Raw genomic sequence first — 55,306 nt, 5'->3', positions numbered from 1 at the left:
GTTCACCCCAAAGCTATATATATTCTTGGGAATATGAGTTTCAAATCCTCCACTCTAACTCCAAAATAAAGAAAAATCATGATCCATTATCAATTTAATCCATACAGAACCAAGGAATATCTGTCAGGAAAGCCTACTAAAGCTCAAACTTGGCTTTTAAGATTTTCAGATTCTGCAGTGGTCAATCTCAGATATTATGATTCCTTCCTTTATTTTCATCAACCTACTTACAATCAACTTGGTCATTGAGATATTCCCTTGAAGATTGTCACTCCTTAACTACACGTAAATGTGTGTGTTGAAGTTACTTAATCTATCCCCACTTCCTACTTTGTTTCAACTTCCCTTGGAAGAGCAGAATAACTGCGTTGTTTGTTCTTCTAACGGGCTTCACTGCTAGAGTGAGTGCATCCTGTCCTTAAATGCTAGTTTCCTTTGGAAAATAGGGTTTTTCTGTATCATGTGTGCCTATTTTTTATATATTGCTATGCCGGGGTTTATTACAACAAGAAGTGACATGGCAGTAATTACAGACATTTAAGATACAGCTGATGAATAATACCAGCTAATGTTCCAAGGGGAAAACTATGAACATTCAAGTGTGGTGTCCTGCAAGGTATGCACAGTTTGGACAGACTACAGATTAGGTGAAATCTCATAAAAATGGCATGACGTCGGATATAGAATCCAATTATTATAAGCTCTCACAGAGTCATAATAGGGTAATCATAACCTTTTTCTTTTCATCATTGTTACCAAGTTCCTGGTAATGACTCCGAAGACTCGATTTCATCTTCATCTTCGGTTACCATACCTGTTATCAACTCTTTATTGCCTAGTAATCATCACTTTCCAGAACTTCAGAGATTTAAATATGATTTTCCACATTTGTTGAACAGTTGTAATGACATTTTGGTAGGGTCATTGTCAGCTGCAGCTAATTCCTGACACTTCTATTCCTCAACTTCAGCTAAGGCATCAAGAATATATAGATTTCTACCATTACCACTATAAATAAATAAAACAACTTGTATGATAACAATATACTCATAACTAGCAAACAGATCAATGAGAAACAATGGAACTGAAGCACTACAGTGAAAATCAAAAGGAAGTGCAAGAACTGGGAAGATAGCACCAAAGAATCAAATGTATGGACTTGGAATTATTAATGATTGCAGGCAGTACCAATGCTGAAGCTGAATGTAGATGTACCATCTGGCTCTGCCTTTGTAAATTGTAATCTTCAGTACTCTTAACCTAACAATCAATTTCAAGTAACCAATAATACATTCTAATCATGTCATCACTATATCTGTCCAGTTGTTTTATGCTTTAACTTTTTCTAAGCATTTCCAGCAAAAGATATTTTAGAGCAGCAGCATCATGATTTGTTGCAGACAATAAAATGGCACAAAAGAATGTGTAAATGCAGCAGAAAGAATTGATTAGTATAACAGAAGAAAAATATTAAGAACAAATAATCAATTTTGATTGATTGATTGAAATGAATCCGAACTAAAATATGCAATACTGAAAATCTCATGAACAATCAGAACAGAGAGCCATTAAACTTAATGTTGAAGGAAAAAACTTGAGCTCGCTACATTGCAACTTGTTTAACCGATGTATTTGTAAATATTGGAAAGGCATCAGGAACAATGCTGGCGCTGGAAACCTGCTCACTATCTTCTAAAAGGGAAGCGGATGAAGAATCCTCCAGAGATACATAGCTGTCCTCGTCGTAGGTTGAAGACAGTGATCAACTGACCCTTTCAAGATCCAAGACCTCCTCTCCTTCACTAGCATGCTTCTCTCCTTCTCCTTCTCCTTCTCCTTCTCCTTCAAATTCCATCACAGACTTGTGATTCAGGAGCTCACTTCACTTGCTGTCGATCTCCATGCAGGACTCTTTGAGTAGCAATATCTGAAAAAATCCTGACCTTCCTCTGATATGTTGTCAGGAATAGCTGGTGATTCATGTGTGGAACCAATCATAGATAAAAGGTCCCTCGTAACTGAACCAGGATCCTTCTTTCGATCAGTCTTTAGAATCCATGGAGGCTTCGCTGTCAACATCTTAAGCACTACACAGCCAAGTGCCCCCGAATATCAGATGATGTTTCTTGGATACCGAATTTTTCACTATTTCAGGTGACACATACATTGGACTTCCTCTTAAAGAAGTCTTTTTATTTGCTTTCTTTGCCGTTCCAAAATCACCATTTATTGCCACATGGTTAGAAGCAGCAAGCACGCCAGAAGTAGCCATCAATATGCTGTCAGGTTTTATACCACATTGAACAGAACCAAACTCATGAACTTTTGAAGCACTTCGAGAACGCATCTCGTATAGAACCTTACTTTAGAGGTTCAGGTAACCCACAGCCTCCGCTTAATATTGTCAGTAAGATCAGCTCAAGTAGCATCATAAGCAAATTCAACAACAGATTATAAACCGTCTCCTCTTCTTCACCTAGGGTAACGTCTTCTCCATAACATTGTTTCACACCAGGGCAGCCGTCAAGTTTGTTAAGAATCTCTCTCTCCTTTTCAAGAGAACATGCACCAGACATCTTTGTGGACTTCACTGACATGGTAGCTGGTAAAAACGTTGTAATCCTTTGACATTCCCACGTAAACTGACCATAATTTCACTTGTTTACCGTGTTTGTGCACACCGTGTTCTAATTCTTTTTTGTTTAAAATATATGTTTTTAATATTTTTAAATTGTTTTGATGTTAAAAATAATGTTTTAAAATAATTTTTTTTTTATTTTAATATATTTCTAAGCGAAAAACATTTTGAATCGTCACTATTATTATAATTCCAAACATATTTTTAATAAGATAGAGCACCGCGTTACCAAATGCATACCGAAACATTAACTATAGAACTAATATTTTTTAACAATAAACTATTTATAATATTAAATATTATTTGTTTATCTTCAATTTACGACAAGTATTTATAAGACAACAACACATGTATGATTATTAACTAGTTTCAATATCTATCAATAAGTTGTAACTCAATTAATATTCGTATCCGTTTCCCCTTCAAAAAATACCATGTTTGAACCTATTATTATTCTAAAAATGTTGGATGGATTAATTTTCTTATAATTAGGTCTTTAACGTCAATTACGAACATTAAGTTGATGTGTTAACGAGTTTGTTTCTCTCTTATGATAACAATGAAAAATCGAGTTTTATAATATTTTTGTAAGTAGATGCTTCTTAAAACTAAAAATAAAATAAAAAATCAACTGTTAATCTGGAGCTCAAGCATGGTAATTCATGGCAGCCCGAACATGAACCCACTTATTAGGCCCATACCTTGCTGGATCCTTTTCTGGACTTAATAACAGGGCCCATTCACATGTAAATGTATCCAAGGAGTTGCTCTAGGATCCACCACTGTGATCCATCCCTGACATTGCTGTCAAATAGGTATAGGATGTCAATCATCCTGCAAGTCTTTCACTATTTCTGCAGATTCAGTAAATTATCGATTTCTGGAGACTCTCCGATCACCGGAGAAGACAAAGATTAATGACACTATTGCCTCAACAAGCACACCATTTTTATTTTAAGAGGTTAGTCCAGGTCTGAGGTCTCCAATCTAGGCGAGCAGGCCTTGCTTCGCAGCATGCTCGAAACGGGCTCTTTTTTTTTTTTTTTTTTCTTTTTCTATTTATTATAAATTTTATTTTTATTTCCTATAAGATGATAAAATGATTGATTGCGCTTTCTTTTATTTAATCTTCATAAACTACACGTGAAAAATTTTCAATTTATGGATATAATATACATGATTCTAAAATTATAATAAGTAATGAAGTATTAAAAAGATATTAAATATTAAATAAAAAATATTAATGAAAGAAAGACAAAAAAGAGAGAGAAGAGAGTAGGTCTCATTTGTTTTTAAGAAGGAAAAAAGTTGTCCATGTTCATGCAACACCGTCTATGCTAGGTTTAAATATTATTCTGTTCTACAAAATTAATGTAATAATGTTTTTTTTGTCATCCAATAGTCTTAGATTCAACTTTTTTACTATTGTGGTGTAAAGTGGAGATGCATCAATTTAAGAGTGAATCTTCTTCTTTATGGAGATTGATTGATTGAATCCTGTATATGCAACAAAAGCATGTTTTTGTTTATAAATTCATGTTGAACTAGCGTGATAAATTACAACTAGAATATTTTATGGTGTTTGATAATGTTTTTGTTTCTACTTTTAACTATGTTTTACTTTAAAAAATTTTAAATTAATATTTTTTAATAATTTTAAAATATTGATATTAAAAATAATTTTTTTTACAAAAATTATTTTAATATATTTTTATTTTCAAACAAAAAGCTATTTTTAAAAAATATTTTGTATTATAATTTCAAGCATCTTCTTGTCAACAACTCATTAATAGTTAGGCTAGAGTTATGATTCAAATCCCACTTATTATATTTTTTTGGGGCCATATTTTTTGATATAAATAATTAGTGACCTTTATTTTTGTATGAGAAATTTTTATGAATATAGATACAAGAATTTGAAGATTTAATTACATATAAATGAATCCAAACATGAACCCATAAAAAAAAAAGATGTTAGGCTAGAGTATTATGTCCTTCACTACAAAAAAAATAAAAAAAAAATAAAAAAAAGATTTTAATATCATGTGGGCAATGACCCACGTATGCTATGTCAAAATCAAAAGTATGCTTTGTCAAGCGTTGGGCATTGCTCATCTATACACAAGTTCATTAGAATCGGTCATTTTGGGTCCAATGTAATGATGGTGTTATGCTTTTACTTTATCAGATCACATCACCCTAGTCTTCTAAGACGGCTAGGGCTAATTTCTAGAAATGTGTTTTTTTTTTATGTTTTAAAAATATATTTTTAAAAATTTTAATTTTTTTTAATTTTAAAATTATTTTGATGTAATAATATTAAAAATAAAAAAATATTATTTCATTGTATTTTTCAAACAAAAAAATATTTTTTATTATTATAATAACATATGAGATCTAAATAGAGAGCCATAAACACATGTTTCTTATTTTTGGTCTGTATTGATTATTGCGTTTTAACCTACCAAAATCATGGATTTGGAGTAAACTTTTGATGTAATTCAACTACGTTTAAAGCATTCAAATCGCAACGGGTGACAATTAGGTAAAAAATGTTGCCATAACGCTAGCTACTTTCCACTATCAATGGTGTTCTTAGTTTATAAAATTTTAAACTAATTTAAAATCTAGCTCAGTTTGTTTTTGAACTGAGTTGGAATTGAATCAATTTTAAATGATTTCAAGTGAGTCTTGGTTAGACTACCTTCAATTTTTCATGAGTTTTATAATAATATTATAGAGACACCAAATGTAGCATTCAACTAGATAAGTGATGCATATTATACTGTGAGTAGGGTTAAAATCTCCTAAACTTACAAAATAAATATCTAGGTGATGTTAATATTTTTAAAAAAGTATAAAAAATTTGAAATTCAAGTCATTAAATTGATTGGTTTCAATGAGCTTGTTACTTTAATAATATAATTGAAAAAACATTAAATAAAGGAAAGATATGACAATAATTAACTATAAAAATAGACTGTCAATATTATATTTGGAAGGAAAAAAAAGAAAAGCCCGTTTGAGACTTATTGTTGCTCCTCTGTAGACATTGCCTCACTGCTAAAAAGAACTCATTGAGAAGGTTTTAAAATTATCGTGAAAGGCTGCATGACAACACTGAAAGAGGTTGCCCGCGCAGCTAGAGCAACAACCCAAAAAAACAAACCAAATAAAATATCTGGAAGCGAACATCTCATACCTTTATTTAATCACTTAATTTAATTTAATCCAAAGACAAAAATTTCTTTTAAAAAGCTAAATTTAACAAATAACAACAAATAAAATGACTCGAGATATCCCAATTGTTCTCAAAATTAGTGAAAAATCATATAGAAAGCAAATAAAAAAAAATACCAGAGCTCAATCTCCAATTAAATAAATACTGAAGGATGAAATTGAAAAAAAATATAAGCTTAAAAAAGAAAAAAAACGAAGCAAATCGGAGCGAATCTTTTAAACCTGATTTAATCTCCCAAACTTGTAACTCGTAAAATCTTAAATCCTGGCTTAATCAAGAAGCTCAATTCTCAACTAATTTAATGTTAAAGGATAAAACCGGAGAAAAATATTAAAGGATGATGAAATTTTAAAAAAAAAATCTAATTTTATAAATTATTTCAAATAAAAAAATAATAATTAAAAGAATAAAGACCAAATCTTAAGAAAAAATAAATTAAAGGGTTGCTTTAAAAATTTGAAGGGTAGGCACTGTAGTCAATGATGAGAGCAAAAAGAAGGAAAAAAAGAAAAGGCCGGTGTTATGCCAAACCGGGGGTTTGTTGACCATCCACATCACCATTGAGATAATTACAACATTGCTTTGAAAGCTGGTGTTTGGCTGCTAGGCGATACTGTATGGGCTGTTTGAAGAGTGACAATAATTTATGCGTTGACATGTGTATTTTTTTATTTAATAATATCTATATTTATGAAAGATTTTATGATGTTAAAACTGTAAGTATCAATATAAAAAATAAATATAGGAACGGGAGAAAAAATCACATCCATCTTACAAAAAATAATAAGAAAAAAGGTGGTCATGCATAGGTCACTTTCCAAACTCCAAAATGCAAAGTAATCTAAATTACATTGGCTTTATATATATAGTGTAAAATACTAAGCAAAATCTACGTAAAGTTTTAGCTAATAATAATAATTAAAGGCTAATATTGGGGGAGCCACCACTAATTAAAAAATTGAAGCAATCTAATTCTCACTTCCGCTTATTTTAATACAAATTACAAGGAAATTAAACCAAATGGCCTTTTCCCATTGGTACACCTTTTCTTTATACATTTGTTGAATTAATAGTTAAATCCCACTTTCTAATAGTTAAATCCACTAATTAATCAGGATGTCCAAAGTCGAAACCCACTCAAGATGTGTTATCCTCAGCATGCTTTGAACAAGTGGGGATTTTAATCATTGCAAGGTCGAAACCCATTTAAAGGCATATTATTATCATGTTTGTTTTTGAGTTTAAAAAGTGTTTTTTTTTAAAAAAATTTTTTGTTTTAAATTGATATTTTTTAGTGTTTTTAAATTATTTTGATGCGTATATATCAAAAATAATTTTTAAAAAATAATAAAAATATTATTTTAATACATTTCTGAATGAAAAACATTTTGAAAAGTAACCGCAAACACAATTCTAAACAGGCATTACATCTAGTACTCAACTCTTCTACTTTGTCATGTATTTTAATGGAAACTCCTATTTCCACTCTTTAAATGACTAATCAAACCTGTGACATAGGACGTGGATGGGAACATAAATTAATGCTCTCTTCATAAATTATTGTAATGATTACCTTTCATTTATTTAGATCAATTTGTTAGTGCATTTTATAAATTATTAATTACCATTTGTTATTTTACTTGAAATATTTCTTTGTATGTAAATCATTTTAATTCCTTCCTGTTACGTATAACCACAATATTTTATATTTTAATATAAATGCTTTGTAATATATGCCATTATTACTTAAGAAAAGGCTAAATTTCTCATTACATTTTGATATTCTTATTTCCCGATTTAAGTTAAATAAACGCTTAATGATTTTCTAAGTCAGGTTAAGAATAATAGAAGGCTTAACTTATTAGTTAATCAACCTTTTTTATTTATATATGTAGAGCAATATATAATAGTTAATGTGAAGATTACAATAAAAAGAATAATAAACATGTCCTCTCTCTCTCTCTCTCTATATATATATATATATATATATATATAAAAGTTTATAACACATAATATATTATAATATGTCCCTTTAAGCTGAGGATGGAGGTTCAACTTGATACTTGAACTTAATAGCAGTAAAAGAAGTAGTGGAGACACGTTTTATAAGAATGTTTTTAAGCTGATTCTTAGAAGAAATAAAGCAAAATTGAATGGCCTTTGTAGCAACTCTGTCACGTATAAAATGATAAGCAACCTTAGCATGCTTGGTACGAGCACAAAAGTAGGTTTAACAGCACTCAGATTATCACACCAAATCGTAGACAAAAAAAGAAGAAGAAGAGTAATATCCTAATTTGACAATAAATATTGAAGCCATATGACCTCAGAAGTGCCAACAGCTAAGGCTTTATACTTAACCTCGGTAGAAGAACAAATAATGGTGCGTTGTTTCCTTGACTTTCTAAGATATCAATGTATGTCTAAAGAAAAGAAGATAGCAATTTGTAGATTTATGATCATCAACACTACCAACCTAATCAACATCTGCAAAACCATGCAAGGAAAAAAAGGAGCTATAGGTGATATGAAGACCAAAGGAAACCAAACCCTTAAGATAACATAGAATGTGTTTAACAACAACCCAATGTGCATCTATAGGAGCATACATATACCGACAAACTTTGTTAACAACAAAATAAATATATGGTCTTGTAAAAATGAGATATTGAAGACCACTTATAAATTATAAAAAACATGTAGGATAAAAAAAAGCAATCGGATACTTAAACAACCTTTGATGTAGAAAAAAAAGTATCAACAGGCCTACAAAAAGACATACTTGCCCAATGAAAAATTTCAAGAATATACTTATCTTGTCAAGCCTTATATCTGTTAGCGTAATAAAAGTAAGTGGATCATAGGCAAGACTATAGACTACCCGAGATTTATGACTGTCAAATGAGGTTGAAGAAGTTGTTAGATTGGCTATCTTTGGCAACCGTGGACGAAGAACCATATGATGTCGATAAACCATAGACAGTGAGGCATGAAGAATTGAACTTTGATGATGTTGCAATGAATAAGAGGAGATGTCATCAACCAAATTTTATCCAGCAACAGAGGTAGAGCTTGCAACAGAGGCATCACAGTTAGATATTGAAGAACTAGTAACAAGAGACCTAAGATAACCAACAACATTAGACCTGTCTCGTTGCAATTCAGAAGGGGGTCGAACTTATACCCGCAATATGATTTTTAGAGAAACATGCATATGGTGATGTAAGAGCATGATTAATAGGCTATTGTTAGTGGGCAGGAACGAGAGGTTGTAAGCGTAGGAGAGTGAAAAATTGGCGAGGTGAGGAAATTAGGCACATTGGTAGAATTTTTAAGAGAGGGAGTAAGGGCTGGTTGTGCAATTTGTTTAGATTTGTCAAAACAAAACACTTGTTCATTAAAAAAATGTGAAGAGAAGTATACATTCATTGAGATGTGATGTCAAAACAATGATAACTAAGACGAGGAGAGATATAACCTAAAAACACATATGGCAAGGAATTCAAATCTAATTTATGATTATGATATAAACACAAAGACAAAAAACAAAGACACCCAAACATAGCAAAAAATTATAATTAGGAGAACGTTAAAAAAGAAAATCAAAAGAGGACCTATTATTAAGGATAAGAGTAGACATATGATTGATAAGATAAACAGTGTTCTATACTGTCTAAGAAGAGTAAGATCAATTTTTACAATATGCATATGACAATGTTCAACTGTGCCATTTTGTTAATGAGTATGATGAAAAATTAAACGATGATATTGAATACCAATAGTTTGAAAGAAAGTATGTAACTTGTGATATTCACCACCCCATTTAGTCTGAATAAATTAAATTTTTAGCAAAATTAGTGCTTAACCAAATTTTAAAATTGATGAAAAGCAAAGAAAATATCAGACTTCGTAATAAGAGGATAATACCACATTTTGTATACACATAAACAAAAATAACAAAATAATAAAAATCATCAAAAGAAAAAAAGAAGGAGGTCCCCAAACATCACTAAATATTAATTCAAGTGGAGTAGAAGTTATGTGGTCTGTAGGTCCCAATGATAAATGCAATAGTTTTCTTAATAGATAAACTTGACACTAAAATTGAAAAACAAATTCTAGAGGTGCAAGAAATTTTATTTCTTATACTAAAAAATAGAAAAAATGGAAAGTGGTATGACCTAATCGATGGTGGCATAGATAAAGATAAGTAGATACATAAGAAGACCAATAAGCTTAAGGAATTGATATGGTAAAATACTCGAACAAAATATAAAGACCATCTTTACTCTGACCAGAAAGTAGTAGTGCCTTGGTTTTAAGATCTTTAGTATAAAACACAAATATGTGAAATTTAAAATAAACATTATTATCAAGACAAGATTTTTGAACATAAATCAATGGTTTTTGAATATATGGTACATGAAGAACATTAGATAAAGTGAATGTATGTTTTGGTGTATGTAACTTAGTATGCTCAATATTAGATATAGAAAGGCCCTTACTATCACAACTATGCAAATAATCATTACCAAGATATGGTTCGAACCCTGTTAGATTTATAAGATCAGGTGTGATGTGTTGATTTGCACTAGTGTTTGGAAACGAATCCATAAAATTTGTTGAGAACACATTGTTAAGCGCAAGATTAACATTAGGTTGTTGTCCATGGCTTTGAAGTTGAGAACAATGAGGGGCTGAATGACTGAAGGTTTGACACATCTGGAACTTGACATTAGACCACTTAGAAGAGCCATTATTTCATTGGTTTTGTTGCCAATTACCCTGCCTTTAGTTGCTATTTGAAGACCTGTTGCAACCTAAAAAATCAGAGTTGGTATTAATGTTGTTATGGTTGTTATTATAATTATTACGCCAGCCTCCAAGAGATTGTCCTCTACTATAACTGAAAATATAATTGTTGTTATACAAACCAAAGGTCTGATGTTGAGCAATATAAGTTGATGGTGGCTGAGTTGGTATGGGCAGTAAAGGAGTAGTGACAACATCACCTATAAATTGAAGAGAGGTCTTATGAATGAACTCAAAAGTTAAAAAAATGACTATGGAGATCAACATACGAAAGATGTTCTGTCTTGGTCACGAGGCTGTTACAAAGTCCTTGAACTCACCCTGAGGATCAAGAAACACATAAAATTGAAATCCTTTAGCAAAATTGGTCAGCTAGCAGCTGTTAATTCATTGAACAATGCCTTTACTTTTTGCATAAATATAGTGACCGAATTATTACCTTGATGAAGATCTTGAAAAGAACCATGAAGTTTCATAACAAAGAATTTGACAAAGTAGCGAGGGCTTGCTCAAGAGTATGCCAACCACATTTTGAGGTTTGGCAAGCGGCAACAAGATGCAGTACATTCATTGAATGAGAAAAAAGTAATGCACTTAGAATAAATTGGTCCTGTTGTTTCCAATGAAGAAAAAAATTATTAACTTAAAGAGAAGAACCATTAACAACAACTGCACAAGGAAGATGACACAAAAAAGTGCCATCAACAAAAGAGAAAACACATTGTCCAAGAAGATACATCTTTATATGCATTTGTCAATAAAGATAATTTTTATTTGTAAGTTTTAAAGAAATAACTTGATGAATATAGGAGAGGAAAACAATGCTTGCAATCGAAGCCTTCATGGTGGCAAGAGTCACGGCAACAATAGTAAAGGAAGGTTGCACAACAGCAACATGGAAAGATTTCAAAGCAAACCGAGAAGAAAAGATATGAGATTTCACGACAGTCGAGGAAGCTTCCAAAACAAAGGGAAAAGAAAAGGTTTGCACCATAGGTTGAGAAAAAAAATCCATTAGAGAGAAGAAAAGAGAGTTTTTATGGTGTAATTACTCTGATACTAAGTTGAGAATAATAAGAGATTTAACCTTTTAGTTAACAAACATTTTCTATTTATATATATGTTAGGCAATGTTCAATAGTTAATGTAGAGATTAAAATACAAGAATAATAAACTTTTCCTAAATATATACAAGCCTATAATACATATATAATATTCTATAATAAGCCAATAGCTGATTATTTGTCAATTTTATTATACTATATATCGAAATTAACAAAACTTCTCCTACAAATTAATACATGAATTAACGGTAACACTTATTTAATCTATAAATTATGTTTGTTAATTATATTATTTATTAGTCGTAAATTGTCTCCCCTCGTGGAGAAATGACTTTGAATACAGAAGTCCTCCTTAGGAAGTCAACGCGTAGTGTATAAATCTACACTACAAACTAGCTTTGGAGAGTTTTAATTAAAACGAGCAAGTATGAATTCGCAAAAGACCAAGTAGGGTTCTTGACCGACGGCTAAGTCTTTCCCATGTAATATTAGGACCCAATCTCCCAAACCTATTCTACTATGCATCTCCGTCCACTGTGGTGTTCATCTATGGAGCTTCTACAGGTGAGATTGATGACATGGACCTAGTAACTCAACACACAGTAACCCACCAGGTCTATAAATAACACATCTGCAACATGCTTTAATTGGTGTCATACAAGCCAAACAACATGAAGATTCCAATGACAAGTGCTATGTTACTTGCAGCCATTTTAGCCTTCGTTGGACTTATAGCCATTAATGGCGCTCAAGCAAGAATTTTACCTGGTAATATTTGACAAACTTATGCCTGGTTATATTGTCATGTTTCACTAAAATTTTTAGACGTCTGTCTAACCAGTTGTTTCTTGATTAAAAACATGTTGATTTGCTTGCATATTCTAATTAAAATCTCTTTTGTTCATGTGCTGCAGATAGCTTTCGACTCAAAGTAGCAATAATAGCTGCTTATGGAAGGAGTCATAGCCCACCACCTCCATCTCCGATCCCTTCACCAAGTTCCAAGGAACTTACCAGCAATTACGAGAAGTATTCGTCTCCGCCACCACAATCTCCAAAAACCGCTCCACCAATCGGTCAAGTAACCACCAGTAATGGGCGGACCACGCCATCACCACCACCCCCGAAGCCTGCATCACCAGAAGGCGAGCTTGAGATTGGTTCTCCGTGCACTGATGTGACTCTATGCAACGATGGCTACATTTCGATGATAACAAATTTTGAAAGGCCTTTACCAAGTTCACCTCCACCTCCAAAGCCAGCGACTCCTACTAGTCATATAACCTTTGATCTTGAGCCGAAAGTGCATGCAAGATCACCACCAGGGGAATATGCATATTCAAGTACTTGAGCTAGCTAGCTAGTTTTCCCTATTGGGTCATCTAATGATCAATTAAGGTGCTAGCTAACCAGGTAGGAGTGATTAGTATGTGTGCCCACGAGCTATGCATGGTACTGATCTCCAGGTTAATCTCCCATCTCTCTGGAGCAACTCACCTGGTAGTAAGGTTTACATAGGGTGTTGTCTTAGCTATCTATAGCTTGGCAAATCTCATGTCTCCTTCACCGATAAGGTTTCTAATGAGATCTAGTAGTAGGCGAGGTTAATTAATGCGTGCAATACATATTGTGATGAATAATTGGATGTAATATACAGTAAGAGCTAATAGAAAGCCGAGTGATTTTAGCTGGAGAATTTCTTGTACAATTTTAATTATACAGTCCGTAATTATGGGGTTGAATTATGAATTGTCTGCACTTTTTTTTTTTTTCCAGATGTTAGATGGCTTTATTTTACAGCAGCTATGAGTAGAATTCATACTATTGATTGATCTTGAATTAGCAGAAAATGAGAGCTGTTCAAGTACAAAGAGAATTAAACAATTAATACCTGCATATATTCCAAGGAAAATGAATTAGTGCTTGATCATATTATATATCTCGCCGCCCAGCCGCCCCAACTAGACGATTGAAGCTCGCCGTGCAGGTTCTACGTATAAATCCCTGGCTTAATTCAGCATCATTCTGCCTGCAGGTGCATCGATCTGCTTTAAGAGTTTGCCTACATTAATCTAGCTTTCCTAGAATATTTCCCACTTGTTATTTGACGAGCCAGGTTCATGATATAGATTGCTAGGTTTTATTTAGATTCAGCTCCTCGATCTCTTGTTCATGACTCTAATTATATGACTTAACATGTTAAGTAAGTAAATTTATGCTATTGAATTAAATCAAATGAACTTTTGAGATATTATGTCGAAATTAAGTAAGCATTTGTTAATTGATTTCAATACTCGCCCTCTAATTAATGGATGATGAACATATATGGCTCATAATTAATTAATTCAAAACCTAAAGTGGAGAAGTCTAGGAAAACTTGATTGATGTAGACCAAAGTTTTAAAGATATGGAAAATCTAGATTGCAACGATATCCAATATTACTGTGACATTAATTAAACAGAAAATTAATGCACCATGCCTTTTATATATAAAAAAGTCTCGAGTCTTAGCAATTTATTAGTTATATTTATGTAATGGAGACATAATTATAACTAAAAAAGAAGATTGGAAGGGAACTGTTATAAAGATACATAGAATACTTTTGAAAATGGTCTTTCATATTATTTCAAAACTACATCATCGATTAATGTGTCATGTAATCATTACAGTGATACTTATTATAGATTGGATTAAAGAAATCTTAAAAGGAGGAATTAGTTTTTAGATTGGGTAAGGAGAGTGTAAAGAATTAATTTAACTTAAAAATTTAAATTGTTAGGTTAAATTTTAAGATATGATTTATAGTATTTTTTAATATATTATTTTAAGTGAAAGCTTTTTGAATTTAAAATTTACATAGATTCATATTATTTTTTGTTTAATTAACTCGTGACTGTTTGGTCATTAAAGTTTTAATATAATTTCAAAAAATATTTTAACTCAATAGCTTAAATTTTTAAAAGAATTTTAAGATATGATTTATATTAGAGAGAAATATTAATTCTAGATAGAGAAGTGAAATGATTATGGAATTATGAAGAAATAATTTTCTTACCTCTACATTATAGCTTCAGAACCAACAACAACAATTTATAATGTGTTGGTCCCAATATTAAACTTACAGTGGCAAGGAAATTTAAGAGGTACATAACTATAATTTTTATACCTTCTATTATCTATATGTGCAGGAGTTGTTTTATTGTATGTTCTAATAGATGGACGGTGTTGGAATCTTGACATAATAGGTGATTATATAGTTAAATTTGAATTTGTCTATGGACAGGATAATATTTCCAAATATATTTATGATCGCTTTATTATTATGAAAAGGTCTCGTAGCTCATAAGATTGAAATCTTTCTTTGATAATTAATGTATAACAGCTTATGTACTAGGTAGTTCTTAGCCTACATACATATCACATCTCATTAACAAGCGACTTGTATGTTTTGTGATTGAAAAACAGAATCCTCTAGCTATCTATTTCTATATTGTTTGGAGCCATGGAAACTACAAAGTAGATACATGAATTGGCTTTGGATCTAGTGGTGCATGTCGGATTTAATTAATCATATTTTACTGTAGTTGGATCATTTGGTGATGAGGAATCTTCAGAGACGAGCAATTTTATTGTTTTCTTATGAAATTCTATAGGGGATTGGGGTGACTAAAATAACATGGTGTTTCATGAAAAAGATTCAGAAAAAAAATAGTGTTTTCCATCTTATACTTCAGAGATTAGCTCTTTAGTTAAGGTCTACAAATATGAATTTTCTTTATACAATTCTGGATCTATATAGGAGCGCCAAAGACATCTTCCAATAGACAAAAGAAAGCTCTACTCGTGAGTACTATGTTAGGACCACATTTCCATAATCTTAAAGAAAATGTGAACAAGTTGCAGCAACATTGGTGAAGGAATAAAGGATGCCGCCACTAACATGGTGACTGATAATTAAATAATGATTAAGTTAATAAATCATCACAAATATGCTTTTTCAATGAAATGTCTTCCTAAAGTAGAGAAGTACAGTTGTTTTCCTTTTTTGGACGGTACATAGTTATAATGCATGTTGTTATAAGAATATTTTAACATGTAAATGTTGCAAATTAGAAGATGTAGGAATATTTTAGCTTTGAGATATAGACAGGCTTGTTTTAGTAATTGATTTTTTAAGTTTTAAATATCATCATTTCAAAAAAAAAAAAATTAAATTTCTTTAAACACATTAGATCAATGTAAAATTGCATTCTTAAGATTCTTCGAGAGAGAGAAAAAAAAACTTAATCTTAGTTGATATATAATCTAATCTAAAAATATCCTTATTATCAAATAAAAACAAATAAATTATACCCTTATCATTAGATGCTTGTGTAATGTGATGCATGCTAAATTGTTAAAATCCACCATTATATTTTATAATTTGTTCCATTAATGATCATAAGATCCTCTTTTCTTTTTTATTGGAGTTGATGACAACATCAAATGATTCCTAGCAGGAAAATCTCTCAACCCTTTATATGTGTTGCCTAACCCCTTATTATTATTATTAGTTTGGTCATCAAATTTGATAAATAGAATTAATTGAAGATTAGCTAGATTATTATTGAGATTTGTATTGACATAATTTTCTCTTTTCTTTTAGATGTGAGGAATAATAATCCTAAATGGTTGATCTAATTAATGTACCATAAAATTAAGAACATATACTACCAAAGGTCTATGAATATTTAACACATCTCCAACATGCTTTAAAATTGGTGTCATACGACATACATGCCCAACAACATGAAGACTCCAATGACAGGTGCTCTCTTCCTTGCAGCCATTTTAGCCTTTGTTGGACTTAGAGCCATTAATGGCGCTCAAGCAAGAATTTTACCAGGTACTTAACTAACTTATACTTAGATTTATTATCACGTTTCACTAAAATTCATAGACGTTTATCTCACCAGTTGTTTCTTGATTAAAAACATGTTGAATTGCTTGCATATTCCAATTAAACTCTCTTTCTTTCATGTGTTGCAGATAACTTTGGACTCAATGTAGCAACGATAGCTGCTTATGGAAGGACTTATAGCCCACAACCTCCATCTCCGATCCCTTCACCAAGTTCCAAGGACTTAACTAGAAATTACGAGAAGCATTCGTTTCCGCCACCGCAATCTACAAAAACTGATCCATCAATCGGTCAAGCAACCACTAGTAATGGACGGACCATGCCATCACCTCCTCCACCCCCCGAAGCCTGCAACACCCAAAGGCGAGCTCCAGACTGGGTCTCCATGGACTGATGGGACTCCATGCAACGATGGGTACATTTCGATGATACCAAAATTTGAAAGGCTTTTACCAAGTTCAAATCCACCTCCAGAGTACCCAGCGACTCCTATAATTATGGGAACCCGTTGTTAGCAACATCTAACTTTGACTAATTAATTTTTGGTGCTGGAATGATATGATTTTCAACTAAATTTAGGCTCTAAGTTATGCTGGGTCAGAGCGGAACAGCGTTGACTGGTGGGGGGCCATGATACCCTCCCAAACTTTGAGAAGATGACATATTAGTCCTAATATTTTGAGATTTCTTAATTATACCCTTGAGTCGAAAGATTATATATAAGAAATATACCTGCTTTGCCCCCCAAACAAATCATGTATTATCCAACCGGCACTCCCAATCCATTAATCACTCGCACCAAACTTGAACGTGCATGAAATCCGCAGTTAACACACTACTTTTTATAAATAAGAATATCGAAAACTTACGGGTTTAGTTTCTGTTGATGGATGGTTTAAAAAACAATGCTTGTGCCAATTAACCCTTAGAATATAGAGACAAAGGTTTGCTATCATGCATTTTTTTCACATGAGACGACGAACTTTGACGAGAATTTAGCCATTAATTTAACTCGAGCAAGAACATCACCAGGCAAGCATGTACCAGATCACTAGATTCTTGTTTATTTCTGCCCCAGTAATATTATATATATAGCTCGATGTTTTTGTATGGTGACAGTTAATTAATGCACTGCTTACTTACTTCTTCTTTGGATCCAAGGGCTCCCTTAGACTTTTATATATATAGAGAGAGAGAACATAGATAATTGGATCTAAGTTAACCGTATAAGAATAGTAAAACACGTGTGGGCTTGGTGTTCATTATTTTTACACATAATTAATCACCCACCAAACTTTGACATGCGCATGCATTGAATCTGTGGTTAACCAGTTTTGAAAAATGCTAAAAAGTTTAATATAAAGTTATTGTCAAATGATTTATAATTCAACTACTGATAAGAAATAAATAAATATGAAAAATCACTATAGAATTACCAAAAGGTCAGGGGAATTGGACAGCCATGGACTTGGACCAAAGGCAGTAGAGATTAAAATATATATATGTTGAAAACTCCATCTTGGTAAAAGCTGATCGAGTCCATGGTACTCTCTAAAATAAGTAAATAATGAAACCTAGTGTAAAAGTATGAACTAGTATACCAGGGGATTAAATATAATGGAAGCTTGATTACCACATTTACCTACTTTAAAGAGTATCATATGCTTAGAAATAGCTTAACTCGATCTATATATAATATGCTTTAGTGGAATCAATACGTGCCAATTAAGCAACATGATGACTATTCCAATGACAACTGTTCTCTTCCTTGCTTTAGCTTTAGCTTTTTTTGGACTTTCAGCCATTGATTCCGCTCAAGCAAGAACTTTACCAGGTTATTACAGATCACTAGCTTCTTGTATATTCCTGTCCAAGATACACACACACACACACACACACTCTAACCCAACATCTTGGAAGTGAGCTTAGCTGATGTTCCATTCAAATCCTAACTTTGACAACTGTTTACTAGCTAGATATATGTTTAAAATTACGGTACCGTGGATCTAAAATTTCTTCCATTCATGTGTTGCAGACAGGTTTTGGCCTCAAAGTTGCAAAAAACATTAGCCACCCCGCCACCTCCGTGTATGGTACATTCGTCAAAATCCAAGGAATTATCAACAAGAGATTATCAGAAGTACTTGACTTCGCCACCACCAACGACTAGTTATGATCAAGAGACCTTGAGCTCACCTCCAAGGCCTGACTCGACAAAAGGCCAACTTGATACTGAGTCTCCATGCAGTAATGAAGAGAGTCCATGCATTAATGATGGTTGCATATCTAAGATAACTGATCTTGAGAGGCCAATACCAAGTTCAAACCCACCTCCAAAACCACAAACTCCTACAGTGCCATTTACTGCGTCCAAAATCACCTCCAGGGCAATATATACCTTGTGTCTGCTAGAAATCATATAAGGTTTCGGAATGTTTAGGTGTGCTGGGCCGCTGGATGCTGTTTGTGCTTGGCAAATCTTATCTCTCCTTTAGAAAGTGTAGGTTTCTGCTAGTGAAAGTAGGGTTTGCTTCCTTACGAGGTTGATTGAGTTGTTGGTCTTGTTTGTCTGTAGTTTCTTGGTAAACACTTTGCTTACTTCTCCATTGTTGATGGCTCTTTAAGAAATTAGTCAATAAAAAAGTGTTTTCTAATCAAAGAAAAAATATAAAGGTTTTCAGTGGAAAATGCTTTCCTCTTAAGCTTTGGGAAAACACTTTCGATTACATATTTATGTTTATATATTGCTATTTTAAAGTTTATTGTTAATCAATAATATTTGTATAGTAAAAATTCTTCATTTATTCTTTTTTCAGTTCATATTACATCTTGTTAGGGATGTTCAATAAAATCAACCAACTAACAAAATAAAAAAAACCAAAATAAAATTAACCAAAAAAACTAAAAATACAATTAAAAAACCCAAGAAACTGTTGGGGAAATCCGCGATGATGTACTGATATTTGCTCATAGAAGAGGAAAACACACTGAGACAATATTTAACGTGGTTCGGCAAATCGCCTACATCCACGGGAGAGAGTCCATATTATTTAGAGATAGATAGAAAAAAGATTACAACACACATGGAGGAGGAGGATCACTTCACTCTACTCTACTCCCAGCTCTCATTGTTGCCCTTGCAGCTTCTGCAATGACTGCTGCCATTACAGCTCTCTCTTTCTCTTCACATGCTCTCTACACTTCTAACACACTCTCACATTTGTTATGCTCTCTTGCTGTTTATTTATAGGCAAGGATGGCAGCTCCTCAATCAATGGCTGCACATGGGTTGATACATTTGTCAATGGTGGGTGCAACCACCATTGATAAATGGTAACCCTACTAATTAGGGTAGGTTGCTCATTAATGGCAAATCCTAACAATCACCCCCTTTGACATTTATATGGGCAATTGTCCTCTTGCTTCTTCAGCACAAGCTTGCATCCTGCAGCTCTTCCAAACTTACCATTCTGAGAGCGTCTCCGGCCAAGTTTACAGATACTGGCCAAACCTTTCAATCACCAGAGTCACCAAAGCACACCTTTTCTCACACAAAAAGATCACTACAACCAGATGGTCTCACACATCACATCTGAAGAGTGTTAACGCTTGTCTCTGGGATACAACATTCCCCTTCGAGCGTATCATCCATGCTCGGTCCGGAATGATTTATCGAGCCTCACACCAAGGCTTATAACACCCCCTCAAACGAATATTCCAAGTACGACAGTCATCATCTGAGTATCTCAATATGATCACTAGCTCACCACTCTTCCAAGAGTCTACTCATCCAGGAGTTGCGTCTGCCCTCTGTTCCACCTTAGGAACCACGCCTTACTTCTCCATGAGTCTCTCACTCTTAGTCTCAAGAGTCCAGGTAGCTATCCACCTTTAACCATGGGGGCAGCCAAGGTTGTTAAAATCTCGTTTTTAACTCGTAAAATCGTATGATTTTACGAGTCAGTATATGTTATCGTGTTAAATCGGCTTGTAAACTCGAAAAATGGTAAAATCGTATAAAAACATTGAAATCAGATAAAAACGTTTAAAATCGTGTTTTTGAACCCTGTTTTACGTGTTTAAAAGAAATATATATATACTGCAGTTTGCACTACAGTAAACCAATTACAACCCTAAAAAGTAAAAAACCTAGCGTCTCCTAGCGCCTCTCTTTCTCAATGTCTTTTTGGTTCCAGTTTTCCAATCCAAACTTCCAAATTCCAAATTCAAAACAAATCATCTCTGCAACATTTAAGTAAGTTACCATCCAGTATTTCATACTTCCATCTCTTCAATTTCCATCTCTCCGTAACTTACCAATTTCCAAATTCCACTTTTGTACAATCTAACTCTCTTTCCATCTCTCCAATTTCCATCAATATGGAAAAGAATTATATTAGACTCTAATATATATGCATCTGCTGGTAGATGGCTGTTGTCTTTTCACAGTGAGAGACTTGCTATTGTGTTTGGGCTAGTAAGCACTGTGGAGGGTAGCACAATAACAGTCATGAAAAATCTCCGTGTATGTGGGGATTGTCACTCTGTTATTAAGCTTATGTCAAAGATTGTAGGATGCAAGATTATTGTCAAAGATTTTAGCCGCTTTCACCACTTCTGTGTTATGGGTTGTTCTTCCCTATTCCTTCCCCTTGCTCCTCTGCCCGATCTTCTCTGTTCAAGACGAAGATGATGGTGGTCTAAGCACCAGGTCTACTGGTTGATGGCCCCTTCCCCCTCGGTGAATTTGTGTTTTTTAACTCTATATTTCTGCTATGTTATTTAGCTCTCGATCTTCCATCCTCTTCTTCTTTTTTTTCGTTTGTCTTCACCCCCCCTTTTATAGAGAAGCTTCCCCTCAACCAGTCCTCCATTTGCAGGACTTTTATGGAATCCATGAACGAGATCGTGGGCAAGAGATATGGTCCATGACCGGATTTGTTGCAACAGATTTCCCTGTTGAACCGACTTCATCCGCGCAAGCGTAGGAGACGATGAACAATGCTTCCAAAACGACGTCGTTGTGTCCTTGGGCATGGTTCTTTTTCACTTTAGTCCCTAGATAGTTTAAACTTAACAATTGGGACCCTAATCAGAAATAATTGATTTCTAATTGTGCCCTTGGATTAAATTCAATTGAATCCTTGAGTTATAACGCTATTTACACAACAGTCTTGGGTTTTTGGACTATTCAATTTGGTCATTGAATTTTAATTTTCAAGCAATTTTTCCTTGAATCAGCTCCAAATATGTCTTGATATTATGAGTATTACAATGCCTTCACTGAGCTCACCACCTTGACAAGAGTCGACTTGTTCCCGGAACCTACGCATGCCATCTGCTTCTTCATAGCAGTCGCGTCTTAATGCTCCACAAGTCATCCACTTATTATCCAAGGCAAATGTCTTCTAGCTCATTGATCTTTAGCATGGGGGCAATATCCATGAAAGTCAATCATGCATTTGTCTCTATACTCATCATAGCCACTTCATTGACTATACACCTGTCCGCTTATATCTAGCCATCACATTGGCTCTGGGGCATTCTGAAATGGGCTTATTTACGGCCCACACACCTTCTCCTCGGGTGTCTCCGCTCGTCGTCATGCGGCGGTCTGAAATGGGGCTCCTATCATGGCCCTCACACCTTCTACTGAGGTATCTCCGCCTGTCGTCATGAGACGGCCTGAACATGGACTCATATCATTGTCCTCACACCTTCTCATATCAGTGGCTCCAAGATTCTTTACCACCATGTGGACTTGGGAGAGATTACTGCCACTGATCACATAAAAAGAAAGAGTTGCGGTGCACTCCTAGCAATCCTCCACCTCGATTTCTATGTTTGGAGCTTTTACGCCTTTCTGCTTGATAGCTCTACCTACACCAACTCTCTTTGGTGTTTTCGCCTTTTCATAGGCGGTCGTCTTTTATCACAGACGTTTGCACCCCCTCAATTAGGTGCTTTTGCAACAGCTCATCTTTCCATTCTTGCATATATTGGAAAGGTCCTCACGTGTTGTCTTCATCAAGAGCACAAGAGACTTCCTGTTGTACACAATCTCTGCTCTGAGCTTCATCTGGAACTCTTCCTTGCACTTGTTGTCTCATTACAGTACCTCATTGGATCCCTCAGGTACTCTTGCACAATCTCCGTGTGCCCTCGTGTAATTTTTGTTCTCCAGATTTCTCCTTATTCCTTGCTTATGTTTAACAGCAGCTCATCCTGTCACAACACCCATCCAAGTCAAAATAGGGTGCCAATCTTTATCCCCTTGCTGTATTTCTCTTCCATTATCAGGGTCTTCATCAATTCTCCCTTCGAGAAATCACAGTCACCAAATCTAACTTCTTTGGAGAAATCACCACTCCATCAGATCCTTGATCATACGGAACCCAATTTTTCCCCTTGTGCCGTTATCCTGCTAGTATTCATCAGTTTTTTCCCACCCTCGCGGCGGAGCGTAGCGTCGTGGCGACTTTCGATTGATTTCAGGGTCTTTTGTTTTTTTGTGAAGGAGTCGCCACCTAGTATTTTGGTCACTAGGAACCCTAACTGGTCTTTCAGAGATTCTAAAGCAAGAGACTGGTTGCGTAAAGGGAAGGTATTAGCACCCCTAGTACGCCCTACCTAAGGTAAGCTGCTTGATGTTTGGTTTGCTCTATAATTGCTATGGTGTTGGTGTTTTCTAATCCCATCAATTTTCCTAGGTTTGATTCAAATAAAATTTATTTGGATAGAAATCCAAGGAGATTCCATGTGCTTTGAAAGCTCATTTTTCCCTTTAGTATTTCAAGAGTTTGCGACTCGTAAATCGCAAGGAAATGGGAAAAAAAATTTAGAAATCTAGGGCGTTACAAAAAAAACCTATATTTTTTTATATTTTATACTCTCACGACTCGTAAACCGTGGAGTAAGAAAATTTTTGAAATGTTTTCGATTATAATCAAGGCTTCTTTCACGAATGTGTGCAGATTTATTACTCCCAATAATATTTTGGATATTCGTCCTTTAAGGATTTCTTTATCCAAACATTAGCGGTGAATAATAGATTAACTCCCCCCCAAAATAGGATTTTTATATTTTTTTTGAAATATTGGCCAATACCCTTTGGAGTTTTACAAACATGTTGTAAAATCCAGAAATGCAAGAAAATAATTTTTTCGTTGTGTTTACGAAATCCATGCGAAAACACCTTTGTTGAAACTTCAAATATTTTTTTTTTATACATACATAAAAAAAGAATTCAAAACATGTTAGAGTATTGGCCGTATGCAACACACAAGAAAAACATTTTTTATATTTTTGTCGAAACACAAACATCACAATTAGACGTAAACATCAAAAATGAAAAAATAGCAAGCCATCATACATATTATAAGCATTACAAGAAGCTTGAAACAATTCATAACAAAAACCTAATCAAAGCCAAATCAACTTAAATTTTTGTAACTAGAAAGGAATAAACCCGTATGTGTGAGGGAGCCACAATTTTAGAACTGAAATTTTGAAATCTAACCCCTATGTCCGTGCCTCACAAACCCCATTATTTCCTCACCTTAAAAACGAACTGCCTTATTCATTTCACCACGCCAACGGAGAGAAACAAAACAAAAACTGGGAAAGCATGCTTTATTCGTATATAGGAAAAAAACAAAACCATGACCGGCTAATCTCTCAAGAAGCAGGAAAAAAAACCGAACAGAGAAAGGAGCTGATGATGAAGAAACAACAGCCCCCTTCCCCGGTTCCTTAAATCTGAAATAGCTAAAGAAAGAAAAAAAACGGAACACCAAAAGCCAGTCCTCTTAACATAGTCACTCATCAAAAACTCAAAGCCACGGCAGGAACAAAACAAGGCAAGTGTTCATTGTGTACATAGTAAAAAAAAAAAAACCGAATGTGCAAAGCAAAGCAAAGAGAAAAGAAAAAGGTGCAAACAGATTTAAAGGCAGCAAAGGAGAAGAAAGTTAAGACTTACCTGCAGGTCTCACTGTTTTCTTTTCTGCAGAAGATGAAATAAAACCAAGCAAAACGTTGCTGTCCAGCTTTAGCAGCAAAGCTCCCTCTCCGTCTTGTCTTTTCTTCTTTTCTTCCCTCACGGTGCTACCAGAATGCAAAACAAGAAACTCCCTTTATTCTGCGTTTTTTTACTCTGCCTCTCTTGCGTTTTTTCTTTTATGTTTCTGCTCTCTTTCGGCTGTGTTTTTGCTCTCTCTTTTTTTTTTTGCCCCCGTTAGGTCATTAGAGGGGCTTATATATAGTCTAAAATGTCTCCATTTAAGAAGGATTCAATGCATTAATCCTAGGACGTAAATCCCTACTGATTTGCAGTAAAAAAACGCAAAAGGAAGCTGCAATATTCTAACTTTATGTTGGTTCTTTACGTCTGATTTCTTTCTAGTTTTAGAGGAGGGTGTGGCTGTTTTCTTTCCTTCCATAGGACCAGCTGCTCCATTTGAAATGAGGCAAGAAAAAAAACGTGGTTGCAGCTCTGAAATTCAGGCATGATGACAGCGAAAAAAGGAAAGAAATCAGATGGAGGGTGCAGCTACAAAGTCTCATTTTCCTTATTTCAGTGTGGAAAAAATCATGTCGTTTATGATGATCCAGCCCCCTCTCCAGCTTTCAATATCCCTCTTCAATTAAATCCCTCATTTTAACAATTTTTGATTCAGTCCTTGGTCCAAAAAAATCCTTCGAATCAGCCCCGCGAACTCGGGCTCTATCCTTCCCGCGGCAGAATTTTCTGCCTTCACGTTAGATATTCAAATGGGAATATCTTGAGCTTCTGATATCGGAATCAAGTGATTCAATACCCAAAATTATTCTATGCATCTAGGACTACAACTTTGATGAAGGAGTCGAAGTCAGATAAAATCTTTTTACAGAACAGAATCCAGCAGTAATGTGGTTGGTCAAAAGGGATCTCCGGGTCTAACTCAAAAACTGACGAATGCCGAGAATCCTGATATGACTGAGAGTTTGAACTAAGAACAAAAATCACAAAAACTAGGCCAAAAATTGAGTTTTGTTAGTGCAGACTCGGGTCAATATCCTTCTCGCGGCAGAATTCTCTGCCTTCACGTTAGATATTCAAACGGGAACATCTTGAGCGTCTGATATCGGAATCAAGTGATTCAAAACCCAAAATTATTCTATGCATCTAGGACTACAACTTTGATGAAGGAGTCGAAGTCAGATAAAATCTTTTTACAGAACAGAATCCAGCAGTAATGTGGTTGGTCAAAAGGGATCTCCGGGTCTAACTCAAAAACTGACGAATGCCGAGAATCCTGATATGACTGAGAGTTTGAACTAAGAACAAAAATCACAAAAACTAGGCCAAAAATTGAGTTTTGTTAGTGCAGACTCGGGTCAATATCCTTCTCGCGGCAGAATTCTCTGCCTTCACGTTAGATATTCAAACGGGAACATCTTGAGCGTCTGATATCGGAATCAAGTGATTCAAAACCCAAAATTATTCTATGCATCTAGGACTACAACTTTGATGAAGGAGTTGAAGTCAGATAAAATCTTTTTACATAACAGAATCTAGCAGTAATGTGGTTGGTCAAAAGGGATCTCCGGGTCTAAACTCAAAACTGACGAATACCAAGAATCCTGATATGACTGAGAGTATGAACTAAGAACAAAAATCACAAAAACTAGGCCAACAATAGAGTTTTTTTAGTGCATACTTGGGTCAATATCCTTCTCGCGACAGAATTCTCTACCTTCACGTTAGATATTCAAACGGGAACATCTTGAGCCTCTAATATCGGAATCAAGTGATTCAAAAGCTTAAATTCATCTATACATCTAGGATTACAACTTTGATGAAGGAATCGAAGTGAGATAACAACTTCTTATAGAACAGAAACTAGCAGTAATCTATTTAGTCAATAAAGGTTCTTGATCTAACAATGTTGAGCATCCAAATCTGACTGAGAATCTGCTCTAAGAACAATGATCCCTAGGACCTAATAAAGGTGTATGTTAATTTTTCAACATGTCATGAGTGACAGAATATACCTAGGATGGTCAAATGTCGTACAAAACCGAGTCAGAATCAGAGCCTAAGTTGAAACAAAAAATTGCCACAGCAGCATAACCATTTTTTTTAGTGCAAATTCTGAGGGATTTATTCAACCTTAAAGACCAGATAAAAAAAAAAAGAACGAATTTAACATTATGAAGACTCCTGACCAATCTAAACAGCTCAAACAAGGCTTTTTTTTTTAAAAAAAAAAATATATTTATTTTTTGTGCTCTTTTTTTTTTTTGTCAATTTTCTAGCGAACAGGAGCTAAACTCCTATACTTTGTTCAAAAGAGGTATACACCCTCTCCAGCATGTGGGGGTCCGAAATTGAGTAACAACAAGTTTCATTACAAACTGTTACATATACGAAAATAGTACCATATGGATAATCCTTCCATTAAGCAAGTTCCCAGGAAAGATTGGAGGGATCACACTGGTCCCACTTAAAACCCAATCTCCTAGACAGAACTTTTTAGGCCATATACATCCATCGTACTGCCTTTCTGTATATACAACCATTTGCTAGCTTTGTTGCGGTTTTCCTTTACAAGTGATCTGGAATATACAAGTTTAATACATGATTTCTCAACATCTAGCGAGACTACTAGTGCTTAGATTCGTCAAGATTGGTCTTCATCAGTTTTCACTCTACACCTCTAATTGTCCACATAACCGGGTGTCCAGAGTGTCCCAATTTTGCCTTCCATCAAGGCAATTAAATTCTTCACTTAACAGTTCAGCACATGTAATTGGGCAAACATGTGCACCTTCTTCTTCTTCATCTCCATCGACCACAATGATGACCTTCAGATGCCTCCTAATCGGGCAATCTCTCTTTAATAATTCACCACTATCATTTTTGGTCTCGAATCTCAACGATCGAATTGTACCATTGTATCCAGAATGATCAAATTAGTTAGAAACATGTCTTGAATCATCCAAATTGCACTTCAGATGGCTAAGATTTGATCAAAACAATTATGGCCTGATCAACGGCTCAAATTCAATCTCAGATCCGGTTGCATGTAGGATCAGCTACAATGGATCCTATCCCTCGGCTCGCGGCTCGGCTCCAACTCAGCTCAGCTCAATCTAGCTCGCCTCGCGGCTGATGACGTGGCAGGTGGGTCCCACTATGCGGACGTGTATGCTGACTGGTCGCTGACATGGCATGCCAACTATGTATGCTGGCGACATTATGATGTCATGCTGAGACCGTCACTATCCAGGTCAGGCACATGGGTCGGGTGGTTTGGTATTCGGGTCGGGTCGGCCCATCCGGGCGAAGAAGACGCGTGGCGCCCGTTTGTGCGCGTGGCCAGCCACCTCGCCGGCGCGTGACGGCGCGTGCGGCCATTTTCGACATTAGATTTCGACGCGGTTTTCAACAGTGGCTTCGTCTCTTCCTCCTTTACACAATGGTACAGTCAAAACACAATTTTGACAACTTTCATTTTTGAGCAAAAAATCAAACACCACTTAAACCATCAGCTCTGATACCAATTCTTAAGGAAATCCGCGACCGGTGATGTACTGATATTTGCTCATAGGAGGGGAAAGCACACTGAGACAATATTTAACGTGGTTCGGCAAATCGCCTACATCCACGGGAAAGAGTTCATATTATTTAGAGATAGATAGAGAAAGGATTACAACACATATAGAGGAGGAGGATCACTTCACTCTACTCTACTCCCAGCTCTCATTGCTGCCCTTGCAGCTCTCTCTTTGTCTTCACATGCTCTCTACACTTCTAACACACTCTCACATTTGTTATGCTCTCTTGCTCCCTATTTATAGGCAAGGATGGCAGCTCCTCAATCAATGGTTGCACATGGGTTAATACATTTGTCAATGGTGGGTGCAACCACCATTAACAAATGGTAACCCTACTAATTAGGGTAGGTTACCCATTAATGGCAAATCCTAACAGAAACATTAGTATGGTTCACTTTCAATTTTACAATCCACTAAACTAAAGCAGTTCAACCAAAAAGTAAACCAACTATAGAAAGCCAAATAACTATAAAAGAAAAACTATTCTCAAACCCTAAAGTAATATATGCAGTCCTATGCCCCATCCTCCCCCACCCCACTTTATCTCCTCCTTTCTCGATCTTCCTTGATCTATAGCTCACCCTCTCTTCTTTGTTTTCTCAGCCTCTCTCCAAGTTTTTTTATAGTATTAAACTTGCGGGATCTTTTAGCTTTTGCTGTTATTGGATTTTTTGGATGTTGATGTTACGGGATTTTTTCCTTCAAACTATGTTAAATATTTTTGTTTACTTTCATTTAATTTGGATTTGTTAATATATTGTTCCTAATGTATCCTCCCATTTATTTTAATTTTTCTAGTCTGAACATCTTTGTGAGATGTTAATCGGAGATGTCCAAATCTAATTATGCATTTTACATGGTGTATTGATTTGGCTGGGTTGGGAAAATTGAGTTCTTGTAAAATTAATTAGGTTAATGCAAATATTGCATAATGAGAATTATGTCTATTTAGTTTGTTCTATTAAATGTTTTTAAAAAATTGTTTTAATTACAATTATAAGCCCAATTTTCACAATTATTAAACCATGTAGAACGCAACATACTCTCTTTGTTTTTTCAAGGTCAAACTCCACAGGCTTATTGCTAAATTCCTCAAATAAGCGACTTAATAATGTAGTTAAAAGGATATATGTTAAATTCAATTTTCAATTTAGTAATGGAGTTGGCTTGGTTTTGTTAAAAAGCCTAATTAAAAAAGTTTGATTAAAAAATTCTTAAAAGAAACTAAACTAAAAAAAATTATTAAAGTTTAAATATATATCCATTTTAAATTAATAATAATAAAAAAAGCTTATTTAATTATGTTAGTATTAGGTTTTGTAGTTCTTATATCAAAAAATCAACTTTGATCAAAACCGGTTCAGTTTGAATTAGTTTTTAATTTGATCTTGGTCATATTTTTTAAAAATAACTTATTCTAGTTTTATTGGATTTTTTAGCTCAAACATAACTAAACTGAATTTTAAATACCTTTTTTTTAACCCTTGATTTCATTTTTTTATTGTTTAAAGTACTTAATTTGCAATTTTAATTATAAAATAAATAACTATTGCATAACCAAATATAATAAAATCATTTATTTTTGTAATTGATTTTTCAATGTAAGTCAAAGACATAAAAAATAACTTTCAATTATTTTTTATTGCATAACCAAATATAATAAAATGATTTTATTTTTTCAAATTTTATTTTCTGAAGAATAAATGAGGCTCTATTAACTTGTGCTAGATCCGGTAAATCTGGTCGCTTTGGAGAAACTTTAACAAATCAAGAATATTATATTCACCTTTTTTTTTTCATTTCACACACAAACAAAAAAAATGATTTACAATTTATTTTTCACGAATCAATTAAACATTATAAAATAAATAATTTTTTAAAAAATCATTTTTCATGAGACTCATTTTTAAAAAAAAAAAAATTATTTTATCCTCACAATACGTATTTATCACATAATCTTTAGGTGGAGTCAAATATATCAAATCTTCTATATGATAATTAATTAAGTACATGCAAATATCCACCTAAGATTATTGTTGTTGAGTTATATATATATATATATATATATAGAACATTACACTTAACCAAGAAAACAATACACGAGTCCTTAATGTGTGCTATTCACATTCTCTTCTTGTTACTCATGTATTTTCGCTTGATTTGTAGCAGGAAAAAATATGAGAAAATCTCCCGGTGAACAAATGTTTAGTTATTAGATAAATACAAGTGAATCTACAGGAAAAAAAAAAAAGAGTTATATATATAATAACTAAACATTTTTTCACCGGGAGATTTTCTCATATTTTTTCCTGCTACAAATCAAGCGAAAATACATGAGTAACAAGAAGAGAATGTGAATAGCACACATTAAGGACTCGTGTATTGTTTTCTTGGTTAAGTGTAATGTTCTATATATATATAACTCAACAACAATAATCTTAGGTATTTTTTCATTTCAAAAATAATTTTAAAAAATTTTAATTTTTTATTTATTTTTTTTCTTTAAATTAATATTTTTTTGATGTTTTTAAATCATTTTGATATGCTAATGTCAAAAATAATTTTAAAAAATAAAAAATATATTATTTTTATGGATTTCCAAGTGAAAAGGACTTTAAAAAACAACCGCAATCCTACTTTAAAACACGCTCTAAAAAAATTTGGAGTTTTTTCAATAAATCATTTATATATTTGAAAATTCACAAAATAATATATTAATCTAACTTTCGTACCATATAATGTTGTCTTTAGATTTATTATGGAAAAAAATAAAAATAAAATAAAAACCTAAAGTTGTCGATCTCTGGAAGGACTGATCGATCGAGATATCTTGCTGTATTTCAAAAAAAAAAAAAAAACAAGAAAAAAAAATATATATAAGACGACCTTGACCTATATATTCTGTTGTCTTTACTAATTCCAATGGACAAATCAAGAAAAAGAGTGATTTCTTCATTGCATCCGATATTGCATGTGTTCTTTTTCTTCCTACAACCACATAAATGAATAATGAAATTTATTATTTTTCCTTTTTTAAAAATTTATTCATAAAAAAATATTTATTCTTTCAAGTCAAGATAAATAGTATTTATTAGGTTAGAATTAAATCAATATCTCTAAATGTTAATTTTGAGATGTGGTTAAACAAAGCTTGTAATACTATTATGATAATAAGCAAAATAAAAAATAGGTAAAATATATTTTATTCTTATAGATTTATAAATATTCAAATTCTACTTATATACTTTAAAATTTCTCAATATTATAATAATAATAATTTCTTAAGAAATTCAATTTTATCCTTTAATGCTAAATAATTGGTGCAAAACTCCCTTTTCTTCATATTTTATTTTATTTTTTCTTTATTTCTCTTATTATTTCTCTGAGATGGTAAGCTTTTAAAAATACGATACAAAAAAAAATTGAAAAGGTAGGCTATTTAATATTTAGGGGTAAAATTGGAATGTTCTTAAAACTAGAAGCACAGCATTGAGAAATTTAAAACTAAAGGAGTAATCCATAAGGATAAAACTGTTGCTAAACACAAAATGACGTGGCAAAATGCAAAAGGACAAGTGGGTCCCAAACCGAACCCTTTAAAAACTCCTCTCTCTCTCTCTCTCGCCAGAGCCTTAAAGCGCCAAAATCCTAAACTCTCTCCTTCCAACAGAAACTGTATCTCTTCTTCCGCTTCTTCTCTACTGCTGGTAAGACTCCTTTCTGTTCCTTCTTCCTAAATAAATAAATAAAAATTTATCTTTGATTGGTATTTTGTGTGCGATTTTTTACTATGTTGATTTATAACATTTGGGTTTTTGTTGGTTTTTTTTTATCTGTGAATTTTCTTGGGTTTCTTGTTTGAATTATTAGGTTTTGATGTGAATTTTTCTTCTTGTATGATTTTTATTCGTGGGTTTTGGGTTTTGGGTTTTGTGTGGTGTTTTTATCTCCATTAATCTCTGTGGTTTGAGGAATATTTTGTTGTTTTAGAATCATGTGGCAGATTGATATTACTGCTAGTTAACTTCGATTATTTGGCAAGGATTGCATGAACTGTCTGCTTAATTTATCTTAGGATTATAGTATTCTCTGTGTTTGTTTCGATGTTGTCTATTGTCAAAGACTCTAGCTTTTTTCTTTTTCTTTTTCTTTTTCTTTTTGTCAAATTTTGCCCCTTTGTATCTATTTTATGATAAAAAGAATTCATCATATCTTATAAAATCTATTTTTTTTCCTTTGCTAGTCTATTTTTGCATAAATTTCAGTTATGTATATCCTTCTAGTAATGTGTACATCCGATTGCACTCATCCTTTGTCCAGAACTAGTTATGCAATGGCAAGTGAAAAGCCAAAACAAGGAGATAAATTAGCAAATCCTAGTTCTACTCCGCAAAGGAATGAAAAAGTTGGGGCTCATGATCTAACTAATTCACCTGCTGGCCATAATGAGATTCTTGATGATCGGTTGCCACCATTTCCTTTTTTCCAAACTGGGGATATGCAGGGAATGCCTCAACATTATGCTCAGGAAATGCCATTGCCTGCCATCCGTATGATGAATGATTTTTCCCAGTTCAATTTCTCTGACCGTACTGCATTTGACCATGATTACTTATATAGGCCAGTTCCAGATATTTCACTCTTGGAAGGGAATGTGAACGAACCAGTTGATTGTTTTCCCTCATGTGCCTTAACAGATGTTGCTAGTAAGATTTATGATGGTCTTCAGAACTCCAAGATACACAGAAAAGTTGATAGTGCCAGGAGCGACGTGGCTAGAGGCTCAGAAATGCATAGTGAGGCTGCAGAAGCAAAAAATAGTGATGTGCACAAGTCTTCCCTAATTCGAGAAAGGGGAGCTAGCACACCTATGGCAACGCATAACTCAACTAGTGGAAGAGGGGTAATTAATAACATTGTCAACACAAGTGCAGCTCGGTCTAGTCATCCTCAAATCCTTGATGGGAGTTCTTTGAAGCTGGGAGTTGGATCTAATGCGGAGCCCAGGTATACTTCTAATGTCTCCAGCAGATATGGCACTCTTAAGTATAATGAGGCTGCTCTTCCCTATTCAAGTGCTTTATGTGGTCAAAAGGATGATATAAGTTCTTTGAGCTCTTCTTCAAAGATGACTGGGAATTTTTCTACTATTCAAAACAATGCTGGAGGATTCAATAATAATGCTTCGAATGACAGTGGATTTTCCAGCCTCACACAGAATGTTGATGGGCTTTCTAGGGTAGTGCAAAATGCAGGTAGGGCTTTTCAACAAGTGCAGAATGTTGTTGAATTTTCTAACCTGCTGCCGAATATTGGTGGGTTTTCCAATCAAATGCAGAGTGTGGATGGGATTTCTCCTCAAACACCAAATGTGGATGGATTTTCTAGTCAACTGCAGAATGTAGAGCAGCTTCCTAGACTATCTCAGAATGAGGGTGGTAGGACTTTGTCGCTTTTAGCAGATAGGCAACATTATCATTCTATTTCAAGCAACTGGAGCTCAGGACCCAAAGCGAATGCGAATGCAAGATTTTCAAATGTAAATCCTAGTACAGGTTTTCGGGGTTTTCCCACTGAGCCCTTAATACTACATAATAGAAATCAAGTTGGGATACCTGATTATGGACACGGGGAAACTGGGTTGCAATCATATTGTTTCATTAGGAATGCTACTCAAAGTTCTTCTGACCAAAGACAGTATCCTCACACAGGAACTCTCATGAACCTCTCACCTGAACCTTCTCTGGTTGTTCCTTTTGTAGGGTTCACCAGTAGCAACAGTAGACAGAGTCAATCAGGTGAATTATTGAGTTCTAAGTATTCCACTTAAGATCTAACTATGAATTGAGATAGAGCTTCTAAATAGTAGGTTTCTACTTTATTTACTTTGACATTTGTTTGTTTGCGTTTTTCCTTTTTAAATAATCAATGAGGAATTTTGAAAGTTGAGAATGGTCGTCAAATCATTAAGTATAAAAATCTAAATAACCTTGTCCTGAATTAGTTAAATGTCTGATCATGATGAACAATCAGCAAGCTATTCTTTGTTTCTTTCATTGCCAAGTTTTAAGTTTAATTTAGGTGTCCCAAATTGCAGTTGATCTCTGCCCTTTAAATGATTACGGTGTTCTTCTTCAGGATTGTATCAATTATTTTTTTTTCTTTTGTTTTATGGTGAATCAATGAAAGAGGAGAGTTTGAGAGTAAATACAATCTGGGAAGTGGTATGAAGTTTTGAAATGGTGGTAGCCAGTAGCTCAACTATGATCCCAGAAAAAGATGTAAGGGGTCTGTGTATATATAGTGGAGGTTACTTGTCGTGTCCAAAGGAGGTATAATTATTTGCTACTCTTTCCCCACCTCTGTTTTTTTTTTTTTTTTTTTTTTTTTGTGTGTGTTTTTCCTCTAATGGATTTTTTAATCCTTAATCTAACCATTAGGCTAGCAGAAAGTCATAACTGATGTTTAATTAGTTATTTGCTGATTGATAATTGCTGAACTTCCAGCAATTCAGCCTTTTGGAGCTAAACAGGTGCTGCTCAATTCACTGAAAGCAGTCTGTTTTCTTAGAAATTTGGAGTTTAACATGCAAAGGCATCCTTCGTTTTCTGCACTAAAATCACAGCTTTGGCGTGCATGTCTCTATGTGTCTTAAACTCATTTTCTCATAGTAAATGATGTTTTGATCCTTAATAGTAACCATCAATTTATAATGCTCGTTTGGCTTGATGAAAGCCACAAGTGTCATAGTTGGGATGCTGAGAGATTCATGTTGTTCATATTATCAGCCATATGGTTTCATTGCAGCTGATTTACCTACAGAATATGAATGATGATGATAACAAACAGCTTTAGATGATGATTCTGCTGATTTATTTTGGATTCGTAGTTCTTAGAATTCATGTTCACAATATCATATTCTGGACACAAATTGGGCTCGGGTGGTAAAGTGTGTTACTTAATTCATTTGCCTACTTTCCCTTGCTATTGCTTGCAGCTAAGCTGCTCAAGCTCCTGTCAAGCTGTCCTGAAGTTTTTCTGAATCTTCTTCTAGTACTATAAATTAGCATCTAGCTTGACTTAGCTGTTGTTTTGAATCATGTGCTATTATTATTGGTGTTAATTTTTTAACTTACAGGTCAGGTAATCCCAGCAGCAAATGCACCTGCTCAGGCATCCAGTGTTCCTTGTAGACCATCATGTAAGAGGGGTGCGGGTGAATCTTCTCTTGCTACTCCCGAGGCTTTACGCCGAAAGTTCAGAGTTTCTAGAGCTTCCAGTCACTTGTCTACTCCAAATATGGCTCAAATTGCTTCACCTCACGCACCACTGCCTCTGGCTTGGACTCCTTCCTTGAGGCCGCCCTCTGTCCAACTAGCTCGCCCATACATAATCCAATCTCCTCCAGATGTGTCACAAATTAATGCACCAGCTCTGGTTCAGATTCCTCACTTGAGACCACCACCAGTTCAAGCAGCTTACAGAAACCTAGCTCAGTGTGCTTCGAATTTGGCCCAAATGACTCCACCTCACTCACCTCTGGCTTGGACTCCTCCCAACTCAGCCCTAGTCCAAACAAATCATCCACTCCTAGCGCAGGTTGCTCTGAATTTGACCCGAGCTCCACCCAACACACCTCTGGCTGGGACTCCTCTTTCAAGCCAATTGCTAATCCAAACTATTCACCCAAACTTGGCCCTGAAGCCTACAATTCGCCAACTCTTGGCCCAAAATACATCTGGTCGACCACCCCTTTCCCATCATGTTCCACCCTTGCCCGGTACAAAAGCACCTGATCACATAAAATGGCAAGGTATATCTCAAGAGTTAGGCTGAATTTTTTTGTGACAGTTGTCTTTAGTTGTTGAGTACCCATTTTTTTCATTTCTAATTGACACTGTTTTTTACTAGGTCGTTTTTCATTTAGCCTTTATTTATGATGAGCATGATGTATTTTTTTCCTGTTCATTCCATAGCAGCCTGTATGGCAAGCAACATTTGCCTTGCGTGAGTAAGGCCTGACAGGTTATTCTCTGGATTTTTATTTTTATCCAATGCTCGTTGTATCTGTCAATTTACTTGAGGACCTTCTTGGACAGCAACAAAATATTTGTGGAGCCTTTTGTAACATGGTTTATTGAACACTGGAGATTTGTCCTTCAGCTGGGAACTGATTCATCCTGGTTTTCCTGGGACATGTTTCAAATACCTAATGTTATGGGCACCTGACAGCAGAGGCTGTGTTCTATTCAATTCAATCAAACTCCTGCTACAAATGTGCTTTGATATTAATGATGTTAGCAATGATATGGATGGTAACAAGTAATGATGATGCTCTTTATTGCAGATCCAGAAAAAACTCCTCAACTAAGTGGACACCAGTGTTTTATATGCAAGAGGGATCTCTCATTCACCCCAGAAGGGCCAGTGGAACAACCAGTGAATCCACAACCTGTTGCTGTCTTGCCATGCCACCACCACTTTCATGCTTTCTGCTTGGAGCGTATTACTACCGGAAGCGATGCAGAGAATCCTCCATGTATTCCTTGTGCCTTGGGTGACAAGAACTAGCTCTCACCATGATCATTCATGTCCTCCATGTTTTTTTCTTTTCTTTTTTTCTTTTTGTTCAGTCCTGCTAGCATTAGTCTTCTTGATATAGCATATAGAGGGAAACTCTAAGTTTTGGAGAAGAGCGACTATATTAAATAGCTAGCTACAATTCTTTTAACTGTGTACAGCAGATGACATTACTGGTACAAATTACAACACCATTTAAAATCAATCTAGTAGAGGACACTTCATGATCAATATAACGCATCCTTTAAACATTCTATAGCTGAAGTTTGTTTTCGAGATTCTGTTGACAAAGGTGGTTTGCTTGCGATTGCTTTCTCATAATTTTTTACTACATCAGTTGTTTTTGCCCTTAATTTTATATTAATGCTAACCTTCCATCACACAATTCGGCCATACCATTAGATTTTTTGTTTTCCAATTACTTCTGTGACGAAGACATGCAAGCCTGCGAGACTGGACTGGCCTCAATATCAGCCCAGCCGAGCCTGCCAATGGTTCACGTTAAGCCGTAAGGCTAAGCCCCTCAACCCTTTCCACTCACCAACCGAACCAATACCTGAAGTCAAAATCAAGAGAAAACAAAACATAAATGGAGCTACTGCCTGCCTACCGGTCCTGATCCAAGGTCAGTCGGTGGATTAGCGGTTACATATTGTGGGGTTCTGACTTCTGAGTTTGCTCTCTCTTTCAAGATTCCATTTTCCGAGAAAAAAAAATATCCCCATGCGTCATGGGATATGCCTTTCTTGCTTGTAACATTTTGTATCAAAACTGGGGCTGGAATATAATTTGCAATCATAAATATTAAACGCAACCCGGGTTTTAACTCGACACAAGCTTTAGGTTATAGGTCATCGAAGATTCCAACTTAATTTATTTTTTAAAATAAAGCAAAATAATACCATTTTTAAATTAAAAAACACTTATTAAAAAAAAATCAATCTGTATTCTTAATCAGATTATATTAAATTAATCGGATTATATTACATCAACTCTCTTTTAAGAGTTGAACCTAATAGTGTTTGCAGCAACTATTTTAGAAATTAAAATAGGGGGTTAAAAGTTAAAACAAACCCAAAACAAGAGGCAAAAAAATAAAATAAAAAAATAAAACCAAGCAAATAAAGACAGGCTAAATAACATAACACATGGAAGAAGTAAAACACTCAGAAAATAGATAATGGGACCCACATTAGACAACTGTTAGCTTAAAATCTTCCACCCTATAGCTCACCGTTCAAATAAACAACAACCAGAATCAACCTTGATGCTACCTCATTAGTTATTGTCCCCCAAGATTGGTCAACTGTATTTTAATCCCTGTATTTCATTAATATTATAATTTGGTCCTTATATAAAATTGCTTGTCACTCTTTTCTAACCTTTTCTTTTATTATTTTCTCAGCCTTTCCTTCTATAAATCATGTTTTTTATTTTATTTTTATGTGATAGTAATCCACCAAATCTTTAAAGGAAAATGCTTGCCTAGTTGGTGCCTAGTTTTTTTTTAACACAATTGTCACTGAATTTCTTAATATTTTCACCAAATCTTTAAAGGAAAATGTTAATCTAATTGAGTAGATTAACATTGTGTTTAATATTTTTTATAATAATTGTCCTTATGCATTGTATATTTTTTATTAACGTAGGTGTCCGAGTCAGCTTGTGTGCAACTTGACTAATTCTACAGATTCTAAAATTAATATGCATTGTATTTTTTAATATCTCCAGACGATGGCAATGTTATTATTTTCATGCTAATACTATTTATAATTATTACATTTTTATTTTCTTAAAAGTAAAGTGGATCTTAGTAAACATTAATATTTATAAACATACTAGGAAATTAACAAAATATATATTATACATAGGCAATTGTGTCTAAGAAAACTTGGGCACTGTGGTAACTTGTCCAAGGAGTATGTAGGTTAGCATTTTCCATCTTTAAAAACCCTAAAATACTAAGGCAAATCTAAATCATCCCAAAAAGTTATATTGGAAAAAACTATGAGACTGACAATTGGAGTTTTTTTAAGACTATGAGGACTGAAAGGAACATTATGAAATACATGGGGATTGGAATGTAGTTTACTTCAAAAATTTAGAAGTACAAATAACAGAAAGAAAGTTGAAACGGACACTGCTTGTTGTCTAGCTATCTTCATTTCCACTGGAACCTCTCTCCGTCTCTCTCTCTCTCTCTCTATAAGCAAAGAGAGACCTTGGTGTTCATAGTTCTTGAGAGTAAAAGAAAGTTTTCATCTTCTTCAATGGAAAAGGAGGACGATAATAATAAAACCAAGGATGTGAGGATGGTTGAAGTTGAACCTTTGAATGGCTTCTCCCCAGTCTCTTCGACTAGGATCTTTTGGAAATCTAGAAAGAGATCAGGTAGTGCCTATCAAGCTGTCTTCTTCTTTTTGGCCTTTTTTTATTCTTTCTGTTTGCTTTCTTAGAAAATAAGAGAGAGAAAGTGAAGGAAGGTGCTTGAATCCAGTCCTGTTTGTTATGTTTGCATGGTATACAAATATATCTATCAAACCCATGTCTTGAAATTTGATATTAGTAAATAATCCTAGTTCTTGTTGCTTGGTGTTGAAAGATCTGTGTCAAAGGTTTCATTTTTAGACATTTAGAAGCTTAATTCTAACATTCCTCTTGAGAACAAGAACAGATCCTTTGACTAGAGAACAAAATCATGATTATTAACCATAACCTTCCCTCTCTAAGGAGGCAAAGATTATAGCTTTGACATTTGTTGGTTAATTCGAGGTAGAGGGAGAGAGACATGGAGACAAAGAACAGTTTGTGATGACTTGTTGTTTGCTTACACAAGACTTGTTTAGTTTGCTTGTAAGTTAATTCACTGGCTTCTGGCTATGGATTACCAATTGCTCTCTTTCCTAGTATTATTATCATTATTACTATTATTATTACATCCATTTTCTTTTCTGTTACTGTTTTCTTACAAGATCACCACCAAGACATCTCCAATTATTAAGGATGGTATCCTGTTTGTGTTTCAACTTTTTGGGGTGGATTTTATAATTAGAGTCAATTTCTTAGTCAACTAACCCATGGCCTACCTCTCCTAGAGGCAAAGGTGATGAACCTCTCCATTTTTGCTTTATTACTCATACTTAATAATTGTAACAATCTTGGTTGATGAACCCGTGATTTATGCTTTGTCAATGGTATTGTGTTAACCCTTCTTAGGCTTTTTAGAGCTGGCTTGCCGTGTTTTTATTTAAAAATATATTAAAATATTTTTTTAATTTTTAATATTAACATATAAAAAAACATTAAAAAAATATCAAATATCAATTTAATATTTTTTTTCAAATATATTTTAAAAAAGCACCCACAGAGAGAAGCTAACACTCTCTCAACCTTGGAAGCAACTTCAGATATTTTGAAAATGGAAAAACATGGTGACTAGGATATAATGATTTTGTGTTTTTCTTTTTTTTTCTTTTTTTTTTTCCATCTGTGCTAACATCTTTCAAGAAAGAGGGTATGGAGAAGTACTGTTTCAATAGTTTCCTAGATAAAGTAATTGTATTATTACCATTTAGAAAGAAGATGAATTGAGTTCTTGGCAAATACGTCAGTAATTAGCAGAAGGTAACTGTTCTAAAAGAAATGGCTACTTAGAAAATGAAAAATTATCTTAAAGAATGTTTGAAAATATAGTAATGATTGTTTTTTAAAGTATTTTTTTAAAAAAAATATATATTAAAATAATATTTTTTTTATTTTTTAAAATTTATTTTTAAAAGTGTAGTAGCGTTTGCTTTTCAAAGTGTTTTTTCTTAGAAAAAATATTAAAATAAAATTTTTTATTTTAACATCGGTATGTCAAAACGATCTAAAAATATTTTTAAAAAATTAATTTAAAGTACAAAAAATTCAAATTTTAATAAAAAACAAGCCAAAACCTACTTTCAATCACTTTTTTAATCACGGACATCTAATCAGTGTTGAGACATTGATGCTATCCCATTTTGTTTCTTCTTTGATTAGTTTGGTAAATTGCAATGCCCTTTGCATGAGTATATCAATGCCAAAAAGGAAAAACATCCTTGTGCTTTGGTAAAATCCAATTTACTTAAAACTTGGTTTTAGTACAAAAGAGCCAAGCGTGGATTGTAGATTCCATGCATTTCTCTTTATGTTTGCCTATGCTCCTATAGAGCATAAAAAAATGTGATGTATACCACCATACATGGTTTGGCCACATAGGTTTACAGTTTTGTTCGGTCAATGAACATAATAGCATAAATGTTCCATTGTTTATGGCTCTTTCAAGGTTAAAATGATGAGCACTGCAGATAGTTGTAGTTTATATGGACTTGTTACATCTTTGAGTGGCCATGATATGTATAATATAGATCTTCCATGCTTCTAAAACTATTTGGAACTAGAATGGTAACTTCTTTCCAACAGCTAGCGGGAGGAATTTAGACAAGGTAACTGAGGACAATGTTAATGAAACACCCAACAAGCAGGAGGAATCTTCCAATGATGAAAAGATGCAGGACCAAAATCTAACTCGAGAGCTTTCTGAACGTCGAAAGGCCCTCTTTGAACCGTTGGAACCTGTAACAAATATCAATGGCAAGAGATCATCTGCAGAATCCCTACTCCCTCCTCCAGATTTTGATGCTGCAAGCTATCCCAAGGGCTGGTTAATTGGAAAGAAGCGAAAGCTTGTTAATGTAGATGTTGTTGAGAGCATGAGGAGGATTGCTGTGCACGAAATGAACAGAAAGGTATTGGCTTCATAAACCTAACCTCTTATGCATCGCTTTCATAGCAGCATGTGCAGATTGACCTAGCATTGGATGATTCTTGCAGGACCGAGAAATTGATGGCCTAAATGAGCAGTTGGAAGAAGATGCACGGTGTCTAGAACATCTCCAACTCCAACTTCTGCAAGAAAAAAGTAAACGTGCTGAGGTAGAGAGAGAGAAAGCTATGCTGCAAGACCAGATATCAATGCTTATGAACATGCTACAGGAAAATGAGCCAATGGGCGATGAAGATCTGGAGAATGAAGGTCCTGATGAACCTTAAATATGTTTGATTATTTATTCTTTTTGTAGGTTTGTTGGGGAAAGTTAGAAGAATTCATACATGAACATACACGCGGTTTTGTCCAAATATTTGTTGGAGGTCATGTTACTGTATCTGCTGAAATGGTTGCACCTTGTGCACGCTTGTTGCTGTTTGTAGTCGTGTCTCCTTCCTATCTTGTAAATGCATACAGGCCTCTGGTAATTTGTTCATGTGTTGATGCCTCGTGGCTAACAATATTTAGATCAATTATGTGGCTAGCAATTCTTCTGCCCTTTTGTTGCGCTCGCAATTCTGATTTATCTTTCGCTGGTTACTTTGACACCAAATCCTGTCCTACCCATTTTGGCATGCGCTCTGTGTGGTTTCATGTGGCATATTTTTATCTCCTGGTTTCCAGTAAATGGCATGCTGCCACTATAGCCGCCATCAAAGATGTTTTCTCAAAGTAATAGAAAAATGAGCAAGAAATTGTTATCCTGATTGATGTGCCCCTTGGACAAGGTTGCATAGAAGGTGCTCTACTGTTGAAAACGCTGCCAACACCACATTCCACGTGCACTATTAGGGCTACAAAAGGTTGTGATCCCCTACAAACACCAAGCTTTACATAAACTGTTAAGATTGCAGAAGGTTGTACAAAGAAAACACTAGTTCAAACACTATGGACACCAGTATCCCCACATGAACATCCGAGAATTCTTCATCAATATCCATTTCTGAATCCCCGAGTTGTACAAGTTGAAAGAGGCAAATTATATCACTATACCACTTCATTTTCACAATCTTCCTATATATTGAATAAAAATTGTGGCAGAGAAGCAATACTTGGAAGATTAAGAAGTAGCTCTCCAACCGAGTCCTTCCTTGACATGGCTGGTGCCTGCTTGCAAATGGAAACATTACTGGCCTCTCCCTCAGGTGCGGGAAAACCCTCTACAAATTTGCTTTGACACGCCGATGCAGTGGCTGAATTTGTTTCGTTTATTCTCTTATCATGATCCACATCAAGATTTCTGAGACTCTTTGCCTGCAAGTCCCGAGCTGTTGCAGGATCCTTCTGCAGTAGGCAGCAAAGAGAATTGACCCTTGACAGGACAGATTGCTCATCCGAGGCTGACATAACTTGAGAGTCTCCAAGCAAGTATTGAGTAATTTCATCTAGAATGTCACTGCTCTTTATGTCACCACCAGAGAGGATAGAATTTCCAGAGGTCATCTGTTCTGAAATGCAATGTCCAATGTGGTTCACAAGGTCGCTCATTGAGATGGATGGATGAAGTCCAGGCACTTTAATTTGATCACAATTGCTTGGTAACTTCTGTTCTCCTGTTCTGTTGCTCCTGGTTTCTTCAAATGCATGGGTTTCCATTACTAGAAATGAGAGGCAAATTAGAAAGATTGCAGTAGGCAAGATAAAGAGTTTAAAAACATAGCAAATAAATCCACAAGAAAGTGTTCCATTCCAGATACTGATCTTAATAATGTCAGCCATGAAGGTTTAACGGCTATATAGATCAAAAGATTTGACAGAGCAGAAAGCAATTTTATCACACAGTTAAACAAGATTAAAAGATGGTTCTTGAAGATACCAACGATGCTTAATATGAGCTAGGCTTAGCAAAAAGGTCAGCTGAGGAGCTTACATGCCTGTACTAGGAGCATGTCATTTCATACTATGACGGACCACAAACTTTATGTGAAGACTTCACTTTAGTTTGACAGATGAATTACTCCCAGCTTCTATAAAAGCTAGATCATATATAGTTGATTGACTGATTATTTGGAACCTTTGTCCAACAAGTAACTAATTGTAGCAGCTAGTATAACTGAAGCGCTTTAGTTCCTTCAGAGTTTACAGCTATAGATTCTCATGATACGTGATCAACTTTTCCATTAACAATACGCGTATTATTCCCAACTAGCCCAGATTCTGAAGTAATGACAGTGAGGCAACTCTGGCTCCTCACAGTTATCAATGCACTACTGGAACTGTATCAGTTAGTGATCATTACTCATTCAAACTGCAAAAGATATATTGGCAGTTGCAGTCCACCATAATTGTTAAACAATAGACATTAAATCAGATCAGATACATCTGATTGCTTCTAAAGCAAACATATAAGGGTTCTTAGGATTAGGAAAAATAATGACAACAGATGACAAGAGCAGAAAACCTTTTACCATCATTTTCATCAATATATTCAGATTTAGGATTATATCTTACCTAAGGTAGTTGAAGAAGTTTGCTGGGAAATATTTTCAGGAGACTGACATGTTAAACCTTGGCATTCATTATTCAAGGAAGATGAAAGAACTCCAGATGGTGGTCCTGCGTCCTGCAGAGCAAAAACAGCTGGTCTATCCTCAACTTCTGAATCAAACCCTTTGCCAGATTCATGCAAGTCGCTGAATGCAGAAACTCTTTGCACAAAATATGGAGATTCTAATATAATTTCTAGCTGTTGACTAAGAAAGTTGAGACGAGGATCACATTGAATAAGTTTTTCATAATGCTTGCCCATGAAGCCTTGCTGGCACTGGAGAAAATGCCGCCTAAGTAAGAAGACAGAAAATCAGCATTCAAGGTTTGAATCAAATGAAAGAGCAAAATGTTAAGGAAATAATCATTAGCAGTGTCTTCTACACACCATAAACAAATTGAATCTTCCAACAATGAAGCAATAAAGCTCTAGTTCACATCTAGGCAATGTGGTAGTAAGAAAAAGACACTTCATGGTCGAAGCTACACCATGTGGTGTACAGAGGGGAAGACTTGATCATGATTACAGTATGTCAGAAGTCTCGAACAGAAGGGGTGATCCCTCCACATCAGATGGGCATAGGAGTCTACTTTAACCAACACAAGGAGTTAAATAACAGAGGTTTGAAGAAAATTATAAAATCTCGTACACAATGTGCATTGCCATCTGACTGGATTTCAAATCATCTTAGAACACTAAGAAACCATCCAAAATATAACCAAGAAATCAATTTACTAGATGGACCCATCAATGCTCCAGATCCAATAGCCTGACATGATGCTAGATTTCCAATAGCCTGAACCAAGCTCATCCTATTCAGTCGAATGTTGAAAATTTCTAGCATCTCCCATAACATTACTGAAATGGAGAAACAAATTCAGGTGGCTGTGCCAAAAAAAAAAAACAATTTAAAAAAAATAAAAATAAGGTCAAGCTCTTTTTCAAGAGCACCTCATTGAGAAGCCTCATCGTGAGGGTTCGTTTTGTTGCTTCTTTGGGTGAAAAGCACCCCCTAAACAAACCCCTGGCACATGTCGTGGAAATGAACATAAAAGATGAAAGAACAGAACCATAAATCCCCAGACTTTAAGACGAAATTAATTTATAGTCCTAACAAAGAAAAACATTGAAACATTGAAACCCTTTTACAGAATAGCAGAATCGTGATGAATATTTAAAGCCATGTATGACAACGTGTTCATTTTTATAGACTAGCGGTTTTGCCAAGAAAGAAAAAAGGGAAAAGAAAATAGACTCTAGATGATATAATTAAAAGCACCAATACTGTAACCACCAGATATTTCAATCCATGAGGAAAACAGCATAAGTAAATTCCCCTCATATTCACAGCTTAAGCATAGTATCAGTACCTGTGTATGCTAGCTTGTCCACCAGTAAAATCTGATGTTGCCTGCCACAAAGTATGCTTCCTAGGTTGTGGATTTGTCTCTCTAAAGAAAAGAGGTTGTCTAGCCAGCTGCGCCAAACACATACAACCCTCCATCACCACCATCATTATTAAGATTACATGTGTGTTTGAGCAGTAAGAAGGGGCATGTATTATACAAGCATATGATTTTGATCAAAAGAGAAGAAAAATACCACTACATCCAAGGTTTCTGGTCCATCATCAGGAAAGTTTGCCTTGATAGCCACAATATCTGACCACTGAATTTCAATCTTATTCTTAAGACCACCATCAAGCACTTCCCAAACAAGTTTATGCTTAGCAAAATAACACTTTGCCACCAAATCCCCTTCGTATCTTGACTTACACTAATTAAAAAAAAAATCAGAATTTAAAAATACGAAACGTATAAACACCGAATACTCAATTAAAAAAGTATAGAGATTAATTTGCATACCTCCCAACTCCCTATTTTTAGAAGTGAAGCAGTGAAGTTTGAAGCTTTAAGCTTATCAGCAGCAGCACTACTAGGTTTCTTTGACAACATGGTACTGGTGTTTTGCTGAGATAACTTCATTTGAATCAAATCCAAAAAAGATGGACTCTTTTTCAGTGTCAAGCCAATTGGACTTGGCTCTTCAAGTGTATTATACAGTACTGCATCTGGGTTCATCACCTGCCCTCAAACAAATCAATCAACCAACCAAAAAAAAAAACCTCATAATTAATCCAATCATAGAAACTCAAGCACACCAAAAAAGATAACAAATTTAGTTGTGTTTGGTTATTGAGAAAGTGAAAGCGAGAGATAGAGAGAAACCTGTAAAGAAGGATCAAGTTTTGAACGTTTGTGAAGCGGACTGAGTTGATCCTCCAAGGAATCATCAGCTTCCAGCTTCACTGCTGCTTTTCTGCTTAAGGAACTCATTGACTGAACCATCTGAATCCTACCCTCTTAGAAACTCAGTGGGTTAACTCTAGTTCTTCTTTAACTAACAGAACCGAAAGCTCTCTCGTTTCTTCATCCAAAACTCTATGCTGAAACAACAACAATTTTGGTTTCCCTTTTATACTGTTGTGGCAGTTACGTGCCTGAATAGGATCGGCACGTGTTCATTCCGGTTAAATGGGAACTTGGTGGCTGCAAGAATGACTAATGTACCCTTCAAATGAGAAGTAGAGGGAGGGTTGGTTCGTAATTCGAATTGTTTGCGTGGGAGGAGATGCATCATGTGGTGCCTCTGTCACGTGACGTACACGTGCGCTGCTATTTTTGTTTTTGATAAATGTGGACCCGGTTCAAGAAAGTTCTACACTAGTTGTCTTTTGTCGTTTTAGCGATATTTCCTAGAAAAGGAAGAGATGTGATTGGGTAGAGGTGAAACGTGTAAGAATCTGGTAGGGTTGGAGTGACAAGTATATTTATATGAAAATGAGCATGCTTTGTGGATAAGAATTGCCAACTTGTATGTGCCAAGTTGCCATCCTTTGTTGACTACTATGCGTTGCCCGCGGCTTGCGGTGGGCTGAATAAAAAATTTTAAACAAGTCAAAAAATAATAGGTTAAAAAAATTTAAGATTCACAATTTAATATTTTTAAAAAATATAATAAAAATAATAATAAAAATAATTACACCCAAATCTATTTGAATTATCAAACAACTCAATAGTAAATTAACTTAAAAGAAACCACAAATATAAAGTTAATTTAAAAAAAAAAACCAGTGTAAAAAAACAGGGAAATCGAGTGAATCTTCTAAACCTAGTCTAATTTAAAAAACTTGTAACTTGTCAAATCTTATATCAGAGTTAAATCAAGAAACTTAAATATCTTTCAATTTAATTTTAAATTATAGAATCGCTAAAAAATTTATTAATAAAAAAGAACAGTAAACATAAAGAATAGAGCTAAAATCTGACATGAAAAATCAATTAAGAATGAAATCTAAAAAAAAACATTGCACCAAAAACAAAAAAAAATACAATTAAAAAAATTATGACCAAACTTGAAAGATTAAAAAATCATAGGAGATTGAAATTAAAAATTATTTGTGATATGATATATTATTTATAGATTAAACAATTACAGAGATGAAATAGAAAAAAAAAAGTTGTTGAGGGCTAACCTAATAGAATGAAACCAAAACAAATAACAAAATAAAAGTTAAAAAAATAATTAAACAAAAAAAAAAATTAAAAGTTTTAAAAAAAGAGATAAAAAACAAGACAACATCAATTTATAAAAAAGAAAAAATAAGACAAACCTCTTAAATGTGGTTTAATATCTAAAAATCATATTTGTGAAATTATTTACCCATATTCAATCAAAAGTATAATTCTTAATTAATTTAATTTTAAAGTATAAGATTGATAAAAATATATTAATAAAAAAAGTATTAAAGCACCAAAACAATTATGGATAAAATTTGATAGAAAAAAAAATAAAAAATAATCCTTAACAAAACAAAAATCAATCAAAAACAATAAGTACAAAATTTTAAAGATTAAAAAAATCATATGATAAAATTGAAAACATATGTAAAAACAAAGCAAACAATACAAACATCCTAAACATTGTCAAATTTTAAAAAAATCGTAACCTATGAAAATCTGGATCCGAGTCTTATTCTAAACATTGTCAAATCTTAAAAAAATCGTAACCTATGAAAATCTGGATCCGAGTCCTATTCTGAAATTAATTATAAGTTAAATTAAGTATATGAATTAAAAAACTTTTAAAAGCAAAAAAAAAAGATAGCCAAAAAAATTTCAGGTGAACCCAACAACCAACCTAAGTCAACAAATCAAACATATAATTTATGACATAAAATTGAGATAAACCTATAAATAGTAAAGCAAAAGAAATAGCAGAAAAAAACATTTGAAAAAAATGCTTTAAAAAAAAATAAAAATCTATTCAAGCTAATCCTCGAGATCTTTTATCCGGGTCATGGGATTGGAATGATCCTATTAAAGATAAATCTGAAAAAATAAAGAAGTAAGATTTCTAATCCAATAAACATTATTACAAGGATTAGTATAATTATAAACCAATAAAAATTCATTTGGTTAGCTATATATTTTTTCTAGATCTTAAATGTAATTATATTTTTAAATTTAATTTTGTAGAAACTAAAATTATCTATTTTTTATTTATAAAAATTTGCCTTTATTTATTTTACAAGAAAAAATTTATTTCATAAGAAATATTAACAAAACATACTTTTTAAAGACTATTTTTTTATAAACACAATTAAAATGTTTTTCTTAAACCTGTTTTTTCTAGATTGAAACCAAAAAAGTTACATAAATTAAATTATATTTGGATTCAGAGAATGGCTCGCATTGTGCTCATGAAAAAACTTTATTTTTTTAATAAAATAATATTATTTTAAGGTTTTTTTTATAAACAAATCTACCTTACTTTGCAAGGATTAGGTTTTTTTTTTTCTCAACTTGTTTTTTAAAGTATTTTTTACCTAAAAAAATATTAAATTGATGTTTTTTAAAGTGATTTTTTATAGTTTTAATATATTAATATAAAATTTTTTAAAAAATATTATTTTAATATATTTTTTCATCAAAAAATGACATCGGAAAAGCAATATGCACTGCATTACCAAACATAAACTAAGTTAACTAAAAACTTATAATTATATTTTTTTTTCTTTTCATTTTTTTTTAAAACTAAAAAATACTATAAGATTAATCAAATTCAAATATCAGGATAAAATTTTCGATTATAGATTAATTTGTGTATGTTTTTGTGCTGAAGTAGATTGTTGGATTTTGAAAGTGGGATAAGAAGTTTGAACTCGAAAATAGAATTCAAACTCAACGTATGTTTTTTTTTTAAAGGATTTTGTTATTACTAAAATGCGGAAATGAAGAATGAAAATTTAGTAAAAGCTATTTACTTTGTTTCTTGTATGTCAATATTAATTAATGCTTCTATTGTATCAAATTTTAAGTAAATAATTCATACTTAAGTTAATATATTTATAAAAAAGATAAATGCAAGAATCTTCTTACAGCTAGGGTTATTTCAAATAGCTGATTGTTTTTTAAATGATATATATGGTGATTGAAAATCCTATAAATACCTCATTAGTAATCTTTTTGTATTCTTTTTTTAATATAATTTTTTTAAAAATTTATTATTAAACCTGGTTGAATCCATGTCTCTGAATGTTACTTGAAATAACAAATCTAAGTTGTGGAAGTCAAAACTAACCCAATTTGATTTCAGGTTTTTAAACCATTTCAGGTATTTCACGTTGATAAGTTTATTTGTGAGTATTCTAAGGGTGTTGGTGATGTGTTTTTAAGTTGAAATGAATTATAAATTAGGTATTTTTTTTGGAAAAGAAACACTAATTTGATTTTTTAACCGCCTGACAATTATCTGGACTTGCAGATGACTTGTCACCCGTTTTTTTTATCTAAAACAATAGAGAAATGCAACAAGTTATCCATCCCTTTAAAAAATAAAACCAAGTTTAGGATCTCAAGCATAAACTTGAAAGCCCATCTACATGTTTGGAATTTTCATTATAGTGGCTCAGATATGTTAGGCCATGGCCCGCACCAAAGGCCCTCTTTCGGCCCTCATTAGTCATCTCCTCGTAAATCACCTAAAAAAAGATCATACAATATGTATTAAAAAAGTTCATCTTGGAATATGCTTTAATCCTCTCTCGCTGATTTATTAATCACAGGGGAATCGAGGTGAGGAAAACGAGCGTTGTATTTTACTTTACAATTGTTAAATTACTTGTAACTTCATGTTTTACAAATATTTATTAAATTAAACATTAAATATTATAAAATAAACTAAAGGTGTGTATGGATGAATATCACTGTAGATTGACATAGTTTGTGTATTTACACAACAATGGAGTTACTATTCATTTTATAATAATTTATTCTGGTTATCAAAAAAATTTTTTGCCGATTTGATCATAATTTAAGCGTGATTTTTTACATTTGTGAGATTGGAAAAAAAGGTAATAAAGTGGCGTGCAAGAGATTTTGCAAAAAAACCATTTAGATTCTTAATTTTTAAAAACAACACAATTTATACACTTAGGTCCTTTAAATTTCTAAAATTCACTTTTGATACAAAATTTTATTTATATGAATTTTTAATCTATGGTTAGAGAGAGATCTGTTGCTAGATTATGCGATGAAAAAGAAAATCGCCAACCACATCATTTTCATTCACTAAAATTGTTTTTCTAGGTGTCCATGTGTTTCTTACAATGAGAGAGGGTTTGATGATAGCTTTTTAAAGCCTTAATGTTGCTTGAAAAAAACAAATCTAAGTTATGGAAGTCAAAACTAACCCAATTATATTTCAAGTTTTTGAATCATTTCCGGTATTTGAGGTTGATAAGTTTGTTTGTGAGTATTATAAGGGTGTTGGTGATATGTTTTTGAGTTGAAATGAATTATAAATTACGTTTTTTTTTTTTTTGGAAAAGAAACACTGGTCTGCTTTTTTACCACCATGGTGGTAACCAGAGTCTGGGTTTGCATATGACATGTTGCCTCATTTTTTCTAAAACAATATAGGCGTACAACAAGCCGTCCACCCATTTAAAAAATAAAACCAAGTTGAGGATCACAACACTGGGCTTGAAGGCCCACCTACGTGTTTGGGATTTTCATTACAGTGGTTCAGACACGTTAGGCCATGGTCTGCGCCATGGGCTCTTTTTCGGCGCTCTTTTTATTTTTTTTAATATAAATTTTTAAAAAATATATTATTGAACCTGGTTGAGTCCATGTCTCGGATCACAGGTTTAACGAGTTAAGCCACAATATATGGATTTATTTTCTAACATTGCTTCTTTTTTTTGTAATTGATATCTTTATTTTTTATGTTTTTTTTTAAATAATTTTTAAATTTATATTTTAATTGATATCCATTTTTTGTGATCTTTTTCTTTTTGTTTAAACTTTTTTTGATAGAGATATTTTTTATTGGTGTTGTGTGTGTTTAATTTTTAAAAAGATTATTTTGATTAATCTATAACTTTTTTTTATCTTTTATATCAATGAAATTTATTTTTGAAAATAAAAATATTTATTTTCAGATAAATTTTTTAATAGGTGTAACTTTGCATAATATTTTTTTTAATGAATTTAATATATGTTTGCCTATTTATATTATCATTTGATAGAAAAAATAATAATTTTAGTAAATAAATTTAGCAAACACAACTAGAAAAATATTTTATCATATTATATTAAATATATTTTCTCAATTTTCCAGTTTTATTTTTATTTATCATTAACACTAAAGTAAATGATCTTTTTACTGTAGACAAAACATCGTGTGACATTTTTTACACACTCACATATTATTGTTAACTTACTATATATTTTTATTTTTTTACTTTAATCCTCAAACTTATATTTTTTGGTGATTTGCCCTAAATTGAAGGTTAATTGCTTATGATTTCTCAGGTGAAGGCGGCATAGAAATAAGGAGGCTCTAAATGAAAAAAACAGTTAGAATGGTTGGTGTGTTCAAAGGTATTTTTTTTTCTTAAATACACTCTAGTCCTTAAGCTCTAAGGATAAAATAATTTAGGTCTCTTTGAAAATCTGAGATTCTATTTTGGTTCAAATCTTTATATATATAAACCACTCTCACTGAATGCAACCTATTGGTACTAATATAGACTTTTTTGATGGCGGAAATAATTGTAAACATCGATTTTCTCTCTTTAATATTGGAATCCAGTAAATTTCTCTCTTTTCTCTTTATACACATGTACTAATATATCAGTGAGAGTGGATTCACTTAAGTGTTTTTAAGACTTAGAATTACCAAAAAATACTAGATATAAGCTCGGGATGAGTTTTTGTTTCATGTTGGTTTCAATTTTGTTTTAGTTTTTTTCTTAAAAAAAAAAAGCAGGAAGGACAACATAACTTCTTAAAAAATTATTAGGAGCCTACAGGCAGACCCATCTTTTATGGCCCAGACACCTAGCCTGGCTTACCAGACCCAATAATGTGTGGCCTGGTTTTTCTTTAATTAATATTTTTTTATATTTTTTTAACAAATAATTTTTATTTTAAATAATATCCATCCTCTATTATTTTTGTGTGTGTCTATTTAGCCTTTTTTTAAATAATAATTATTATTTTAATTATATTGTGTATATTTAAGTTTTTAAAAGGTTTGTATGATTCATAAATACTTTTTTTTTTTTATATATTTTATATAGATTAAATTTATTTTTAAAAATAAAAAAATATTTTTGGATAATATTTTTTAATATGTACGGCCTTGTATAATAATTTTTCCTTTTATTTTATTTAATCAATTTTATGTGCGTATCAGTTTCTATTATCACATGATTTAATAAAAAATAATTTTAATAAATAAATTCATTAAGCACAATCGACTAAATGATCCTTGTTGCAAGATTAACTATCTTGATTTATATCTGTCTCTTGAATTTGTTTTTATTTATTGCTAATAATTTTTTTCATTTATTTACACAAATAATTCATGATTTATTTAATTAGATGCGTGTATAAGTTTTTTAATTTATATATATACTTTTAAAAAATATGTTAAAAAACATATAAAAAGGTGTGCATGTTCAAAATTTGTATCAGTAGAAAAAATATCCGATCAAATGGCTAGTCACTTGAAGTAGTTATTATATGATACACAGCTTCATGCACACAAGATCAATGGCTATAAATCCTTGGGCCTGGCTTGGAGTCTCCTCACCGTGGGCTCGAAGGTTCATAGCTTCTTCCTTGAAATCTGTATTGTTATATTTGGGCCGTAGCCCTCACAATTTGGTCTAACAAAAACCATTTTTAAGGATGAGAAAATGCTCACATCCCCGAGTTCCAAGGAGTCTAGTATGCGGGCATGGACCTCGAGACTCGGCAATATAGACCCCAAGGTTCACGCCTTTCGTCTTTAAAAGCTTGTGTAGGATCGAAATGGAAACTGTATTTCTTGAAATTTTAAATTTGTTTTTGTTAAAAATATTTTTTTTTATATATATTTTTTAAATTATTTTAATGTACTAATATCAAAAATAATTTTTTAAATTAAAAATTATTATTTTAATTTATTTTAAACAAAAAATATTTTGAACCGTAAATCATAAACATATCTAAATGTTATAAGCTTTATACTAGGTTTACCATTCAGGTGGTTTTTAGATTAAAATTTAAAGGAAACTTCTTAATAATTATTACTATTATTCAAGTAATTATTAAGAAGGTGTTTTTTCTTTATTTTTTTTATGAATTTCCTTTTATAAAATGCTTGACGTCTTAATAAATAGAAGAATATATTATTAGTAGACAGACGAAAGATAATAATAAGATTATTATGCCTACCTCACCTTTTTATCATAACGTCAAATACTGCTGGAGGCTTGAAGTGATTAAGAGTTTGGGTTTTTCTAATCATTTTAAAATAATGTTGTTTTAAATAATAATTTTAAAATATAAAATGATATTGTTTTGAATAATTTTTTTTTAAAAAAAAATTATTGAAATTGATCGAATATATATTTTAAATATAAAATGATAGTTATGGGTTGACATCCAATTATTTAAATTAATGTTCAAAATGATTTAAAAACAAACATATTCCATGTCAGCTCTAAGTTAACCTGACAAGTTAAACCATGTTTAATAATTGTACTCACGAGCTTCTAGACCTATGACAAAGGGCTTTGCATCATATTTCAATAGTTTTTTGTGCATAGACAAATATATATTGTTGATGATTTGTATGCTTGATTGGTATCAATATTATAATTTAATTTAGATGATTACTAGCTTTTGTTCTGCACCGTGGGTCGTTTTTTTTTTTTTTTTTTTTTTTTTTCCATCCTAAAAATATACTAAGACATTAGGAAGTTAAAGACTTGATGTATAATTACAAAACACTTTTAAAATAATTAAATGGTAACATATTTGATGATATATTTTTTTTAAAAAAATATTGGGAAGGCAATGTATTGGATTAACCTGGACCAACAATGATTAACATGTGAAACTCATGATTTAGGATGTGAGATCATGATAAAACCATGGAATCCATATAAAAAAATTAGAAATTCTAATTATAATAAACCAAATATTGAAAGTTGAAAATAAAATTAATTTAAAAAAAAAAAAAAAATGACTTGAGTAAACTTATATCATTAGCCACGTAATGCCTCGGGTCAGGGCAAAGTTTTTTGCATGTAAAAAGAACAAAGTTAAAGTGACGCTAGAATTCCTAAGTAAAATAAATTCAAGCCTTGGGACATTGAATTGACTATGTTTAATAAATATGGTTAATTTAATAATATAAAAAAAGACAATTCTAATTTAATATTTTAAAATTATAACCTGTAAAATCTTAGATTCAGACCCAACTAAAAAGCTCAATTCCTAAAAAAAAATAAGCCTAAAAAAATAATGTTAACTTGTGTTAACCTATTAAGTACGTGGCCTAAGTCATTTGACCATAAATACTAAATTTATAAAACCTCGAACCTAATTTTTAACTAATCAAATGTTAAATGATGAAATTGAATTTTTTTTTAAAAGCCAACAAAAAAGTCTGAGCTCACCTAGTTTAACCTATCAAACTCACATATTAGGTCATGATATGGAGATAACTCGATAGAGAGAGAGAGAGAAAAACTTGACAGAAATAAAAATAAATAAAAACACAAAGCC

At 33.2% G+C, this 55,306-nt stretch overlaps 5 protein-coding genes across 10 annotated transcripts; 3 read left to right on the top strand and 2 right to left on the bottom strand.

Annotated features, from left to right (window-relative positions):
* Window positions 1–1,762: 1,762 nt before the first annotated feature.
* LOC118034042 (mitogen-activated protein kinase kinase kinase 20) lies at window positions 1,763–2,597 on the bottom strand. The gene is made up of 4 exons (XM_035039197.1): window positions 2,365–2,597; window positions 2,135–2,279; window positions 1,944–2,046; window positions 1,763–1,842 (listed from the first exon to the last, which is right to left on the bottom strand). The coding sequence occupies exons 1-4, from the start codon at window positions 2,595–2,597 to the stop codon at window positions 1,763–1,765; spliced, it is 561 nt and encodes a 186-aa protein (XP_034895088.1).
* A 9,644-nt stretch (window positions 2,598–12,241) lies between these two features.
* LOC118034008 (uncharacterized) lies at window positions 12,242–13,549 on the top strand. Its single transcript, XM_035039154.2, has 2 exons — window positions 12,242–12,523; window positions 12,670–13,549. The coding sequence occupies exons 1-2, from the start codon at window positions 12,427–12,429 to the stop codon at window positions 13,104–13,106; spliced, it is 534 nt and encodes a 177-aa protein (XP_034895045.1). The 5' UTR covers window positions 12,242–12,426; the 3' UTR covers window positions 13,107–13,549.
* An 18,338-nt stretch (window positions 13,550–31,887) lies between these two features.
* On the top strand, window positions 31,888–37,095 carry LOC118034007 (uncharacterized). 3 transcript variants are annotated; one of them, XM_035039151.2, is made up of 4 exons: window positions 31,888–31,964; window positions 32,578–34,055; window positions 35,396–36,070; window positions 36,605–37,095. In XM_035039151.2, the coding sequence occupies exons 2-4, from the start codon at window positions 32,591–32,593 to the stop codon at window positions 36,826–36,828; spliced, it is 2,364 nt and encodes a 787-aa protein (XP_034895042.1). In that variant the 5' UTR covers window positions 31,888–31,964; window positions 32,578–32,590; the 3' UTR covers window positions 36,829–37,095. The 3 variants fall into 3 exon arrangements, with proteins under 3 accessions (XP_034895042.1, XP_034895041.1, XP_034895043.1); XM_035039150.2 differs by having other exon boundaries at window positions 31,895–31,964; window positions 32,501–34,055; XM_035039152.2 differs by having other exon boundaries at window positions 31,896–31,964; window positions 32,955–34,055.
* Window positions 37,096–38,991: 1,896 nt separating this feature from the next.
* Window positions 38,992–42,188, top strand: LOC118034005 (protein HEADING DATE REPRESSOR 1). The gene is made up of 3 exons (XM_035039148.2): window positions 38,992–39,228; window positions 41,284–41,609; window positions 41,695–42,188. Exons 1-3 carry the CDS (start codon window positions 39,108–39,110, stop codon window positions 41,911–41,913), a joined length of 666 nt encoding a protein of 221 aa, XP_034895039.1. The 5' UTR covers window positions 38,992–39,107; the 3' UTR covers window positions 41,914–42,188.
* On the bottom strand, window positions 41,102–46,644 carry LOC118034004 (uncharacterized). 4 transcript variants are annotated; one of them, XM_073407186.1, is made up of 9 exons: window positions 46,406–46,644; window positions 46,043–46,261; window positions 45,780–45,953; window positions 45,548–45,675; window positions 44,141–44,469; window positions 42,742–43,287; window positions 41,974–42,503; window positions 41,632–41,769; window positions 41,102–41,521 (listed from the first exon to the last, which is right to left on the bottom strand). In XM_073407186.1, the coding sequence occupies exons 1-7, from the start codon at window positions 46,523–46,525 to the stop codon at window positions 42,484–42,486; spliced, it is 1,536 nt and encodes a 511-aa protein (XP_073263287.1). In that variant the 5' UTR covers window positions 46,526–46,644; the 3' UTR covers window positions 41,102–41,521; window positions 41,632–41,769; window positions 41,974–42,483. The 4 variants fall into 4 exon arrangements, with proteins under 4 accessions (XP_073263287.1, XP_073263288.1, XP_073263286.1 ...); XM_073407187.1 differs by lacking the exons at window positions 41,102–41,521; window positions 41,632–41,769 and having other exon boundaries at window positions 42,374–42,517; XM_073407185.1 differs by lacking the exons at window positions 41,102–41,521; window positions 41,632–41,769 and having other exon boundaries at window positions 42,485–43,287; window positions 46,406–46,642.
* Between the last annotated feature and the right edge of the window lie 8,662 nt (window positions 46,645–55,306).

Source organism: Populus alba, chromosome 1, assembly GCF_005239225.2.
Source record: "Populus alba chromosome 1, ASM523922v2, whole genome shotgun sequence".
Taxonomy (NCBI): domain Eukaryota; kingdom Viridiplantae; phylum Streptophyta; class Magnoliopsida; order Malpighiales; family Salicaceae; genus Populus; species Populus alba.
The sequence above is the reverse complement of the archived record's forward strand: the minus strand, read 5'-3'. Positions and strand labels throughout refer to the sequence as shown.

Coding starts and splice junctions, on each gene's coding strand:
- LOC118034042 (XM_035039197.1), bottom strand. CDS start 2,597: ATGTCAGTGAAGTCCACAAAGATGTCTGGTGCATGTTCTCTTGAAAAG. Junction 2,280..2,364: donor GGGTTACCTGAACCTCTAAA/GTAAGGTTCTAT, acceptor AAAACCTGACAG/CATATTGATGGCTACTTCTG. Junction 2,047..2,134: donor CTGAAATAGTGAAAAATTCG/GTATCCAAGAAA, acceptor TGGATTCTAAAG/ACTGATCGAAAGAAGGATCC.
- LOC118034008 (XM_035039154.2), top strand. CDS start 12,427: ATGAAGATTCCAATGACAAGTGCTATGTTACTTGCAGCCATTTTAGCC. Junction 12,524..12,669: donor TCAAGCAAGAATTTTACCTG/GTAATATTTGAC, acceptor CATGTGCTGCAG/ATAGCTTTCGACTCAAAGTA.
- LOC118034007 (XM_035039150.2), top strand. CDS start 32,525: ATGTATATCCTTCTAGTAATGTGTACATCCGATTGCACTCATCCTTTG. Junction 34,056..35,395: donor CAGTAGACAGAGTCAATCAG/GTGAATTATTGA, acceptor TTTAACTTACAG/GTCAGGTAATCCCAGCAGCA. Junction 36,071..36,604: donor TGATCACATAAAATGGCAAG/GTATATCTCAAG, acceptor TCTTTATTGCAG/ATCCAGAAAAAACTCCTCAA.
- LOC118034005 (XM_035039148.2), top strand. CDS start 39,108: ATGGAAAAGGAGGACGATAATAATAAAACCAAGGATGTGAGGATGGTT. Junction 39,229..41,283: donor GAAATCTAGAAAGAGATCAG/GTAGTGCCTATC, acceptor TCTTTCCAACAG/CTAGCGGGAGGAATTTAGAC. Junction 41,610..41,694: donor TGCACGAAATGAACAGAAAG/GTATTGGCTTCA, acceptor TGATTCTTGCAG/GACCGAGAAATTGATGGCCT.
- LOC118034004 (XM_073407185.1), bottom strand. CDS start 46,525: ATGGTTCAGTCAATGAGTTCCTTAAGCAGAAAAGCAGCAGTGAAGCTG. Junction 46,262..46,405: donor AACTTGATCCTTCTTTACAG/GTTTCTCTCTAT, acceptor GTTTGAGGGCAG/GTGATGAACCCAGATGCAGT. Junction 43,288..44,140: donor AACTTCTTCAACTACCTTAG/GTAAGATATAAT, acceptor TCTCATTTCTAG/TAATGGAAACCCATGCATTT.